Raw genomic sequence first — 72,089 nt, forward strand, 5'->3', positions numbered from 1 at the left:
TTCTACACCATTTCCCTGCCACTGACAGTAAACTAGCTTGCATCAAGGAAGCTCAGAGCACAGACAGTGTTTGCAGGCAGCTGAAAACCTTGACAGAAAAAGTCTGGCCCTCTCACAGGAGAAGCGTTCCTGAGCATCTTCTGCCATTCTGGTCAGAGAGGAACGACATCAACATGGCAGAGGGCTAGCTTTTTAAGGGAACGAGGATTCTGATCCCTGGATGCATACAGCAGGAAATGATGGAAAGGTTGCATGAAGGCCATCAGGGTGTGACTAAGTGTGTAGCAAGGGCACAAGGATCCCTATGGTGGTCAGGGATAACAAGACAGATTAAAGAGATGGTGGAAAGGTGTGTAATCTGTTGCCAATAGTCACAGACAAAGACAGAACCTTTAATGACCACGCCTCTACCAGCACGACCATGGGAAAAAGTGGCGGCTGATATATTTCATGGGAAGAATGGACATTATATCGTGGTGGTGGACTACTACTCCCGATACATTAAGGTAGCAAACCTCCCGACCCTGACAACATCTACAACTTTGGAGCGACTCAAGGTAATCTTTGCAAGATTTGGAGTGCCTGAAATCTTGGTGACTGACAACGGGCCACAGTTTGCTTCCACAGACTTTGCCACTTTTGCCCAGGACTATGGTTTCAACCACACGACCAGCAGCCCTCGCTATCCCCAAAGCAATGGGGAAGCAGAGAGAGCTGTCCGCACAGTCAAACAGCTGCTCAACAAAAGTCCAGACCCTCAGAAAGCTCTTTTGGCTTACAGAGCTACACCACTGGCTCACGGGCTGAGTCCAGCGCAGCTGCTGATGGGGAGGAGGATAAGATCAACAGTTCCTACCGCTCCACAAGCATTGAAACCAGCCTGGCCAAACCTCAGAGCTTTCAGGGAAAAAGACAAAGAACTAAAAGTGAAGCAGACAGAGTCATTCAACCCGAGACACAGGACAAAAGTCTTACCAGTTCTGGTTCCAGGACAGAGAGTGTGGATTAAAACAGCGCGGACCACAGCTACTGTCCAGGGACCGGCTTCATCACCAAGGTCGTACAATGTGGAAACAGACCAAGGGAGCTTAAGACGAAACAGGGCTCACCTGACAGTGCTCCCTGAGGGAGGTCTGTCCTGCCCTGATGAGACAGAGACTGTCCAAAGGCAGACAGATTCAGGTGAAACACTGACCAGGTCGGGAAGAGTTTCCCGCCCTCCAGATAGACTAGATTTATGAACATTCTAATTGACCAGAGAGTTTTCCCTGGTCTTTGGAAAGAATGGTGTAAACCTAACAGTTTGTTGTTCCTAAAAACATGTGTGTTATGTTGGGTACTAATGTTATTGAATGTGAGTTGAACATGCTCAGTTATAAATACCTGGTGATTAAGATAGAAGTAACTATCATTTTGGAATTATTTTATTTTGAAACAGTTCAATCTTTAAAATAAAGAAAAGAGGTTTACAAGCTAAAAGGGGGGGATGTACAGATGTTAAGTACAATATCACATAGCGTCCAGAGGGGGTGCCGTTGAGTGTGTTGTGGGGATTAACAGTGTGAATTAACAAGCACGAGTAAAGGAAGCTGTGTGAAGTTTATAAGTCTCTGGAGTCTGCTTTCACGGGTATAAACACTACTACAACAAGAAACACCAGTTGCCTTACGTTGTATATATTAGTTTCTATAATACACTTAGTTATTGCTGTAGTGTCTATACATGTTCTACTTCTAACTGTTAGATTGTTTTATTGTCCTCCTTTTTCTGCTGCTGCTAGATCAGTGGTTCTTAACCTTGCTGGAGGTACTGAACCCCACCAGTTTCATATGTGCATTCACCGAACCCTTCTTTAGTGAAAAAAAAAAATATAAATACATTTCAAATTCATGACAAAGTTATGTTTTTTTACTGGTGCACAAGATGAACCGTGAATGAACCACAACAAATTACACACCTGCAAATCAGATGGAAAATTAGAGGGAACATTGTTTGGGGGTATCCATAATACGTCGATAGGGAGACGTTTTTATTTACACAATGAGTCGGGTGTGTCTCCGCTGAACCCCTGAGGCCGACTCACCGAACCCCTAGGGTTCGATCGAACCCAGGTTAAGAACCACTGTGCTAGATGAATTATTTTCCCAACAGGGAAGAATAAACTTTTCTGAATGTGAAGCTGTACACGGACTACTATATCATCCAAGCTGCATTTATATTGCATCGTCCATTGAAAAGATATAATAACACAGTTTCTGAAAAGTGAGGCTTGTACTAATTTTTGTGTAAGAATCTGTAACAAATTCAGTACTTATATAGGCACCGACAAAATTTCCATCTGTACTACCGGGTGTCGATTCACATAAAATCAAACAGTGCCATTTTTCGATACATTTGTTGCACGTGGCATTGCATCCGGTTGCAGACTTGGCCGGCTCAAAAACTCTGCGGGCAAGCAATCACTCAAGAAGCATTCAGAGCTGACTTTGTTGGACTGCCTCTTGTTAATGTTGGAATTTTCAATGCCAAGAAAGCAAGCATGCCTGATAAAAACAAAACACGGGAACGTACAGTAAGGCTCTAACTTTCAAAATGCACTAGCTCGATGCTATTTGCTATTGCAATTTTATATGGCATTTGATTTTCTGTAGACATGCTACTGATTAGCATTTGCAATTTTATATGGCAATTTCCAACCAACTATCCATTTTCTACAGCTTGTTCCTCTCTGGGTCGCGATGGGGCTGCAGCCTATATCAGCTGCACTCGGGCGGAAGGAACAAGACTACAATAACGCTAGACAAAAACATCCAAATTTGGTAATGAAAACTACATGTTACAATCAAACAGCTGGTGTGTGATAAGTACAATACTAACAGTATAGACACTTTGCAGGGTGCAACAAAATAATAGATTCAGCTATGCTATGTAACACACCATAGCCTATACAATACTGCCATTTAATCTTTTTGAATTCCAACTGCTTGCAATGTCTACTATTAATGGTTGGCGTGGCTCAGATGGTAGAGGGACCGTCCAGCAACTTGAGGGTTCCTGGTTCTATTCTAGCTCTGTCATCCAATTCATGGTCGATGTGTCCTTTGGAAAGATACTTCACCCACCTTGCTCCCAGTGCTGCTGACAATGGTGTTTGAATGTGAATGAATGCTTGGTGGTTGCCGGTCGTTAAGTCTATCCCAGGGTAGCTCTGGCTACAAATGTAGCTTACCACCATCCACGTTTCAATTATGGAGTGAATGAGAAATGGGTTCTCAGTTCTCTTTGAAGTGCTTTGAGTGTCTAGAAGAGTGCTATGTAAATCTAATCCAATATTATTAATACTCGCTAATGAGACTAAGAAATCTAATTAAAAAAACGATAACAACGATACTTCACAGTTATCCTTATCACCTCATTTTAAATGTCACACACATTAGAATTTATTGTTAAAAATGTATACATTTAATAACACATGAACAATGGAAAATTGTGTCCCATGTACCGGGAATTCAAATGTGGAAGATACCCATCCCTACTTGTATGAGATATTGTAAATATCTATTAAGATAACTAATAGCAAAATTTATTTATGCTGATGACTAATAATTGATGGCTGTTCAACCCTTGGGGAGACCTGGGACCTTTGTGGGTCACCTTTGAAGATGACATCATGCAATAGAATGTTCATTTTAAAAGTGTATCAAAATCAATCTCAAAGTTGCATCGTCCATTCTTTGCTAAGTTATTTTAAGCACAAACTATTGAGTACGTATAATAAAAACGATGATGGTGAGTTGGCAGTGACATAAGAGTTGTGTGGATGTGGTTACAAAAATATTGTGCATGCGTGCACGAATATTGCATATAGTTTGAGTTTTTGCCATAAGAAAAAAATGTGTTATCTTTCACAAAATGGACATATAAAAAAAAACTGAGTACGTTATATTGACAGATCGATCAGAAGTAGAGATTTAAGCGTTTAAAAAGTAGAAATATATTAATATATATGACTTCCTTTTAAGACTTTTATAAATGAAATCCTTTTGGGTCCCCAGGACCTATAACATTCACCACACTTGGGGGATCCTCAAAGGTTAAAGGCACTAGACCACCAGTCATCCATTTAATCATAATAATTCCCACTGATGAAGATGACACAGACACATGAACAAGTTTAATACTTTTTACAATTGGTATTGTAATTGACAAAACAACATCAAATAATTCAAGTCATGACATGTCAAACTTCCAAGTCCAACATAGTCATTTATTACCGTTTACTAAGTTGTGGTCCTCGCTTACCCTTTGATTCTTCAAGTATTGAATAGAAAATGTACAAAATGGGAAGACACTTTAAGAGTTGTGTAGTTTAACACAAATTCCCATCAATATAAAAGACTTAGTAAGTACTGACAAGCACCATCAGAGGGTATAAAAACCAACAATTCTAGAAATTCACCTTCTTTTGCATTGGCAAAGGTTTTTCCAAAAAGAACTCTCCCTGGAGGCAGAGTCAAAGTCAGTTTACATGAAGTAAAGCTGGTCCCTATCCAGCCTAAGCATACAGTGTGCGGAACATTCCTGGAAAGTCTCGTCTCTGCCCACAGGTCGTTTGTCTGGCCTGACGCTGCCCTGAGAAGGATGAGGGCTGTGAACCACCACGTGTGTACTTAGTATCAATCATTGACTTCCACCCAACACATCCCTGGATCGTTAAGGTTCATAGGCATTTTGTATCCTGTGCTCAGAACTGCTGCGTGCTACGCAGAACTCCATCGATAACATGTCTGTCTTTGCACAGCATTGTGCCTTTAGTGCAAACATGCATAATGCCCAGTACAAAGATTTGGTAAGAAGCAAGTAAACTGCATCACGCGTGTGTAAGAACGAGTCCAAAAATAATGCACTGCTGAAATCCAGAGTGCTGCAGTCTTACATGCACATGTGTGTGCTGTGGAGTTGCTGTACAAGAGTAGATTTTTGGATTGAATTTGACCATGAAGTCTCTGCACTGCTTGCCTACATGCCATAAGGAGTGTCTCCAAAGTGCTGCCTGCGGATGGCGCGGATGGAGTAAGGCTTTGGCTGCAAAGTCATGCCCAGTTTGGGAGCCACCGTGGGAACGCTACCTGGCGGGAACTGAAGGTGGAACCTCTGGAGCAGAGTGGTGAAGAAGAGAAACATTTCCATCCGGGCCAGACGCTCACCGACACAGTGGCGCCTCCCTGGGAGATGGGAAAAATAAAAAGTCTGAATTTACACTCTTACAAATTTAGGTACAAACAGATGAAGTCAAATAAATACATTTTATTGTTTGGTCAGAGAGCTTTATATCTTAGAATACGTTTTTGTTGTGAATGTAGTGCTCATACTGAGAGCTGTTTTTACAAACCCCGTTTCCATATGAGTTGGGAAATTGTGTTAGATGTAAATATAAACGGAATACAATGATTTGCAAATCCTTTTCAACCCATATTCAATTGAATGCACTACAAAGACAATATATTTGATGTTCAAACTCATAAACTTTATATACAGTGTGATGACGCTGAGATCATTATTCATGCGTTCGTTACGTCTCGTCTCGATTACTGTAACGTATTATTTTCGGGCCTCCCTATGTCTAGCATTAAAAGATTACAGTTGGTACAAAATGCGGCTGCAAGGCTTTTGACAAAAACAAGAAAGTTTGATCATATTACGCCTATACTGGCTCACTTGCACTGGCTTCCTGTGCACTTAAGATGCGACTTTAAGGTTTTACTACTTACGTATAAAATATTACACGGTTTAGCTCCAGCCTATCTCGCCGATTGTATTGTACCATATGTCCCGACAAGAAATCTGCGTTCAAAGAACTCCGGCTTATTAGTGATTCCCAGAGCCCAAAAAAAGTCTGCGGGCTATAGAGCGTTTTCTATTCGGGCTCCAGTACTATGGAATGCCCTCCCGGTAACAGTTAGAGATGCTACCTCAGTAGAAGCATTTAAGTCCCATCTTAAAACTCATTTGTATAATCTAGCCTTTAAATAGACCCCCCCTTTTTTAGACCAGTTGATCTGCCGTTTCTTTTCTTCTCTCCTCTTCTCCCCTGTCCCTTGCGAGGGGGAGTTGCATAGGTCCGGTGGCCATGGATGAAGTGCTGGCTGTCCAGAGCCGGGACCCCGGGTGGACCACTAGCCTGTGCATCGGTTGGGGACATCTCTGCGCTGCTGACCCGTCTCCGCTCGGGATGGTTTCCTGTTGGCCCCGCTGTGGACTGGACTCCCGCTGATGTGTTGGATCCACTGTGGACTGGACTTTCACAATGTTATGTCAGACCCACTCGACATCCGTTGCTTTCGGTCTCCCCTAGAGAGGGGGGGTTACCCACATATGCGGTCCTCTCCAAGGTTTCTCATAGTCATTCACCGACGTCCCACTGGGGTGAGTTTTTCCTTGCCCGTATGTGGGCTCTGTACCGAGGATGTCGTTGTGGCTTGTACAGCCCTTTGAGACACTTGTGATTTAGGGCTATATAAATAAACATTGATTGATTGATTGATTGATGTGTGCATGCAAGAAAACAATGTGTAAATATATAAAAATATTTTTTTTTAAAAGAAGTGCAAAGAAAGGTGTGGAAGAGAACAGTGTACACACTATACAGAGAATGCAGTTTATGAGGGACAGTGGGGCAGACCGTTCAGGATGGTTATGGCCCTGGGGAAGAAGCTGTTCTTCAGCCTGTTTGTCCTGGTTTTAATGCACCTGTAGCGCTTCCCAGAGGGCAGCAGGTGGGCATTAATACACCCCCATACCATCACAGATGCTGGCTTTTCAACTTTGCGCCTATAACAATCCGGATGGTTCTTTTCCTCTTTGGTGCGGAGGACACGACGTCCACAGTTTCCAAAAACAATTTGAAATGTGGACTCGTCAGACCACAAAACACTTTTCCACTTTGCATCAGTCCATCTTAAATGAGCTCAGGCCCAGCGAAGCCGACGGCGTTTCTGGGTGTTGTTGATAAACGGTTTTCGCCTTGCATAAGAGAGTTTTAACTTGCACTTACAGATGTAGCGACCAACTCCAGTTACTGACAGTGGGTTTCTGAAGTGTTCCTGAGCCCATGTGGTGATATCCTTTACACACTGATGTCGGTTGTTGATGCAGTACAGCCTGAGGGATCTAAGGTCACAGGCTTAGCTGCTTACTTGCAGTGATTTCTCCAGATTCTCTGAACCCTTTGATGATATTACGGACCGTAAATGGTGAAATCCCTAGATTCCCTGCAATAGCTGGTTGAAAATGTTTTTTCTTAAACTGTTCAACAATTTGCTCACGCATTTGTTGACAAAGTGGTGACCCTCGCCCCATCCTTGTTTGTGAACGACTGAGCATTTCATGGAATCTACTTTTATACCCAATCATGGCACCCACCTGTTCCCAATTTGCCTGTTCACCTGTGGGATGTTCCAAATAAGTGTTTGATGAGCATTCCTCAACTTTATCAGTGTTTATTGCCACCTTTCCCAACTTCTTTGTCACGTGTTGCTGGCATCAAATTCTAAAGTTAATGATTATTTCAAATATGTTGTCTTTGTAGCATATTCAACTGAATATGGGTTGGAAATGATTTGCAAATCATTGTATTCCGTTTATATTTATACATAACACAATTTCCCAACTCATATGGAAACAGGGTTTGTAATATGTTCCAGCATTTTAGCTTATTTTAAACGAATAATCATGGATTTTGTTAATTGGCCCCATCTTGCAAGTATGCTAACTGTTCTCATACCAGCATGTTAATATCCTGCTAGCATTTTAGCTTATTAAGTATGTTTTAACCTATTAATTATTCGTTACTTGGCAGCAACTTGGAAGTATGCTAACTGTCCCTATCTTAGCATGCTATGCTAACATTAGCATGCTAACATTTTGCCTTTAATGCCAACAAATCATGGATTTCCTTACTGTTGATTACTTTACTAAGCTAAACAAAAGTGCCTAAATATTAGTAACCCCTCTCAGTAGATGAAGTGCAACATCATACTCTATGTGAATATTAGCATTGCTAACTTTTTATGCTAGTATTTTAGCTCATTTTGAACATTGTAACCTATTAGTCATGAATTTTGTTACTTGCTGCCAACTTAAAAATATACTAACTGTCCCCATGTTACCATAGGACATACTTGCCAACCCTCCCGATTTTTCCGGGAGACTCCTGAATTTCAGTGCCCCTCCCGAAAATCTCCCGGAGCAACCATTCTTCCGAATTTCTCCCGATTTCCACCCGGACAACATTATTGGGGGCGTGCCTTAAAGGCACTGCCTTTGGCGTCCTCTGCAACCTGTCGTCACGTCCGCTTTTCCTCCATACAAACAGCGTGCCGGCTCAGTCACATAATATTTACGGCTTTTACACACACACCTAAGTGAATGCAAGGCATACTTGATCCACAACCATAAAGGGTCACACTGAGAGTGACCGTATAAACAACTTTAACACTGTTACAAATATGCGCCACACTGTGAACCCACACCAAACAAGAATGACAAACACATTTTGGGAGAACATCCGTACCGTAACACAACATAAACACAACAGAACAAATACCCAGAATCCCTTGCATCCCTAACTCTTATGGGCCACAATTTACACCCCCGCTACCACCAAACCCCGCCCCCCCAAACCGCCCCCCCACACCTCAACACCAATCTCCCGAATTCGAAGGTCTCAAGGTTGGCAAGTATGCCATAGGAGGCTACCATTAGCATGCTAACGTTTTACGCGACCCTTTTAACTAATCTTTTACCTTAAAAAGCCAAAACATCATGGATTTTCGTTATTGTTGATTACCTCACCTAACTATTTAAAAGTTCCAAAATACAGTAGGAAGGGGATTCATATGGCCCCTTTCGTCTCGGTTTACCTGACACATGAAATGTGACAAATTTGGCGTGTGCACTATCCACTTTACTCGCCAGATGGCAGTAAAGTGTTGAATGTCTTAAAATGTCTTTTGTGGCAATTCCAACTTTGACCACAGCGTCAGTTGCTATGTAGAGTGGCGCTTTATATCATTTTCAGCAGAATGCATTGCAAAATGGTTAACCCCCTCTCATCCATTCACATGAGTTCCACCCTGGAATGGTGGCATATAAATCTCTTCCCTACTCTATTAGTAACCCTTCTCTGTATAATTGAGTGCAACTTACAATATGAAATATTTGCTATAATACCCTGCTACAGGACCCTTGAAAATGCAGACTTTTGATACACCTCGTGCATTTTGGATCTCGTCTACTAAGTTTGCGTTGCATGTACAATCCAACCTAAAGGTGATAATCATATTGATATAAATGTCAAAGGCCTAAAGAAGATACTAACCGAGTGAAAATGGCAGGAAGGCTTCACGTCTCACAAAGTTACCATTGCTGTCCAGAAACCTGTGCGGTGAGAAAACTCCTGGGTCGGTCCAGTATTTCTTGTCAAAGTGCACGGAATACAGGTTAGTGATCACCATGGTGCCTTTGGGAATGGTGTAGCCGTTCACTTGTGCATCCTGCGTGGTGGCTCGGAAAATGCCAAGGGGAACTATATTGCAGAAGCGCAGGATCTCGTGCAGGACGGCTTCCACGAAGGGCATCTTGTGTTTGTCCTCCAAAGAGGGGGCCCGGCCATTAGCCAGCACGCTGTCGATCTCCCTGTGCACCCTTTCTTTATAGCACACAATAAGACACACACTGTTAGTAACCATTCACATAGCACATTAGCTAATGATAAGCACTCACTCTTGGCATCGTAAAAAATGTCTCCAATAATTTGATGTCGAAGACTAGTATGCTCTTCCGACTACTTTTGTACACTATACAATATTTATCTACCTGTCAGGTAGAAAAACAATGTGACCTCCCATAGCCAATCAAAGAAGAAAGGTAATAACTATAAATGCAATTTTGGGAGAAAAGCGGAAATGATAACATCAAGTTTTTTTAAAAGTTAACATGCATGAAATACAATATTTGACTCTGAGGTATGTAACTGCAAAATTAGCTAAAAAGGGAACATGCTAACATTAGCATGTTAATAAGTGTGAAGTAAAAAATGTTTTGACTCTGAGGTGTATATCTGCAAAATTAGCTAAAAACCTAGCATGCTAAGGTCAGCATTTTAACAGTTAGCATGTGTCAAAACAAAATATTTGACTTTGAGGCGTATACCAGCATATGAAAATACCTAGCAAGCTTTATTTTGTTACTTGACGCATGCTAAATTTTAGCATGCTAATAATGAGCATGCTAGCAATTGACTCAAATTATCAGGAAGCGTTTTGACTTTGCAACGGTTTGAATCTATTGAGTAATGATAAAGTAAAAAGAGAATACTGACAAGTGTTTTACGCAAAAGTGAAACAACCGGGTATTTTTCGGACATAAACAAATAGATCGCTTAAAATATCCTGAGTTAATGGACTTTGTTGATGTCAGAATGTTTTGAATTGATTGAGAAATATGGGAAATGTTTTGGCCGTTTGAAAACGCATGGATCATAATGCAATTGACTCATAAATGTTCATTATGCTCTTCTTGTTAGACAGATTACACAGAAACTAAACTGACAACACCGAAATGTATCGTGGAAGAATTACAAAAAAATCGGGAATTTTTAAGATTTTTAAGTGGATACGTGATGTTTTCATAATATCATAGTGAATAATGCATGCATCTTAGGGGTACATATGCAAGTTAGTGAACAATTCATATCATGAAACTGTACAGCTTAACATTGTGAGGGGCTGGATAGCTAAATGAGTAATGAATGATGCAAGGGGATCCCCATTCAAGGTAAATGGCAATTTATATATATTTTCTCTCTCTTGACTCTTGGCAAAGGCGGTCGCACGCCCCCCATGTCTTCCATCTTTACCATGAATTGATTTACGTGGACCCCGACTTAAACAAGTTGAAAGACTTATTCGGGTGTTACCATTTAGTGGTCAATTGTACAGAATATGTACTGTACTGTGCAATCTACTAATAAAAGTTTCAATCAATCAATCAATTCCCCGTTTTCCTCTTAGTCTCGTCCTGTCTTGTTTGACTCTCATGTTGCCTCTTTTTGCACTGCTCTCCAAAATCTAAGCAATGGAATTAATCAACTTGCTTGCTTGACAAGATCTCTGGCTCAGGGGAACCTGACAGTCCTGTCGGAACGGTTGTTGCTGGACACGCGACAGACTTTTAGGAGAAGAGGAGCGCCGCATGCGTGATGAGCCATTCGATCGAGAATGTTGAGGATATCTACCTTTTTGGAACCGTAATAACAAGACATCTGCTGATTGAGTAGCATTGCTCTGATGTATCGACAACGTGGAAGATGTTAGCAGCCATTCAAAGTACCCCAAAGCTGCCACAAATGTGGACACTCTGGACACTCAGACTCTGGTGATTTTGGATAACATCGAACAGTTTGCCCTGCAGGATGAATTTGAGTACCAGAAATAGACAATTAAAGTAAAAAGTTTAAATTAGTTTTTTTTCACAACCATTCTAATCTTGATTGTTTTCAATGGCTGTAACGTGGCAAGGTTGTTGCTTCAAGATTTCCCTTGAGTACAGAGCAGTGAAGACGAAACAAACTCCTTCCTACAACACCTGGAAAGATAAACTCTGTTTCTTTGCCACCGCAAGTAGAGCGACTCCAGGCATACAGACTTAACACACACATCATGGACCATGGCTACACATGCAAACATACCCCCAACCCCACGACTTTGCCACCGCTTCAGCCCATGTGGTATGATGGAAAACGGAGCAGCGCCCCTAGTGGCTGGCAGCTTCGAGCCAGATCCCTGCCCCCTCCCTTCCTGTTGCAAGTCGTGTGGTTTCTGTGTCAACATGTGTATATGTGCATATTGGCTATCAAGTTATTTTTCTCGGCCCCAGTCCGTGCCGCCTTCCCTATGGGAGCCCAGTCTGAGATCTACGTTTTTACTCATCCCCCAACGTCTGCCTTTTCCCACTTTTTACGGGATGCCGTAAGGGACAACGACCCATCACTGTTCCTGTTGTGTTCCTGTACAATGTTTGTCTAATCTTGAACAGGTGTGTGGTGAAAATGAAATGTTGTTGTACTTGCGCAATGACAATAAAGAGCATACTCATATATATATATATATATATATATATATATATATATATATATATATATATATATATATATATATATATATATATATATATATATATATATATATATATATATATATATATATATATATATGTGTGCATCATCTATTACCCATTAGCTATTCAGCCTCTCACATTGTAAATTATTTGATACCTCATGGGGACAAAGGTTGACCCTTTTGTCCTTTCAGTAAATGGTTGCTGTATTTTGGCCATAGATTTTGTTGTCTTACTCAGTCACATGATTTTTACAAAGATAATTTTTTTATGTAACAATTTAAAATTCCAATATCCAATTATTTTCCCGGTGTACAATATATTGGCAGTTATTAGACAATACCCCAAAGCCAATCAGGTAATAAAAACCTTTGAATTTTTAAAGGCATAAAACATTTTAGATTTAAAAAATGTTTATCTGACTTTTTTTTGCTCCGATCTCTTAATCAACTTTAAAAATATATATTTTAACCCTTCGAAGGCCTTTTGAAGGCCAGTGTTTCGTTGACAAGCTATCAGCTTCCTCTGTGTAGTAGTTTTAGTACACAATGGCGACTGTAGTGAGATCCATATTGCTGTTGGAGCTGGAACTAATCTTTTTTCAAACAACGGTCACTTCTGTTGTACATATTGCTTTGAAACCGGAGAAGAAGACATTGGAAAAGGACAGTTGTGAGAGCCCTAAACAAGTCGGGGCAAAGGACTGATAGGATGGAAAACCCTGAACTAAGCTGACCAACCACAGTTGATGTCAAGCAAAATTTTTTAGGAGGTGAATGTAAAGACCCAGAGTCAGTCACACAAGCTATGAGAACATAGGTTAGCTCCTCTTTTTCTATTTATTTTATTTTGTCTATCATTCACAATCCCTATGTGAGCAAATTACACATATGTCTTTCGCTTTTTTGTGCATTCTAAATAGGGAAAAACTGCTAGCAAGATGCAGATAATGGTGATTTGATCTATTCCGCCTATAAAGTGCTCTAAAAAACTCAAAAAAGTTTTATATACATGCTGTAAATATGTATGTAATGCATTAACCGGCACATTCACAATAGCATGTAATATGTAACATATTTTGGTCATTTTAAGCATTGCCAGAACTTTTTCTTTGAGTTCACAGAGCGCATCGCAATGTTCGCTATTTCCTTCAAAAATAAATGGTAAATGGGTTATACTTGTATAGCACTTTTCTACCTTCAAGGTACTCAAAGCGCTTTGACACTTTCCACATTCACCCATTCACACACTGATGGCGGGGGCTGCCATAAGACCCTAACCACGACCCATCAGGAGCAAGGGTGAAGTGTCTTGCTCAAGGACACAACAGACGTGACGAGGTTGGTAGAAGGTGGGGATTAAAATAGGAACCCTCAGGTTGCTGGCACGGCCACACTCCCAACCGCGCCACGCTATCCCAGCAACAACAACTACTACTAATCATGGCAAACGACAACTACTTTGGGACAAATGATGATCCAGAACCTTATATTTTCGAGCCTGAATATAAGGAGGAGCTACAAGTTTAGGAAGCTGTGTGCTAAGCACATCATTCTCTAGTGAACTACTAAGCATCATGTAGCTTTTACACTAATCTTAGTACTAGCTAAGTGCTAAACAAGAAATACAAACAACAAACATAATAAAACAATCACTTACTCTACAATATCTGCTGTCACTTGGATGCAGACTGATGGGATGTTTATATCTTTCAGCACAAGACTGGTGTTCCCTGATTTGATGATAATTTCATCATAATAGTCACTCCTCAGGCAAAAAATGCTGAGTGTTAACCTGCATTTTGTCGCGTCTTCGGCTGGAACTTTCTACTCTACAGACTATAATCTAACACAATCTTTTACCAACTCAGAGGCGATGCAACAGCTCTGTATGTCAATTCTTTGTATTCAGTCATGTGACTTTTTCTTACTGGTTAACTTAAGTGGTGGTCAACCAAACCAACATGGCGACCGAGCAGCAAACAGTGTGCAAACTATCTGAGGATGCAAGAGGCTAAGATATAAGCGCTAAAAGCAGATACGAGTAAAAAAAAATCTAACTATGCAATAGAATCGATCCCTATACTTTATCAAAAAAAGATTTGTCGAGTGATCTTACGGATTATCTTTCGGTCGCGTTCCAATTATTTTGTGCTCCAGCCGCCATTATACATGACAAAACAGGTGCAAGCTTGGAAAAGCACGGAGGTTTACAGCTTCTTTGTGTGTGGTTGGGTCAAGAAAATTAGTATCGAGACTCTCCCAGATAAATGAAGGTTGCATTTTGCGATTTAACTTTGCGTCTTGTGAGGATGCGTCCTTGTAAACATACAGGTAGCAATCCATAGCCTTGAGTCACTGTTTTTCATTTTCCCATTATGTTAATCACTCATGAAGAGGATCGGAGACACCACTGAAGACCTGACAGGTTGTGAAAGAAGATGGAGAAGTGATCCCTGCTTACTGTGCCTGCATGGAAAGTTTCGGCCATGTAGCCTCAATAGTTGTTGCATGCCTCGTTAAGGGTATGCGTGTTTTTCCCCTTCTTTATCAAAATAAAACAATAGATGTCAACATTGTGTATGTGCTGAAAGCTTCATTTATGATTGCTGCCTTTGGTAAAATCTTAACTCTTTTAGGTTTTGCTCACATTTGCATTCCTTTATTTAGACTTGCCGAGTTAATGGTTTACCAAACACTCAAACATGTGTTTTAAGAAACAAGATAAAATACAAATAATATCAACATAACAATTCCATGGGAAATACTAAACGTTAAAAGAATGTCAAACAAACCTTTAACAAAGTGATCACTGCAAACTTGTGTGTTTGTCGTCGAGGTTTTGAAAAATCTTGGACTCTTTTCGCCCTTCTTGATTACCTCTCGAGGAACTCCGAAGAAACTTTTATCCTTTTTGCGATTTGAACAGTTTCAACAGCCTACCTATACATCTAAAACAATGCCAACATGGGGCATTTTTCTTTCAGAGAAGCCAAAATGCCACCCAAGACACTTTGACAGCAGAGGGTTGCTTGACCACCACTTCGAGCCTCCAATAGTTAATGAGCCCGACGTGACCTCAGGTGAATACAACCAATACCTGCAGTAGTTACTAAACATAGTCACTTGGTGTTAGATTTACAATTAAATGTTGCTAATACTTGGTTAATATGCGGGTCACTGCTTCTTAGTAGAGTATTGTTGGCGGTTTTTGGATGTTTCTAGAGGGGTTTATAGGCGGAATAGATGAATCCTATTAGCTACATTGTTAGCCATCCTGTCATTTTTTAGAATTTAGAATGCACAAAAAAAGAGAAAAACGTGTTCTCGTTTCACATAATGTTTGTAAATGATAGGAAAAATTCCAAAAACCTGCAGTTCCCCTTTAAGTGTTGTGGTAAAAAAAGTTTGGACTTGATATCTGACCTTGTATGTTGGGGTAGAGCGCCATGTAGAGCATGGCCCATCTCAGGGTGTTGGTGGTGGTCTCGGTGCCAGCAATGATGAGTTCCCCCACTGAATAGATGAGGTTCTCAAAGGAAAAGGAAGAACTTGGGTTTGCCGCGTTCTGCTCCAAATCGTCCAAGTAGGCGTCGACGTAGTGTCGAGGTACGTGAGGCACCCTGCCTCGAGAAAAGTCCTTGATGATCTGCTGCAGGAAGTCGTACACCTCAGCGGCGTTGCGGAAGAGCTTCTGGTGCTTCCCGAATGGCAAGTACTCGATCCAAGGGAAGGCGTTGTAGAGGAAAGCCCAGCCGCTCACCGCCAGCTCCACGTTCTCGCTGAAGATCTCAATCATGTGCTGAAAGTTGCGGTCGTCGTAGCTGAAGCGCTGTCCGAATATGATCAGGTTGGTGATGTTGGATACGGCGTTGGTTACCAGGTGTTTGGGGTTGAAGGGCTTGCCCTTGTGCTTGTCGATGGCGTCCACAAAGAACATACACTCCTCCGAGATCTTCTTTTCAAAGAGGCTCTGACCGCTGCCGAAGTAGCGGAAGGAGTTGCAGGCCAGTTTGCGATGTTCGATCCAGCCTTTGCCGTATTTGCAATTGAGGAGACCTTGAGGAGACAGTCGGGTGAACTCTTAGTTATTGCAGTTCAAGTCAACCAAGCAGGAGCCATCAGCTTGTTTGATTTGATTGGCTTCTGCCCACAAACCCTTTTAAAGCACACTTGCAACACTATTGTAACCATTGTTATTGTTTGTATTCTTACACTGTGAACATTTTCATTGTAAATTCACAGTAAAATACTGTCTAATAATTACATTACTTCCACACTAACATTCACAGTAATTTACTGTGAAGTTAAATTCAGCAAAATGTAAGGGTACTGTTATTTTTACGGTCATTTGTTGTAAGAATATGTCCATCCATCCATCCATTTTCTACCGCTTGTCCCTCCTGCATTCGGGCGGAAGATGGACAAGTCGCCACCTCATCACAGGGCCAACACAGATAGACAGACAACAGTCGCACTCACATTCACACACTAGGGCCAATTTAGTGTTGCCAATCAACCTATCCCCAGGTGCATGTCTTTGGAGGTGGAAAGAACCCACGCAGTCACAGGGAGAACATGCAATGGATCGAACCCAGTACATTTTTATTGTGAGGCACCAGCACTAACCATTGTCCACCATGCTGCCCGTTGTAAGGCTACAGTAAATTTTAATTACAGTGTTTTACTGTGAAATAAGACTGTTATATACTGTAATAGGGGAATTGCTAGAGCTGTGAATCTTTGGGCACCGCATGATTCAATTCAATTCGTTTCTTGGGGGAAAGGATAAGATTCTGAATCGATTGTCGATTCAAAATCAATACTTTTTTACTAACATTGGGTGCCAGTTCTATGATTACATTACAACTACATTCCTCCATAAAATAAATAAACAGCTCTCATGGCGCCGATCACGGCTGCCTCGGTGCTCGGCAAAACAAGAGGCGGAAGAGTCTGCTTCTTCATCAACAACAACTGGTGTACAGACGTGACGGTGATATCCCAACACTGCTCTCCTGCTCTGGAATATTGTGAATATTTTTTCATTCACTGTAAGCCCTTTTACTCACCGCGTGACATTGTTTCATTCATACTGGTGGCTGCCTACATACCGCCCAGCGCGGACGTGCATGACGCTCAGCGCACGCTTGCAGGTCAGATCTTAAATGTGGAACGGTCTTTTCCGGACTCTCTTGTTATCGTACTTGGTGACTTTAACAAGGGAAATTTCAGCCAGGAATTACCCAAGTATAGGCAGTTTATTAAATGCCCGACCAGAGAGGAGAACACTTTGGATCACTGTTACACTACAATAAGCAAGGCATATCATGCAGTCCCGCGCGCTGCTCTCGGACTATCAGATCATGTGATGGTGCACTTAATCCCTTCATACAGACAGAGACTGAAACTGGCTAAACCTGTTATGAGGACCATTAAGTGTTTCACTGCTGAGGCTGTAGAGGAGCTGCGCGCATGTTTGGAGACGACAGACTGGGAGGCAATTGGAGCGGCCACAGACAATCTGGACGAGTATACGGACACTGTGACCTCATACATTCAGTTCAATGAGGCGCACATCATTCCAACGCGCACCAGGGCTTGTTATAACAACAACAAGCCCTGGTTCACACCCAAGCTCCGACAGCTGCGCAAGAAGAAGGAGGCTGCGTGGAGAAGCGGGGACCGGAGTACCTACAGAGAAGCGAAGTATCACTTCAACAGGGAAGTGGAGAAAGCTAAATCTGTGTACTCTAACCGTCTACAGGAACAGATCCGCTCCAATGATTCTGCGGCCGCTTGGAGAGGGCTAAGGGCCCCTACGAACTATAAGCCCAAAGCCCCCCAGGCTCTGAATGACCAGACTCTCACTCAGGGCCTCAACATACATTACTGTCGTCATGAACGGCCTTCAGCTCATCAATGCTCTGCTCCCCCCACCATTACCCTCCCCACCAACGCCAGCACTTCATTAAAGGATTTAAAGGACTCCAAGGACATCACAGGACTCCAAGAACATCACAGGACTTTAAAGGCCCTCTCCATCCGAGAGGAGGATGTACGCCGGCAGTTCTTGAAGCCGAATACGCGGAAAGCCCCCGGGCTGGATGGTGTCTCCCCCTCCACTCTCAGACACTGCGCGGATCAGCTGGCTCCTGTCTTCACTCACATTTTTAACACCTCTCTGGAGATATGCCGCGTGCCGTACTGCTTTAAGACCTCCACCATTGTCCCTGTCCCCAAGAAAGCACGGATCACAGGACTTAATGACTACAGGCTGGTTGCGCTGACGTCTGTGGTCATGAAGTCCTTTGAGTGCTTGGTCCTGCCCCACCTCAAGGAAATCACCGCCCCCCTCCTGGAACCACTGCATTTCGCCTACAGAGCCAACAGGTCTGTGCATGATGCAGTGAACCTGGCCCTCCACTTCATCTAGGGTCCTGTTTGTAGACTTCAGCTCTACCTTCAACACCATCCTCCCTGGACTGCTATGAGACAAGCTCTACGAGATCAGCGTGCCCGACTCCCTCTGCAGTTGGATCAATGACTTCCTGACGGACCGAAGACAGCACGTGCGGCTGGGGAAGATTGTCTCGGACAGTCGAACCACGAACACTGGTACTCCTCAGAGCTGGGTACTTTCCCCCTGGCTCTTCTCCCTGTTTACAAACTGCTGCACCTCCAGTCACCAGTCCGTAAAGCTGCTCAAGTTTGCGGATGACACTACCCTCATCGGCCTCATCTCGGATGGCGATGAGTCCACCTACAGGAGAGAGGTGGACCGGCTGGCGTCATGGTGCAGCCTCAACCACCTGGAGCTGAAGAACGCCCAGAAAACAGTGGAGATGATCATGGACTTCAGGAAAGTCACAGCCCCACCATCCCCCCTCACCCTGATTGACTCTCCCACCCCCGTCTCCAATGTGGACTCCTTCCGTTTCTTGGGCACCACCATCACCCAGGACCTCAAGTGGGAGCCGCCCATCAGCTCCCTCATCAAGAAGGCCCAGCAGAGGATGTACTTCCTGCGGCAGCTGAGGAAACTTAAGGTGCTGACCGAGATGCTGGTGCAGTTTTACTCAGCCATCATCGAGTCCATCCTCACCTCCTCCATCACCGTGTGGTTCCCCGGCGCCACAGTCCAGGATAAGCATCGACTGCAGCGCATCGTACGTACTGCTAAGAAGGTGATTGGCTGCATGCTCTCATCCCTCCAGGACCTGTTCTCCTCCAGGACCAGGAGGCGTGTGGGTCGGATCACAGCTGACTCTTCTCACCCTGGACACAAACTATTCTCCCCTCTCCCCTCAGGCAGGAGACTACGGTCCATACAGACCCACACCTCTCGCCACCTGAACAGTTTTTTCCCCTCGGCCATCAGGCACATGAACAGTAACAAGATCTGATAGCTCAGGTACAGCTCTTTTTATTACCAAATCTGTGTTATATGTGTTTTATGTTGCACGATTGCACCAAAAAAAATTCCTAGTTTGTGAACCCGTTCTCAAACAATGGTAATAAAAAGTATTCTGATTCTGATTGTGATTCTGATAAATTTATATATTACTGAAAACTGATTTTGTTGGATACAATTCTACCCAAACCTTAACTGAAGTGTCTGAACGGGACAGATTTTGGAAAAAATCTAAACAAAACAATATGTATATATAACTATAAATATATATATATTAAATTATGATTTTTTTTAACCGATTAAGAATCGTTACACATAAGAATCACGGTTCATTCAAAAATCGATTTTTTTGACACCCCTATAAGAACTGCTCTTTAAAAAAAAAAAGGTCTATCACTCACAATCCTTATGTAAGAGAATAACACGACACATACAGTCATGGTCAAAAGTTTACATACAGTTGAAAAGAACATAATGTCATGGTTGTCTTTGAGTTTGCAATCATTTCTACAACTTTTATTTTTGTGATAGAGTGATTGGAGCACATACTTGTTGGGAAGGCCATTCTAAAACCTTAATTCTAGCCCGATTTAGCCATTCCTTTACCACTTTTGATGTGTGTTTGCGGTCATTGTCCTGTTGGAACACCCTACTGCGCCCAAGCCCCAATCTCCGGGCTGATGATTTTAGGTTGTCTTGAAGAATTTGGAGGTAATCCTCTTTTTTCATTGTCCCATTTACTCTTTGTAAAGCACCAGTTCCATTGGCAGCAAAACAGGCCCAGAGCATAATACTACCACCACCATGCTTGACGGTAGGAATGGGTGTTCCTGGGATTAAAGGCCTCACCTTTTCTCCTTTAAACATATTGCTCGGTATTGTGGCCAAACAGCTCAGTTTTTGTTTCATCTGACCACCGAACTTTCCTCCAGAAGGTCTTATCTTTGTCCATGTGATGTCAGATTAAACAAAAACTGAGCTTGGGTCTTGGGCGCAAAATTCAACCAGAAGCTTGCCAGAAGCTTGTGGATGGCTACCAAAAGCGCCTTATTACAGTGAAACTTGCCAAGGGACATGTAACCAAATATTAACATTGCTGTATATATACTTTTGACCCAGCAGATGTGGTCACATTTTCAGTAGACCCATAATAAATTCATAAAAGAACAAAACTTCATGAATGTTTTTTGAAGAGAACAAGTATGTTCTCCAATCACTCTATCACAAAAAAATAAGAGTTGTAGAAATTATTGGAAACTCAAGACAGCCATGACATTATGTTCTTTACAAGTGTATGTAAACTTTTGACCACGACTGTATTTATTTTTTTATGCATTCTAACTAATTAATAAATGTAATCAAAAGTCTGCTTACAATGAAATCTTTTGCAGTCGCTCTATTCTGCCTTTAAATCGCTCTAAAAAACATCCAAAAACCTCCACCAAGGTTTTACACACACATTTTAAGCATACGAAGGCGCATTCATTTCACAAACGCATCACAGCGTTTACTTAATCCTCACGAAGAAACAGGGGGTGGGGGGTGGAACAAAATGTATTTTTCCCCATTTCTGGGTCTAAGTTGACTATCAAAGTGTACCAACTTCTCAGTTTATGTCCACATCATTCTACTATCAAGGTGAGAGGCATTATTTACAATCTAAAATTAACTTGCACCAGCTAGGAGACAAAGAAGCAGTTCACTGATGATGTCAATATAGCAGCATAAGGAAGTTGCCTCTTCCATATCAGTAGGTGGCAGCAGGTAGCTAATTGCTTTGTAGGTGTCAGGAAACATGGTTTGTGGTGATCACAATAAGCGGGAGGCAGTCTGTAGGTAAAAAGGTATCTAGCACTTAAACCATGCTTGCCAACCCTCCCGAATTTTCCGGGAGACTCCCGGAATTCAGTGCCTCTCCCGAAATCCTCCCGGAAGAAATTTTCTCCCGAAAATCTCCCGGAATTCAGCCAGAGCTGGAGGCCACGCGCCCTCCAGCTCCATGCGGACCTGAGTGGGGACAGCGGCGACAGTCTGTTTTCACGTCCGCTTTCCCACGATATAAACAGCGTGCCTGCCCAATCACGTTATAACTGTAGAATGATCGAGGGCGAGTTCTTGGTTTCTTATGTGGGTTTATTGTTAGGCAGTTTCATTAACGTCCTCCCAGCACGGTAACAACCCACAACAACAGCAGTCACGTTTTCGTCTATCGTAAAGCAGTTCGTCTGCCGTAAACAGCAATGTTGTGACACTCTTAAACAGGACAATACTGCCATCTACTGGATAGCCTCCGGAACACTGAAATTCAAGTATTTATTTTATTTATATGTATAATATATATATATATATATATATATATATATATATATATATATATATATATATATATATATGTATATATATATATGAAATATATATGAAATACTCGAGTTGGTGAATTCTAGCTGTAAATATACTCCTCCCCTCTTAACCACGCCCCCAACCACGCCCCCCGCCCCACCCCCGACCACGCCCCACCCCACCCCCCGGAATCGGAGGTCTCAAGGTTGGCAAGTATGACTTAAACCAAAAATAAACAAAAAGCGAGTGCTGCTAAGCGCCACTAAGAAAAGGCATTGAAGCTTAGGGATGGCTTTGCAAAACTAAACTAAAACTGGCTGCAAAGTAAACAAAAACAGAATGCTGGACGACAGCAAAGACTTACAGCGTGTGGAGCAGATGGCGTCCACAAAGCACATCCGTACATGACATGACAATCAACAATGTCGCCACAAAGAAAGATAGCATCCGCACAACTTCAATAGTCTTGATTGCTAAAACAAAGCGGGGACTAGCACTCAAAGAAGACATGGAACTGCTAGAGGAAAACACCAACAAAACAAGAAAAGCCACCAAAATAGGAGCGCAAGACAAGAACTAAAACACTACACAGGAAAACACCATCAACTCAAAATAAGTCACGGCGTGATGTGACAGGTTGTGACAGTACACCTACTTTGAGACTTTGATGCATGCTTGGTTATGGTTTAAAGTCATATCCAACATGCGGCAACAACTTTTTATTGTCAATATCGGCTGCTGAGTTTCATTTTTTTATGTTTTCTGCTGGTGGTGTGCCTCTGCATTTTTTCAATGAAAAAAAATGTGCCTTGGCTCAGAAAAGGTTGACAAACACTGCTGTAGGCTACCTTTTTATAATGTGTAAAGCATCTTACCGCCCATTTTGGTCATTTTTTTGAAGAGAGGCAAAGACGGTCGATCAGCAAACACTTCGCTCTGATGGTAAAGACACTCTCTGACACTGTCGTAGCCGTTTAGCACCACGGTCAGGATCCCTCCCAGGTCCAGACTGAAAATCTGCACCACATAAAAGACAACGTGAGTCTGGTGCAAAACGTGCCCAGGCTGCACACGAACTGAATGCATGAGCTCGTACGGTTTCAAGTCATCGACATGAGAAGTTAGGAGGCGGAAGACTTTCTGCACGTTTCTGCTTCCGTGCGCGTGCGCGTACCTGTCCGTGAACTTCACTCTGCTTCTTGAGGAAGACGTGCGGCTCGGTGAGCAGAGACAGGATGCTGCCGATGACAGGGATGGGGGAAGGCCCGGGGGGGAAGCCCGGGGGTCTCCTCTGCTTGACGAGCTGACGGAGCAGCAGCACGGCGAGCAGGAGGACGCTCACGCCGCCCACGACCAGCAGAGCCTGCGTGCACGACATGTGCGCCAGGGACGAGGGGGGTTTGATTGACACCATCTTTAGCTGAATGTGCGCTCCGTGCACCGCCGACCCGGACTGCTCGACTTAAGGCTGCGGAGAACATATGTATCATCTTGCACCTTCTCTATCCCCCGCCTTCTGGCCGAAGATTGGCCAGAAAGTCAGCTGTTGCTGAACTTCGCTCTGCTCTTGATCAATAATTCCCATCATTCTGGGCCGTTATAAACCTATGCAGACAGATAATGTGCGCAACTATCCTCATTGCATATGCAGTTAGAATGTGAAAGTAATTATGCATGTGAAAAAAACATCCATGGTTTGTGCATACAAGCCTTAGTTGCTGCTTAGGGGGGTGAAACATTACATGTGGAATATACACATTTATTCCATGGAGGGCGTACTTGCCAACCTTGAGACCTCCGAATATATATATATATATATATATATATATATATATATATATATATATATATATATATATATATATATATATATATATATATATATATATATATATATATATATATACACACACACACACATATATATAAGTATATATATGTATATATATATATATATATATATATATATATATATATATATATATATATATATATATATATATATATATATATATATATATATATATATATATATATATATATATATATATATATATATACTTGCCAACCCTCCCGAATTTTCCGGGAGGCTCACAAATTTCAGTGCCTCTCCCGAAAATCGCCCGGGACAACCATTCTCCCGAATTTCTCCCGATTTCCAGCCGGACAACTATATTGGGGGCGTGCCTTAAAGGCACTGCCTTTAGCGTCGTCTCTCACCTGAAAAGGAAACTATTATATATGTCTCCGTTATCCATAGGTTTATGTATAACCCATAAACCCAGGCAGCTACAACCCTAAACTAACACCCTCCCCGGATTGCTAATAATCAAATGTAAACAATCAAATGCAGATACTTTTTCTTATGCCTTCTGATATCTCTCTCTCTCTCTCTCTCTCTCTCTCTCTCTCTCTCTCTCTCTCTCTCTCTCTCTCTCTCTCTCTCTCTCTCTCTCTCTCTCTCTCTCTCTCTCTCTCTCTCTATGTTCAATACTTGATGTCCATATCCTACCCCCCCCCCCCACACCCCTGATTGTAAATAATGTAAATAATTCAATGTGATTATCTTGTGTGATGACTGTATTATGATGATAGTATATATCTGATAGTATATATCTGTATCATGAATCAATTTAAGTGGACCCCGACTTAAACAAGTTGAAAAACTTATTCGGGTGTTACCATTTAGTGGTCAATTGTACGGAATATGTACTTCACTGTGCAACCTACTAATAAAAGTCTCAATCAATCAATCAATCAATCAATCAATCAAAGTAGGAAGGCACGGAACTATTTCTCAGCGTGTGTTTATACCAGCCGGCACGTTAATACACTAACACACAACATCCGGATTCCCATCATGCATTGCTTCATAACTACGGCAAGTAGTAATGTCCAAAATTTCCAGCCAGACAAACAATATTGGGGATTGATTGATTAATTGATTGATTGAGACTTTTATTAGTAGGTTGCACAGTGAAGTACATATTCCGTACAATTGACCACTAAATGGTAACACCCGAATAAGTTTTTCAACTTGTTTAAGTCGGGGTCCACTTAAATTGATTCATGATACAGATATATACTATCATATATACTATCATCATAATACAGTCATCACACAAGATAATCACATTGAATTATTTACATTATTTACAATCAGGGGTGTGGAGGGGTGGTGGGGGGGGGGGGGGTAGGATATGGACATCAAGTAGTGGACATAGAGAGAGAGAGAGAGAGAGAGAGAGAGAGATCAGAAGGCATAAGAAAAAGTATCTGCATTTGATTGTTTACATTTGATTATTAGCAATCCGGGGAGGGTGTTAGTTTAGGGTTGTAGCTGCCTGGAGGTGAACTTTTCCTTAAAGGCACTGCCTTTAGCGTCCTCTCTCACTTGAAAAGGAGACTATTATATGTGTCTGCGTTATCCATAGGTTTATCTATAACCCATAACACGGTGGCCGAATGGATATAGTCACTCATGAACGGTCAGAGAAGCACTAGGCGGCCGCAACGCAGTATTATGGGCCACCTTGCAAGCAACATCCTGTTCTCATCTGCGGATGTTTTCAACAAATCCGTGAAGGATATGTTCCTGGATTCAGAGATCGCCCGCCAGTATTTAAATGGCAGAACGAAGGCTATTCAAATAGTGAAAGGTAAGTGTTATTTTTTTTTAAAAGTAAGCAGCAAGTACAGTACAGTTAGTAGAACAACTGTGTTTTCATAACTGTGTACTGTACTGTACTATATATATATATATATATATATATATATATATATATATATATATATATATATATATATAAGAAATACTTTAATTTCAGTGAATTTTAGCTATAAATATACTCCTCCCCCCTTAACACCCCCCACCCCCACCCACCCAATCTCCCGAATTCGGAGGTCTCAAGGTTGGCAAGTATATATATATATATATATATATATATATATATATATATATATATATATATATATATATATATATATATATATATATGAATAATCCGTTCATGAATGAGTATATCTGTTCGGCCACCATGTTCAATGGAGAAGTCTGATCTACAAAATTTGCAGGCAGCATACCCCTCCCCCTTCGAGCTGTCCTGGATGAATTGAAATTATTTTTTTCCAATCATTTTGGAACTTGCAAGTGTACTTCTTCTTCTGACTCGTCGTCGCCATGTCTCTTCTTCGTTCTTCTGCTTCGTCTCTGTTATGTTTTTGGACATTACTACTTGCCGTAGTTTTGAAGCAATGCATGATTGGAATCCGGACGTTGTGTGTCAGTGTATGAACGTGCCGGCTGGAATAAACACACGTTGAGAAATAACTCCGGGCCTGCCTACTTTATGGGTTATAGATAAACCTATGGATAACAGAGACATGTATAATAATCTCCTTTTCAGGTGAGAGAGGACGCTAAAGGCAGTGCCTTTAAGGCACGCCCCCAATATTGTTGTCCAGGTGGAAATCGGGAGAAATTCGGGAGAATGGTTGCCCCGGGAGATTTTCGGGAGGGGCACTGAAATTTGGGAGTCTCCCGGGAAAATCGGGAGGGACGGCAAGTATGACGGAGGTTCGCATCCTGAAAAAGCAAAGGATGCACGCACGGCTCTTTGATACTTCTTTCATTTGATAAAAACGCTAAAACACCATGTCACAGCCCTTTGTCAAACTCAAGGCCTAAGGGCCACATCTGGCCCGCGACATCATTTTTTGTGGGCCGCTAAAATGTGTATCAATAAAGCAGGGGTGTCAAACGTACGACCAGATCAGGCCCGCGAAGAGGTTTTAACCGGCCTGCGGGATGAGTTTGCTAAGTATAAAAATGAGCCAAAATTGTTGAATGAAAGAAACTGCTCTCCTAAGTGTGTCCACTAGATGTCGTAATAGTAATTCTTTGCATCTTTGTCGATGATGCCACATATGCAAAAAAAAATAAACCACATGATGTTAGTGCACCAGTAGAGGAAAATGATCAAACTACATAAATAACATCATGTAATTTGATTTTGATATTATTTTTCTATTTGGATAGATTGAAAATGAACACCAATGAGTTGACTGGTGAACATTATCACATAATTCATTCAGAAAGTATAAATAACGACAAATAAAGATAGAATACTATTAACCGCAACATGTAAGTGTAAAAAAAAAATTAAAACAAATTACAATTTGTACATTTTCAGAATGTTCTATTTTTAAACAAAGAAAACAATCTGAAGTTGTCTTTATTTTTAAGTTATCGTGCCGAGATTTTACCACTCTGGCCCACTTGGGAGTAGATTTTTCTCCATGTGGCCCTCGATCTAAAATTAGTTTGACACCCCTTCAATAAAGCATTACATAATTTTTCTATGACAGAAATAAATTGTACCACATGTTACTGCAGTTCTTCCTAAAGGGGTCATATTGTGATTTTTCTCTTCCTCTCTACATCTACAACATTTAAGAAATATGGGGAAAAAACTACAAATGTGCGCTTCATTTACTAACAGTGTTACAAAAAAGATCAATTAGAATAATACATAATGTTGGATATAGAGAACATACAAACTCTTTATTTATTGAATCACAAATATTGAAATTCAACGATTTGGTGCATTTACAAATAGCTAAAATGATGTGCAAAGCAAACTATAACCTGCTGCCCAAGAATGTACAACAATTCTTCTCAACAAAAGAGAAGAAATACAACCTTAGAGGAAAATCTAATTTAAAACATCTGTACGCTCGTACAACATGTAAGACCTTTAGCATATCTGTATGTGGAATTAAATTATGGAGTGGATTAAGCAAATAAATCAAACAAAGCACCAATATGATTCAGTTTAAGAGACTGTTCAAACTACAAGTGTTCACAAAATACACAGAACAAGAATTATGATGAACATCTTAAACCCTTTTTAAAAGTTTTTTTTTTTATTGAGACAAATATTATTTATTTATTTATTTTTTGCTTACTATGGTATATTATTTATTTATTATTTATTTGTTCATTGTTCTGTTACAGAGAACAAGGAAATTGGAGACAATTGCTATGGTATGAAAAGGGGTAGGATTAAATAAGCTCTGCTTCTTCCAACTCCTTTTCGGAGGTGCTGTAATGAAACAAGTGGAATTGTGTGATGCATTATATTGTATCGTATGCATGTTCGAAGAAAACTGAACTGAACTTAATACGAGTTCTTTGGTCAACAAAGCGGGGGCGGCGTGGCTCAGATGACAGAGCGGAAGCGGTTTGATTCCAGCTTCCGCCATCCTAGTCGCGGCCGTTTCTTTCTTGGGAAAAAGAGTCCCACCTTAAGCGCAAATTGTGAAGTCAAGTGATTTATCTTTACATAGTGCTTTTTCCCTATGGACTCAAAGCGCTTTACATTGAGAAACCCATTATCTACATTTAAATGAGTGGGGGTGGCACTAGGAGCAAGGTGGTGAAGTGTCTCGCGCAAGGACACAACAGCAGTGATTTGGATGGCGGAAGCCTGATTTCGAACTAGGATCCCTCAAGTTTCTGGACCGACACTCTAGAATCGGGGTGTCAAACGTATGGCCCGAGGACCAGATCAGGCCCGCGAACAGGTTTTATCCGGCCAGCGGGATGAGTTTGATAAGTATAAAAATAAACCTGAAATTTTTGAATGAAAGAAACAGCTGTTCTAAATGTGTCCACTGGATGTCAAAATAGCAATTCTTTGTATCTTTGTAGATGATGCTACATATGTACAAAATAAACCACATGATGTTGAGGAAAATGATCAAACTACATAAATAACATACTGTAATTTGATTTTGATATTTTTTCTTTATCTTGATAAATTTAAAATTAACACCAATGAGTTGACTGATGAACATTATCACATAATTTATTCAGAAAATATAAACAATAAAGATAGAATACTATTAACTGCAACATGTAAGTGTAAAAAAAACCCAACAACATTATGATTTGTACAATTTCAGAATGTGTTTGTTTTATTTTTAAACAAAGAACACAATCTGAAGTTGTCTTTATTTTTAATTTATCGTGCCGTGATTTTACCAGTCCGGCCCACTTGGGGGTAGATTTTTCTCCATGTGGCCCCCGATCTAAAATGAGTTTGACACCCCTGCTCTAGCATCTGAGACCCACCGCCCCACCAAAATGTCTGGCTTTACACAGACTCCCCCAGGATGTAGCTTACCACCATCCACGTGTCAATGTGGAGTGAATGAATGATGGCTTCTCAGTTCTCTGTGAAGCGCTTTGAATGTCTAGAAAAGTGCTATATAAATCTAATCCATTATTATTATTATAACACTTTGCATAGATTTTGTTTTACAAACCATATCAGAGCCGCTTTCTAACTGTCTTATTAGAGTGTGCCATTTTGTGGGCAGTCTTATTTACATGCTAAAGCCCTCCAGGCCAAGCTCCATTCGACTGCATTGCCACCCGCACAAGGGGTCTGAGTTAGTTTCTGCCTCATCCCTCACTTAAAGCGTAAGTGAAAAATGTGTGAAGAAAAGCTGATAAAACGTGATAACGCCAAAAAGGAAAGAGATTATACCTATTATTTGCTCACAAATGCTGCCTGGTGGTTGTTTGAGCACACTGCAGCTAGTTTTGGATAGTCCCACTACTTAAAAGGGAACTGCCCTTTTTGGGGAATTTTGCCTATCGTTCACAATCATTATGAAAGACATGACGATGGATGGATTTTTAAAAATGCATTCTAAACATTAAATAAACATAAATAAAAGTCTGCTTACAGTCCAATGGGAGCTCCATTATTTTGCCCATTAAATCCAATATACAAACAACAATACTCCATTTACATTTCGTGACTTGAATATTAACCAAGTATTAGTGATAATGTTATTATAAGCGCTAACGCAGACAAACTATTAATAGCGGCGCTGTGATCACTTCCGTGTGTGCCTATGTTTACATCATTGATTGGTCTGCTGCTTCCTCGTTTCCTTGCTCCCTGTTTATTGTAGATCAGTGGTTCTCAAACTTTTTTTGTCATCCCCCACTTTGGACAAGGGGGAGTTTTCAAGCCCCACCTGCCCCCATCGCCCCAACAGAACGCTAATGCCAAGCTTAACATTTTCAAATTTATCAAACATCAAGTAACATCAAGTTTTATACATTCAAACTCAATAACATAAAATAAAATCAAGTTCAATAATAAATAAAATAACTGTGCAGCTGTGGTATAACTTGCATCAAGTTCAATATCAAATAAAATAACTTGCATCAATTCAATAATTAATAAAACAAAAGTGTTATAACTTGCATCAAGTTCAATAATAAATCAAAAAAAAGTGTTATAACTTGCATCAAGTTCAATAATAAATCAAATAACTTGCATCAAGTTCAATAATAAATAAAACAAAAGTGTTATAACTTGCATCAAGTTCAATAATACATAAAACAAAAGTGTTATAACTTGCATCAAGTTCAATAATAAATCAAAAAAAGTGTTATAACTTGCATCAAGTTCAATAATAAATCAAATAAAAGTGTTATAACTTGCATCAAGTTCAACAATAAATCAAATAACTTGCATCAAGTTCAATAATAAATGAAAATAAAAGTGCCACTTTGCAATCTTTGCCAAAAAAAGGAGGCCAGGGCAAGTGAACATGAGTTTTACAGTACTCCAGCATTAGTGGCTGCAATGAGCCTGTTTTGCACTGCACAGCTTTTCAAATCGGGGTTTCAGGCTTGACACTGCCACTGTTAAAACCTCATTGAATTCGGGGCTGAGCTGCCTTGACGCGAGTGTTTCCCGGTAAATGACACATTGTGTCCGATGCGCATTTGGCGCAACCCTCTTTATTAGAGCCTGCAGCCCGTTTCTTGACTTTGCCATGCGCGACATCAGAGCAAAAGCCCACACAGTTTTCCCATTTAAGGTCGTGTTCTTTGAGGAAACTGTCCATTATCTTGAACAGCTCATCAGCAGTGGCTCTATTTTTTATGTATTTGCAAAACAGCAAATCCTCGCACAGTGACTCGCCATTCACAAAGCTTCCGCTTAGCCCCGCCCCCATTAGTTACTGTTGCTGTCTGTCAAACTTTCGCTCATACCTAGAAATGTAAAGCATACAGGAAAAATAAGTAATTTACATTTATCTATATAGCGGATTTCACAGACAGAATCACAAAGTGATTTCCAGTGTGTATAGAAAATGAAAGCATAGTAAAAAAAAAAAATCAAAGAATATAATAATTAAAAAATAAATAAAATCAAAGTGAAATTTCCTCCCGTTCCTCGCGCCTCACCTGTCATGTCTCTATTCCCCACCAGTGGGGCGCGCCCCACACTTTGAGAAACGCTGTTGTAGATCATAAATCGTGCATCTCACCTGGACAGAAGAAGTCTTAGGAGGTAATCCGACAGCCAATTAGGGCCTGGAAATGGCCCTCTCACTCGTTTCTTTGTGAGGATTAGAAGACATTCTTCACCTAAATGGGACTGTAAGAACATCCTAGCAGTCGGCATCCTAATGACAGCAGACATTGTACAGTAAGTGATGTTTTATTATGTTTGTTGGCTCTCATGAAGTCTGCAGTGAGTAATAATCAGTGATGAAGAGAAAAAAAAGCAAACATTGTGATACGTTTTTTAAAATTAATGCGTATGCTTAAAATGATCAAAATACATAAATATTAAATGTTATAATAAATGTGCCCGTTACTACATTACATATATACTTACAGGTATATAAAACCTTAATGAAGGTGTTGTTTTAAGGGCTTTAGAGGTGGAATTGTGCAGCTCGCTCCATTGTAATCAAACCTTTGATTGCATTTATTTAATATTTAGAATGAAAAATTCAACATCCATCATCATGTCTTGAACGATAGGCAAAATTCCAAAAAGAGTGCAGTTCTCCTTTAATGCTTCAGTACAACTTACATACAGCATTGTAGTTTTTAGCGCCTCCATATGGAGTGTACTGACAGATATAAATTAGGACTATATGCTACCTTCAATTAGAAATGGCAGCAGTGCAAAATTTTAGCTCAAACATGTTTGAGCCAGTCTGCTTCACAACAAGAGGAAATAGAAAAATAATGAACTTATTGACTACAACTTTGGACTACAAACAGCTTTGGGTAAACCTCTACAGGAAGAAGTGTTTCATTAATCTTTGCTATGCCTCCATGATTTGATTTCACATTTTTGTGAATTGATCCTAACTACACAAAACAGGTACCATCAGGTAAGAACAGTTTGTTTTGCATAATACGAAACCTTTAACTCAATATCATTTAATGCAGGTCAAGCATGTGTTTTGACATTGAAACCATTTTTGAAGTTATTTCTACAAAGCTAGACTTTCGTAAGTCAACCTTTCCATCAGTCTGCTAGCAGACAATATGGTAAAAATCTAATGAAAGGGGCACTTGTGTAATAATATCATGTGCTGATTACACATCTATATGGTTTCACAGTTACAAGTGACCCATTGAGGGCAGCCGATAATTACGATGAGGCCCCTGATGAAAATGAGTTTGACAGCACTGCACTATGTGGTTAATTGTCACAAGTTTTGAAAACTAAAACCTTTTTTTTTTTTTAAAGAAGGCAGAAGTAAATGTGAAGGTTGAATTGCTGTTACAAAAAAAAAAACCAAATGCATAATTTCATTCATGTTTACACAAAGTGAGCAAGGAAGATTAACATTTAACACGTCCTTAGGCCAGCCTACTTTACATATGATATGTAGACTAAGTCAGCAGAATTTTATTTTGAGGCATCACACTTGTCAAACATTCTTTATATTTTTTTAATCCAACTTAAATGTGATGCTTGATTTGAACTTTGATAAATTAATGGGAAATAAATTGTACAATTATTTTTGTTTTTTGTTCATGTTTGGCAAGTTTATTGATAGAGCACAAATAGCACACAAGGAAATTCAAAGTGCTTTACAGCACTTTGAACATTGTTTTAATTCAAGTATCCCCTAATCAGAGCAAAGCATTTTTGGTTGAAAAAAAGAGATAAAGAAGTAAAATACAGCACTATGTCATCAGTTTCTGATTTATTAAATTGTATAACAGTGCAAAATATTGCTCATTTGTAGTGGTCTTTCTTGAACTATTTGGAAAAAAAGATAGGTTTTTATTTATATTTAAAAAGGATTTTTGAATTGTTGCTATTTTTAGAATATTAAAAAAAAATCTCACATACCCCTTGGCATACCTTCAAGTACCCCCAGGGGTACGCGTACCCCCATTTGAGAACCACTGCTTTACAGCATATTAAAACAAGGCAACAATTAAAATAAAATAATCATGAAAATTATTATAATTCAAATTAAAATCACAAAATATTATAATTTAAAGAACTCAAATTCCAATTGAAATTTAAAGAGTGTAGATAAAATACTTTCAGTTGTCATTTGCACAATTGAATAGAAGTGTTTTCAGCCTGGATTTGAACATTGCCAACGTTGAGGCCTGTCTCACATCCTTTGGAAGACTATTCTAGATTTTAGGAGTACAACATAAAACAAAGCTTCACCATATTTTGTCCTGACTCTGCGCACCAGAGTGCAAAATAACACATTTACTGTAAGTTGAGTTAACATAATAAAAACACAACGTTGCACATGGTCCTTGCACAACCCTGACTGGGATTTGATCCCTCTACCCAAAATGTCCAGCTCAGCACTTTGTGCTAAAGAAGATTAAACCAATGTGAGAAATTTACCATTATATTTTCATCAATTACAGAGCAGGAAGGGGCTCGGAATACATTTGCGGTAAGACTTCATATGAATTGACATTTTACATCATTTTTCATGGCACATATTTTGCCAAAAGGGGCGGAGGTAAGGTGTGGGGGCTGTTTGTATGAAAGTGACAACCAACCATGAAGAGAATGTGACAACTAACCCCAAATGTAATTGCCGTGTAACAACTATTTAGCTATCTAAATAACAATGTAAACTCTCGTGTTCCCTTCAGACTTTTTAGGGCTAATTGTTTTCTTATAAGTCCTTCGTCTATAGCAGGGGTGTCAAACTTACGGCCCGCAGGCCATATCAGGCCCATGAACAGGTTTTATCAAGCCCGCGTGATGAGTTTGCCAGGTATAAAAATGAGCTGCATTTTTTTTCAATGAAAGAAACTGCTGTTCTTAATGTGTCCACTGGATGTCACAATTCTGTTAGGACTAGCAAGAGGTACAAAGTAAAGCTACCTCTCTAGTAGCATGAAAGCATACTGCAAGCACTCAGCATCATTGAACTTTTGGTGACGTGGTGACGTGACGTGGTGAGCAGAAATTAGCGTTTTATCCAATTTTAGGTCGCAAATATATCAGATTTTATTTTGGATACCTATTCTGGATACTTTTATAGACACTTTATGGACAATTCTAAAGTGATCAAGGTGTCCTTGTTTGTCTAAAAAGACATCACCGACCGCTAGCTAGCTTGGTTAGTTTTTAGCCAGGTGGCTAGCTAGCCAGTCGCTAACCTCCAGCTTGCCTTGAGCTTGGTTTTTTTTAATGATCACACGTTTGAATACCGAGTTTTTGGACAGTCACAGTTGCGATGACTGACAAAAAGAGTGACAAGAAGGAGGTGTCCGGTGGGGCTGCGTGTAAAGTCAAACAACCAGCCAGGAGACACCGATCTCAGCGAGGCTCGACCGATAGCGGAGGTGAGCCGGGCGGTAGCATGGAGGTGGACGCATCGGTATTGGAATCGATCAAAGAGAGACTGAGCAAGCTGGATATTCTGGATGCACTAAAGTAGGACATCCGTGACTTGACAAGTAGCCTGGAATTCAGTCAGAAAGAGATCGAGGATAAGAAGGGATAATGCCTTTCTGAGAGGCGCGATGACTGACATGAGGAGATCTACCAACTTTCTCAGTGCGGACAATAGGCGCATTAAAGACACGCTGTTGGATATACAGTGCAGGGACATGAGAGACAATCTCATATACTCGGGGATCCGAGAGGGCAACGCCGATCCGGAAAAAACTTTAAGAGAGTTCATGTCGGATAAGTTCAAACTCTCCCCGGATGTGGTAAGAGACATAACTTTCTCCAGAGTGCACAGAATGGGCAGACCTGTGGACAATAAAGTCCGTCCCGTAATAGCTCATAGCTCGTTTTGAGCATTTTAAGCACAAAGAGTTGGTGAAAAGCAGAGGAAAGGAGCTGAAAGGGACCTCTCTCTGGTTAAATGACCACTTTCCGGCTGAGATCAACGATAGGAGAAAGAAACTGTCACTGATCATGAGAGAGAACCGGGCCCAGAACAAGAGAGTGGCACTAACAGTCGATAGGCTGTACATAAATGGATAGCTGTATCGGGACCCAAAGGTTACCCCCTGGCTTTTTTAGAATGGGCATTCGAGGGTGTTTTTAGCATCTTGGTTTGGCCTGTGTCATGCTTAATTTCAGTACTGTTATGTCCTGCATTAAGCTGGGCCTTCATAGGGGCCTGGTGTTAGCTCACGAGAATGTATGCAGCCTGCGTAATAAGTATCAGGAAGTAGAGTGTATTATCAGAGATAATTTTATTAATATCTTTGCCATTTCTGAGACCCACCTTGATGATTATTTTCTGATTCAGTTGTAGCCATTGAGGGGTTCTCAATTTTTAGGAAAGATAGGAACAGGTTTGGGAGTGGGGTGGCTATTTATGTTCAGAATCATTTATCTATCAAAGTGCGTAATGATTTGATGAGGGAGAGCATTGAAGCTATTTGTGTGCAGGTCCATCTGCCTTATTTGAAACCAATTATAGTATGCTGTTTCTATAGGCCTCCTAGTGCTGATGCTCTGTATCTGAAGGAGTTATGTGAGATGTTTGACAGGATATCAGATGAGAATTGAGAAATCTATTTACTGGGTGATATGAATGTTGACTGGCTGGGACAGGGGTGTACAAAAAAATAAGATACTATCCATTTTAAATGCTTGCAATCTGTCCCAAATTGTTGCCCCTCTCACGAGAATAGGTGTTGGTAGTGATAGTATTATTTTAGCTAGATGCATTGATCATATTTATACAAATGTTCCTGACCAATGCTCCATAGCAGTCTCGGTTCCTGTAGGTTTTACCGACCACAATATAACAGCAGTCACTAGAAAGACAAGGGTTCCTAAACCTAAAGCGAAAATTATTTTTACAAGGTCTTATAAGAGATTTGATGAAGAGTGTTTTATTGATGAAATATCCTGTTTAAATTGGAACGAGGTGTGCAGTGAGGAAGACCCTGAGGCTGCACTGGATTTATTTATGTTAATGTACATGAGTGTTGTGGACAAGCATGCCCCTTTGAAAAAGTTTTCAGTCAAAACTAAGTCTGCCCCATGGATTGATAATGGACTTAGGAGTTTAATGACAGAAAGAGACATGGCTAAAAAAGCCTCAGTCAACTCAGGTTTAATTGATGACAGGCATAAGTACTGTTCCTTAAGAAACCAGGTCACAAAGTTAAACAAACTGAAAAAAAGGGAATATTTCAAACAGAGGTTATATGATGTGAGATATGATAGCAAAAACGTATGGAATGTTTTGAATTAAATCATGGGTAGAAAGAACAATGTCTGTATACTTTTTGTGGAATCAAATGGGTTGGTACTCACTAAGCCATGTGACATTGCTAATCATTTTAATAACTATTATGTTGACAAGGTATCTCAATTAAGGCATGGTATGCATGTATCCAACAACAACAAATCAGCTGACCTCATTAGGAATATTATAATGAATAATAAGGGGTGTGAATTAAATTTTCATCAGATTGAAGTCAGTGAGGTTGAGAGGTTACTACACTCTCTTCCGGACAACAAAGTAGCTGGTATAGACAACCTGGATAGTAAGTTACTGAGAATGACTGCTGGTATCATATCAGTGCCTGTTTGTCATAATTCTAATAGATGTTTACAAGTGGGCCTGTGTCCAAAGATATGGAAGGTGGCAAAGGTTACTCCTCTACATAAGGATACCAAATTGGCTTTCAATGAGGGCAATTCTAGACCAATAAGCATCCTACCTGGTTTATGTAAAATACTGGAGAAATGTGTGTATGCACAAATTCAAGCTTACTTTCAATCAAATGGGCTAGCAACTGATTCTCACCATGCATTAAGAACGGGCCACTTTACGTCCACTGCTCTTATACAAATGATGGACAATTGGCTTAATGCTATAGATACTTCTATGTTGGTTGGAGCTGTGCTGTTAGATTTTAGTGCTGCATTTGACGTCATTGACCACTCTCTTTTCATTGAGAAACTTAAATGATATGGTTTTAATACTTCGGTTTTAATGTGGACACAAATGTGGAGTTATTTGTCCTCAAGATCACAACAGGTGTATCTTAATGGCAGCTTGTCTGATAGCAGAAGTTTGGATTGTGGTGTTCCACAGGGAAGTTGCCTGGGACCTTTACTTTTTTCTATATTCACCAATGATTTACCTTGGGCTACCGGGCGTGCCAAATTGGTTCTTTATGCTGATGATGCAACCTTATATCATGCTGCACCATCATGCAGTGTACTTAATGTAGTATTGAGTGAGGAACTAAAAGCTGTGCATGACTGGACAGCATGTAACAGACATGTCCTTAACATCTCAAAAACAAAAATTATTGTATTGGGGACTAGGCAAGGGTTATCTTGTGACCCAAAGTTGGATCTGAGGCTAGGTATTTCAACAGTTCAACAGGTCAGAAGTACCAAGCTCCTTGGAGTGATGCTGGACTGCACTCTATCCTGGTCAAATTATATCAGTGATATAGTTACAAAGATGGGAAGGGCTGTTGGTATTTCCAGGAAATGTGCTGCTTTTGTTGCTCCACCTCTTCTTTGTCAGATTGTTAAGAGTATAGTCTTGTGTCATCTGGACTATTGTTCTACAGTCTGGGCGTCTGCTGCAAGTGGTGAGATCCGTAAGCTCCAGATTGTCCAGAATAGGGCAGCAAGGCTGGTTCTGGGTTGTTCACTAAGAACCAATGTTAACCAAATGCATGCTTCTCTTTCCTGGCTAACAGTGCAGAACAGGTTGTTAGCTAATAATACTCTGATATTGTTCAAATCAGTAACCGGTAGTAAAACTCCTGCTTTTCTCATGGCCCAAATAGTTCACAGTAGCACTATACATAATCATAATACCAGGGCGTCTAGTGAGGGGCATTTTGTACTCCCTCGTCCCAGGAAGAATGCTTTGCGGAAATCTTTTATTTATAGATCTGTATCGCTCTGGAATAACCTGCCTCGAATTCTCACCGGCATTGAAAGTAAACAGGTTTTTAAAAAGAAAGTAATATTTTATCTGGGTCTTTAAATTAGTTTGCTTGTTGATGATTTTGTTTGGTTTTATATTGTGTAGTTATATTTATATGGTAATTATTACTATGTGACTGTAAATTGTTAGCTTTTTTTCATATTGATGCTTTTATTTATTTTTCTGTATTGTGTAGTAATTATATGCTTTTAATTAAATGTTTGTAATTGTATTAAGTTTGTGGACCCCAGGAAGACTAGTGGGTTGTTGTGGCAACCAGCTAATGGGGATCCTTAATAAAAATCAAATTTAAAAAATCAAAGCGTGGTTGAGGCTCCTCTCCCTCGACCCAAATGAAACTTAAAACCTTTTATGTCTTCTGCTTCGAACGCATTGTATTTTGGCACCCTTACTCCCCCATTATGTCTCTGTCAAAAACGAGAAAACTTAACCCTTTTGAATAGTTTTTACTTCCGTTTCTCACGGTTTGTTGAGTTAGCACTGGATTGATACGTGGACATGACAAAGGAGGTATTTGATACCTGGAATTGTTTACATGTTGTGTTTTTTGTTCAATCCCAGAAAGACTGTGATTTAAAGCTTAATCCTGGCTTTGTAGATACATTAAGACGAAGTCTAAGCTCATTGTGTTTTTGAAACTGTACCAATTTCCTCAGAATTTTCAACAAACTTGAAGTGTTTTGTCCAGAGGATTATTTGTGATTTGTACGTTTTCAGAATGTGCTTGTGCTATTTTTGGCCAAAGTAAAACAAAGAAAACAACCTGGAGTCGTTTTTATTTTTAAGTGATCATGCCATTATTTTACCACTTGAGAATACATTTTCCTCCCCACGTCCCCTGAGCTAAAATGAGTTTGACACCCCTAGTCTCGAGGCCTAGACGACAAATACTGAGGCAGTGAATAATTTCAATTTGACATGAAAAACACAAGAAGTTCTCTCATCACAAGTTAAGCCGTCTTACTCCAGAGAAGACTATGTAGCTGTCACTAAGAGAGACAGTGCGACGAGATGAGAGCTTTAAATGAGTGTGACAACCAACTCCATTCTCCCCTGTTTTTTTTTTGTTATAGGTATCAACATTTCAGCTTTTTATCTTTACATTGTCCTGTGCTTTTGGGGATTTTTTCCCCCATCGTTGTTGTTTTATTGTTTAATTTTATTTCTTCAATGTGACAAATGGGGACGGCATAGCGCAGTTGGGTGAGTGGCCGTGCCAGCAACTTGAGGGTTCCTGGTGCAATCCCCACCTACTACCCACCTCGTCACGTCCGTTGTGTCCTTGAGCAAGACACTTCACCCCTGCTCCTGATGGGTCGTGGTTAGGGCCTTGCATGGCAGCTCCCGCCATCAGTGTGTGAATGTGTGTGTGAATGGGTGAATGTGGAAATAGTGTCAAAGCGCTTTGAGTACCTCGAAGGTAGAAAAGCGCTATACAAGTATAACCCATTCACCATTTACAAAGGCCAAAAAAAACGAGCCCCTGAGCCTCACTTTGCACACGTATGCATTACATATTTCCAAGAAATGAATGGAAAAAGCATAAAAACATACAAATATGGTGAAAGTATGTGCTTTAATCAACCTATATCAATATATGAATTTTTGGAAGATGCTTCTAAAGTTCATATCCGGGTCCAAAAAAAATATCACATTTTCTTTAGATGGAAAACATAAATACAATTTCTGTTTATGTATGCTGAGTATACACTCTAAAGCCATAAGGTCATAGTTTGTGGTATTTTGGTTTTCTGTCTTTCTCTTTCTTTTTTTTTTTTAGCTCAAGGATCTCCAACAGGTAAGCTCATGAGCCTTCTGATTTTGAATAACTCAGCACAGCGTCAATAAATATTTGCTTCAACTCTTAGCAGTTTGAAAACTGTTCAAAATGATGCCTTTTATGTAATGACTAATGACCACAAAATAGCATAAAGACAATGAAAACACGATTTGAATGGAGATCAGCTTTGTAAATAAAGCAGAATTTAAATGTTGTCAGTCATAAATAAAACATAATAGTTCACCTCTACCTTAATTTTGTCAAAGTAGCACCAACTATAATAAAAGCTGGAGATGATCGCAAAATATTCGAAACTTGCAGATAGGGATGATGTTCGTTAAGAAATTATCAATGTCGATGCCATTATCGAATCCTCTTATCGAACAGATTCTTTATTGAATCTCTTATCGAATGCTTTGTGCGTTGTAAATAAAAACAATGCAGACAAACACATCACCAACATGGACAAGGTGCCGCTCACTTTCGACATCCCGGTGATGCACACTGTGGAGAAGAAGGGGACCAGCACGGTAGCGAATCCATACGCACAACGGGGCAAGAGAAGTCGGCTTTTACTGTTGTGCTAGCTTGCTATGTTAATGGACAGAAACTGCCACCTATGGTGATTTTCAAGGGGAAGACGCTGCCGAAAGAAAAGTTTCCACCTGGAGTCATTAAGGCATGACGAAGGAACTCCAACCGCTGGACATGGGTGTAAACAAGACGTTCAAAGTGAAGTTGTGAGCGTTATGGGAGCGATGGATGACAGACGAACACAGCTTCACGAAAACTGGGAGGCAGCGTCGGGCGAGTTACGCCACAATTTGTGAATGGATTGTGGATACTTGAGTAAACGTGTCTGCTTGCACTGTTGTTCGAGCTTTCGCAAAAGCCGCCATCTTTTCCGAAGAGCCCCACAGCAACGAGACTGACTTTGAAAATGACGAGAGGGAATCTGGCGTGTTTGATGGAGAACTTGCCTAGCTGTTCATTTCGGACACAGAAGATGAGGACTTTGATGGATTTGTGGATGAGGATTGATCAAAAAAATAATGTGAGTATTATATGAGTAGTATATGAATGTGTATATATATATATATATATACACATATGTATGTATATATGTATAAATATATACTTGAAATGTATACATCTATACATATAATATATATTATATGCATATATTATGTATATTATAACAGTACATAAACATAGTTTACTCAGTAGATTTTGCAGCCATAAACCACATTTTAAACAACATTTTTTATTTGTAGAAAATGTTACTGTCTGACTTTTTTTTGCGTTTTCATTGAGCCATTGTTAGTCACTCTTCATTATTCACAAGGCTGTTTTTCCAGCTGTTTCTTCCCATTGAGGCAGCTGGCAAGATTTTGTTTGCCTCACACGGCCTTGCCAGACCTCTGGTTTGTTAGGGCTACCTAATTAGGACTTTCTTCCAAATGGTGTATTTGCTTCCTGCCAGATCCCCGGACTAAAAAAAAGAAAAAAAGCCCCAACAACCCTGGGCGCATTAAACACATCTGTCAGATATAATTAAATAAGTGTGTTCTGATTGTAGCATCGTCTAGTCAGGGCTTGGGTTAAATAACAATGGTCCTCCAAAGTCGAAAATGTGGCCTCAAAAGTCCAAATTAATTAGCATATTTACACAAAACTGTGTTGACAAACAGGAGAAGTCTGATGGTAACTGTCGAACCGTAGAACCAGAAATGGAACGGATCAGTACCTATAATAATGAGCAATCAACATGGGGGCGTGGTCTGGGGGTGGACCAGGGGGCGTGGTTGGGGCGTGGCTAAGAGTGGAGGAGTATATTTACAGCTAGAATTCACCTAGTCAAGTATTTCATATATATATATATATATATATATATATATATATATATATATATATATATATATATATATATATATATATATATATATATATATATATATATATATATATACGTATATATACATATCTATATATTTATATATACACATATATATATATATATATATATATATATATATATATATATATATATATATATATATATATATATATATATATATATATATAAAAATATATATATATATATATATATATATATATATATATATATATATATATATATATATATATATACATATATATATATATATATCAATCAATCAATCAATCAATGTTTATTTATATAGCCCTAAATCACAAGTGTCTCAAAGGGCTGTACAAGCCACAACGACATCCTCGGTACAGAGCCCACATACGGGCAAGGAAAACTCACCCCAGTGGGACGTCAATGTGAATGACTATGAGAAACCTTGGAGAGGACCGCATATGTGGGTAACCCCCCCCCCTCTAGGGGAGACCGAAAGCAATGGATGTCGAGTGGGTCTGACATAATATTGTGAAAGTCCAGTCCACAGCGGATCCAACACATCAGCGAAAGTCCAGTCCATAGTGGGGCCAGCAGGAACCATCCCGAGCGGAGACGGGTCAGCAGCGTAGAGATGTCCCCAACCGATGCACAGGCTAGTGGTCCACCCCGGGTCCCGACTCTGGACAACCAGCACTTCATCCGTGGCCACTGGACCTGTGCAACTCCCCCTCCATAAGGGAGAGGGGAGCAGAGGAGAAAAGAAAAGAAAAGAAACGGCAGATCAACTGGCCTAAAAAGGGAGTCTATTTAAAGGCTAGAGTATACAAATGAGTTTTAAGATGGGACTTAAATGCTTCTACTGAGGTAGCATCTCTAACTTTTACCGGGAGGGCATTCCATAGTATTGGAGCCCGAATAGAAAACGCTCTATAGCCCGCAGACTTTTTTTGGGCTCTGGGAATCACTAATAAGCTGGAGTTCTTTGAACACAGATTTCTTGCCGGGACATATGGTACAATACAATCGGCAAGATAGGCAGGAGCTTGACCGTGTAGTATTTTATACGTAAGTAGTAAAACCTTGAAGTCGCATCTTAAGTGCACAGGAAGCCAGTGCAAGTGAGCCAGTATAGGCGTAATATGATCAAACTTTCTTGTTTTTGTCAAAAGTCTAGCAGCCGCATTTTGTACCAACTGTAATCTTTCAATGCTAGACATAGGGAGGCCCGAAAATAAAACGTTACAGTAATCGTGACGAGATGTAACGAACTCATGGATAATGATCTCAGCATCGCTTGTGGACAAAATGGAACGAATTTTAGCGATATTACGGAGATGAAAGAAGGCCGTTTTAGTAACACTCTTAATGTGCGACTCAAACGAGAGAGTTGGGTCGAAGGTAATACCCAGATTCTTTACTGAGTCGCCTTGTGTAATTGTTTGGTTGTCAAATGTTAAGGTGGTATTATTAAATAGATGTCGGTGTTGAGCAGGACCGATAATCAGCATTTCCGTTTTCTTAGCGTTGAGTTGCAAAAAGTTAGTGGACATCCATTGTTTAATTTCATTAAGACACGCCTCCAGCTGACTACAATCCGGCGTGTTGGTCAGCTTTAGGGGCATGTAGAGTTGGGTGTCATCAGCATAACAGTGAAAGCTAACACCGTATTTGCGTATGATGTCACCTAGCGGCAGCATGTAAATACTAAAGAGTGCAGGGCCAAGAACCGAACCCTGGGGAACTCCGCACGTTACCTTAACATAGTCCGAGGTCACATTGTTATGGGAGACACACTGCATCCTGTCAGTAAGATAAGAGTTAAACCAAGACAAGGCTAAGTCTGACATCCCAATACGCGTTTTGATACGCTCTAATAAATTATTATGATCAACAGTATCGAAAGCGGCGCTAATATCAAGAAGTAGCAACATAGATGACGCATCAGAATCCATCGTTAGCAATAGATCATTAGTCATTTTTGCGAGGGCTGTCTCCGTAGATTGATTTGCCCTGAAACCGGATTGAAAAGGTTCACAGAGATTGTTAGACGCTAAGTGTTCATTTAGCTGCTGTGCGACAATTTTTTCGAGGATTTTCGAGATAAAGGGAAGGTGGGACACCGGCCGGTAGTTTACCAAGAGATCAGGATCGAGGTTAGGTCTTTTGAGTAGAAGATGAATAACCGCTTTTTTGAATGCTAGGGGAACAGTGCCAGAGCAAAGTGATAAGTTTATAATATCTAACACTGATGGACCTAATAATACAAAAAGCTCCTTGATAAGTTTCCCAGGAATTGGGTCAAGTAAACATGTTGTTTTGTTTTGTCCCATTTACACATTTTAACAATTCCTCCAATGTTATTTCATCAAAGAGAGAGAAACTATTTTGGAGGGCACTGTCCGTCGTATATACAGTCGTATTTGTGTTAATAGAACCCAGTTGTAGCTGGGATGCATTGTCTCTAATCTCTTTTCTAATGAGTTCAATTTTCTTATTCAAAAAATTCATAAAGTCATCTGCTGAGTGGGTGGAGCTACTGGGAGAGTCCCTTGTTGGGTTAGCGATGCTACTGTACTAAACAAAAATTTAGGATAATTTTTGTTGAGGTGGATGAGATTTCAGTAATATTTGGCTTTAGCTGAGGTAAGCCTGCGTTTATAAGTTATTAAACTATCACTCCATGCTTGATGGAAAACCTCAAGTTTAGTCGCACGCCATTTGCGTTCCAGCTTTCTACATGATAATTTATGGGCTTTAGTTTCTTCTATAAACCATGGGGTACGCCTTTTAGGGGCCCTTTTTAGCTTTAGCGGTGCTACATTATCAATGGTGTCGCGCAGGGCGTCGTTAAAGTTGTTAGTGAGGTTATCAATAGAGCCCACATAATTTGGGAATGGTGCCATTACCGAAGGCAGTAGGTCAGCAAGAGTCGTCGTTGTGGCAGCATTAATGTTGCGGCTGCTATAGTAGTTATTATTATTATTATTAGTTTGTTGACAATGAGTCAGAACTTCGAATTTTATAAGGTAATGATCGGACATTACTTTAGTGTACGGGAGTATCATAACTTTAGAGGTGGTGACACCCCTGACAAGCACTAGATCTATCGTATTACCGTTGCGTTGCGTGGGTTCATTTATTATTTGTGTAAAACCACAGCTATCAATTATAGTCTGGAGCGCCACGCACGGAGGGTCCGATGGGGTATTCATATGGATATTAAAGTCCCCCATTATGATTATATTGTCGGCGTGCGTCACTAGATCAGCAACAAACTCTGAGAATTCACTGATAAAGTCCGAATAGGGCCCAGGGGGGCGGTAGATAACAGCCAGGTGGAGAGGCAGCGGTGTGACAAACCTCATAGTGAGCACCTCAAATGAGTTATATTTATTATTTACGATAGGTGTAAGATTAAAGTTTTTTATATATACATATACATATATTTATATATATGTTTTTTTATATATACATATACATATATATATACACATATGTATGTGTGGGAAAAAAAATCACAAGACTATTTCATCTCTACAGGCCTGTTTCATGAGGGGTTTCCTCAATCATCAGGAGATTTTGATGATTGAGGAAACCCCTCATGAAACAGGCCTGATATATATATATATATATATATATATATATATATATATATATATATATATATATATATATATATATATATATATATATATATATATATATATATATATATATATATATATATATATATATCCTGAAAATATGCAAACAAAACTGTGTTTAGATAATTGATACTTCAAACTTGCATAAATACATCTTAAGGAATATAACATACCTTGGCTTCTGAGAGCTTCAAAATGTAATGAATAAAATGCTAAAGTTGCTGATAAACAAGCAATTATTTTAATAATTAAATATGGTCATTTTAAATGAATTATTATAATCATTTAAAATTAATTATTTAAAATATGTTTATTTTAATGTATAATTCTATGGCTGGATGTAATAAGGAGTCAGAAAAAATACAAATAAAAATACAATTAATTTTGATGTTTTTAGCAAAATATAGTAAAACATTTTTTATTTTTTATTTTTTTAAATTACTAAATATATTTATTTTTAGGTAAGATAAACATAATAATACAATTTATCTCTAGTCTGGATGATTTAGTTCTTGTCACCCTGTTGTCCTCCCGTCTCTTCCCCAAGGATGGATCCATGAGCTGGGCAAACGCCTGGAGATACCCTACGTCAACAACACGGTCTGCGGCCCTTCGGTGGGCAGCTCGTACATCGCTGCCCTCTACTTCGCCCTCAGCAGCCTGACCAGTGTCGGCTTTGGCAACGTGTGCGCCAACACGGACGCTGAGAAGTTCTTCTCCATTTGCACCATGCTCATCGGCGGTATGCCGGACGCCTCGTATGGAATAACGTGATTGGGCAGGCACGCTTTTTATATCGTGGGAAAGAGGACGTGAAAAAAGGCTGTCCTCACTCAGGTCCGCATGGAGCTGGGGGGGCGTGGCCTCCAGCTCCGGCTGAAAATCGGGAGATTTTCGGGAGAATATTTGTCCGGGGAGGTTTTCAGGAGAGGCGCTGAATTTCGGGAGTCTCCCGGAAAATTCGGGAGGGTTGGCAAGTATGTTAAGTCTAAGTTACCTATTGTTACCTGTGTTTATGTATTTGTGATTTGCATATGTCCTGAAAATTTGAAATCAAACTTGGCTGAGATATTTCTCAAACAATCTTGCCTTCCTTCATAATTCCTCCAAATGAGCCATTTGGAACGTCCCAATTTGTGACGGTGACCTCAGCAGATATCTCCATATAAGGTACATTTTTACCCAAAGAGCTTGGTGCGAGTCCGCCATTGTCATCTGACGATGTAATCAATAGGCTCTTTCTTTTTCCTCTATCCTCTTGATGTGGGTGGGGCAGACTGGCTCATACATGCACATGCACATGCATCCTCCGCTGTTGCCATTTCTAATACAAAGTAGCGCAATAGTTGTAACTTATGTCTGTCAGTTGACTCCATATGGAAGCGCTAAATTCTACAAAAAAAATGGGGGGGGAGATGACGCAGTCGAAGTGGAAGCACGTAAAGAAGACCGCTCACAAAACAAGAAGTAAATATATGTGTTAGTATTTGCTTTGAAGTGGAAAAGGAGTATGAATAAATCAGCTCTGCTTCTTCCTACTCCTTTTTGTTGTAAAGAGAAATGGAAAATAAGTGATCTATCATATTGAAACTGTATACATGTTCAAACAAACGTTTACCAACCAAACAAACAAACCAACCAACCAACCAACCAACCAACAAAACGGCGCATCATGAAGGTATGGTCAAAAAGCATCTGTAAAAATTAATCGATGCAGCATTTCGACCAAAGAACCACCATTAAATGTTATGTAGACCACAAGAAAGTTTTCAAATGGAGAAAAATAATCATAATATGAGCCCTTTAAAGGCTGAATTATGCTACAGCTCACTGACCCCCTTCAAAACATCTGGCGAAGCTTGACGTGCACCTCCGAAAAAAATACAACCTTGCATCCAGTATATAGCCTTTCGTGTTTTTACCACCTGCCAAAGCACCATTTTTAAATCTTCTTCTCCGATTTCAAAGCAACAGGCACAATAAAAGTCACAGATGTTCCACATCATGTATAATTCCAGCCATCGGTGGCCATTGTTCTCTGCTACTACACAGGAAGGAAAACACTGCCCCCTAGTATTTTGCCAGAGGTTTGCAAGTGACAGCCATAACGGGATCAAGACCACGTTGGTGGGGGTGGCGCAGCAGCTAACCAGAAGCATAATCTATAGGTTTAAAAGTGAGTGGATTAAATACATTTTAGTCCTGACAAACGACTACCTTTTTTAATCATATTAATCGCATTTGTGCTTTTTTGTTAATCATGATTAATCACAGTAAATTACATGATTGCTTAATTTAAATGACTCTAATATTTTGACACAAGGCAATTTTACTGTCCGAATGTCACAAACAATTAAAAAAAAGATTTTCCTTAAATGCAAGTAATATATTTGCTAAAACAGTTTTATCTCAAATACAGTTGGTGTGCATTTTGAAGTGAAATGTGCCAATAGTCAGAGTCTCAACAAACAACTTGCAGTCATGTTGTTCTGACGCTGTCATTGAATATGGATACATAACTTATGTTTCAACTTCAATGGCTTTAATTGAAATTACAGAAGAAATTACCAATGGATTAATTAATTAAAGCATTTGACACAATTAATCACAATATTTTAATAAAAAAACTAGAACGATACGGTATCAGAAGGTTAGTCTTAAACTGGATAGGAAGTTATCTAACGAACAGGAAACAATACGTGAAGCTAGGTGAACACACTTCTACAACGCAAAATATATCCTGTGGTGTACCTCAGGGATCAATACTAGGACCTAAATTATTCAATCTCTATATAAATGACATTTGTAAAGTTACAAAAGATTTAAAGTTAGTATTATTTGTGGATGATACAACAGCGTTTTGTTCAGGAGAGCACACACAGGAGATAATACAAATAATAACAGAAGAAATTAACAAATTAAAAAGATGGTTTGACAAAAACAGACTACCGTTGAATCTCAGTAAAACTAAAATAATGCTATTTGGTAACAGTAGAAGAGAAAGTCAAGCACATATACAAATAGACAGAATCGAAATTGAAAGAGTAATGAAACCAAATTTCTAGGTATAATGATTGATGATAAACTGAACTGGAAATCTCATGTAAAAAATATACAACATAAAGTCGCAAGAAACACGTCAATAATGAATAAAGCAAAACATGTTCTAGACCAAAAATCACTTCATATTCTCTACTGCTCGCTAGTGTTACCATATCTGAGTTATTGTGTAGAAATATGGGGAAATAATTACAAAAGTACACTTCATTCACTAACTTTGTTACAAAAAAGATCAGTTAGAATAATACATAATGTTGGATACAGAGAACATACAAATCCTCTATTTATTGAATCAAAGATACTGAAATTCCACGACATAGTGAATTTGCAAACAGCTAAAATTATACACAAAGCAAACTATAACCTGCTACCCAAGAATATACAACAATTCTTCTCAACAAAAGAGGAGAAATATAATCTTAGAGAAAAATGTAATTTAAAACATTTGTATGCACGTACAACACTTAAGACTTTCAGTATATCAGTATGTGGAATTAAATTATGGAATGGATTAAGCAAAGCAATCAAACAATGTACTAATATGATCCACTTCAAGAAACTCTTCAAACTTAAAGGCCTACTGAAACCCACTACTACCGACCACGCAGTCTGATAGTTTATATATCAATGATGAAATCTTAACATTATAACACATGCCAATACGGCCGGGTTAACTTATAAAGTGACATTTTAAATTTGCCGCTAAACTTCCGGTTCGAAACGCCTCTGAGGATGACGTATGCGCGTGACGTAGCCCGGCGAACACGGGTATGCCTTCCACATTGAAGCCAATACGAAAAAGCTCTGTTTTCATTTCATAATTCCACAGTATTCTGGACATCTGTGTTCGTGAATCTGTTGCAATCATGTTCATTGCATTATGGAGAAGGAAGCTGAGCAAGCAAAGAAGAAAGTTGTCGGTGCGAAATGGACGTATTTTTCGAACGTAGTCAGCAACAACAGTACACAGCCGGCGCTTCTTTGTTTACATTCCCGAAAGATGCAGTCAAGATGGAAGAACTCGGATAACAGAGACTCTAACCAGGAGGACTTTTGACTTCGATACACAGACGCCTGTAGAGAACTGGGACAACACAGACTCTTACCAGGATTACTTTGATTTGGATGACAAAGACGCAGACGTGCTACTGTGAGTATGCAGCTTTGGCTTCTAAATATTTGATCGCTTGACCGTATGTGCGCAACTTTTTTTTGCGTATGTACGTAACTTTTTTAAAATATATAAGCTTTATGAACCTTGGGTTAGGTGAACGGTCTTTTGGGCTGAGTGATTGTGTGTGTTGATCAGGTGTTTGAATTGTATTGGCGTGTTCTATGGAGCTAGGAGCTAGCAGAGGAGCTAGGAGCTAGCATAACAAACACGCAGGTGTTTTTATGCAGGATTAATTTGTGGCATATTAAATATAAGCCTGGTTGTGTTGTGGCTAATAGAGTATATATATGTCTTGTGTTTATTTACTGTTGTAGTCATTCCCAGCTGAATATCAGGTACCGTGAGTATGCAGCCTTGGCTGCTAAACATTTGATAGCTTGACCGTACGTGCGCGTCACGTACGTAACTTTTTAAAAATATATAAGCTTTATGAACCTTGGGTCAGGTGAACGGTCTTTTGGGCTGAGTGATTGTGTGTGTTGATCAGGTGTTTGAATTGTATTGGCGTGTTCTATGGAGCTAGGAGCTAGCAGAGGAGCTAGGAGCTAGCGTAACAAACACGCAGGTGTTTTTATGCAGGATTAATTTGTGGCATATTAAATATAAGCCTGGTTGTGTTGTGGCTAATAGAGTATATATATGTCTTGTGTTTATTTACTGTTGTAGTCATTCCCAGCTGAATATCAGGTCACCCCCGGCTCTCACAGCATCTTCCCTATCTGAATAGCTTCAACTCCCCACTAGTCCTTCACTTGCACTTTACTCATCCACAAATCTTTCATCCTCGCTCAAATTAATGGGGAAATTGTCGCTTTCTCGGTCCGAATCTCTCTCACTTCATGCGGCCATCATTGTAAACAATAGGGAACTTTGCGTATATGTTCAACTGACTACGTCACGCTACTTCCGGTAGGGGCAAGCCTTTTTTTCATCAGATACCAAAAGTTGCAATCTTTATCGTCGTTGTTCTATACTAAATCCTTTCAGCAAAAATATGGCAATATCGCGAAATGATCAAGTATGACACATAGAATAGATCTGCTATCCCCGTTTAAATAAAAAAAATTCATTTCAGTAGGCCTTTAAAGTGTTTACAAAGTACAAAGAAGAAGAACCATGATAAACAATCTGAATTTATTTCATTCATCCATTCTTTCATTCTCAAAATAATCTTGTCTCATCATATGAAATATAACTTACTTCACCAATTATTATTTATTTATTTATTTTGATTTTGATTACGTATGGAGTATATTGTGAATAAATTGAGAACAGGAATTGAACAAAAGTTTTAGCAACTGTTATGTAAAAGAAAAGGGGTATGATTAAATAAGCTCTGCTTCTTCCTACTCCTTTTCGAACATGTTGAAAAGAGAAACTGGAAATTGTGACGTATCATGTTGTATGCTTGCATGTTCGAAATAAACTCAAACTCAAACTCAAAACGCCAGCTATCTAAATTGCTATCATTAGCTAACAACACCTAAAGCTAATGCTAATTGTAATCCTAATGCTAACTTCATGTGTTACGTACATATGTAATTTTAACAGAGGTTAGTAAAGGATACTATAATGTTCTTAAAACATTGTCTTTATGGTTAAGAATTTTTGGGATGGTTTGAGCATGGAACAACCTATTTCAATTTACAAATGAACTACACGATGCACAATCCCCTTGACTAAATAAACACCACACCAACTCCAATAGATGCCTCGTTTTTCCACCATGTTGCTGTCCCAAGGCAACATACTATTATATACCACAGAAGACATCATTGCCACCACAAGCACTGTTTGCACAGACATGGCATCTGTAAAGCTGATGTTCAGTGTGAGGTTTAAAAAGAAAGTGCTACCCTTTGAGGTTTCCCGGGAAATTGCATTGCTGTCTAATTGGTTTTTCTGCATATAATGAAATTAAAAGATTGATCACAACCAGCAAAGCAGAGTTCCTGTTTTCTTCCATTGTGTCGTGTTCCAATGAGCGCATCCCCTTGCATACTGCAGTTGGACATAATTATTTACCATCTGGATGACTGGGAATAGTGTAATTGTTGCCATTCCCGGTAATTCACCTCCTTTTTTCAGCACCTGCTTATCAGCTGCAAGGACATGCATAGTTCTTGTAGCAACGTGGTGTTAAATTGTTACCTTTGCTTTTATTAAGGAGATCACTCATTCTTTTTCTATCATACTTATCCTGTTCAGGGACACAGCATAGGTCTGAGCCAATACCAACTGACTTATAGCTGCGACAAAGTATGTAAACCACTACACTTCAAAGTCTGTCCCTCAGCTGACTGTCAGCTGGGATATACTCTCTCATAATGACTGTGAACGAATTCCACAAAAAAAGTGTAGTTCCCTTTGAAAAGTGGACTTTGTTGTCCCAACTTGAATATCTAGATTTTGCTGATGATCTTGCTGTCCTTGCACCAAAGCACATCCATCTGCAGGAGAAGACTGACAGACTGAACAAATTCGCCCAACAGGTAGGGTTGAACATAAATGTGTCCAAAACACAAGTGATGTGCATTAATGCCACTCCAGATGTACCAATCACAGTGAATGGACACGCTCTCGACTATGTTGAGGACTTGACCTATCTGGGAAGTCTCGTCAGTAAGGACAACTCTGCACAAAAGGACATTAGAGCAAGACTCGGAACGGCACAGGGTGCTTTTGCTAGGCTACACACCATCTGGAAGTCCAAGCAATATAGCTTAAGAACAAAGGTCCGACTTTACAACAGTAATGTAAAATCTGTATTGTTTTATGGCTTGGAGTGCTGGCGAGTAACATCTTACGACATGAAAAAAGTCGAAGCCTTCCACAATGGATGCCTCAGGAAACTGTTGAATCTTCTGGCCCGAGAAAATATCCAATAAACATCTATACAAGAAGACCAAGTGCAACTGTGGTGCTAGAGATCAAATGCCGCAGCTACTGTATTTACAGAGAGATTGTAAGAGTTTGGACACATTTAAAGTGTTTCTGATCACACAAAGTGATCTCTAAGACAGGCTGACACAGCTCTGACCGGCGCAAAGTACACCAACTGTGGAAATAAACAAGTCAGAAGAGCCGCTCTGTCTAGTCGACGCTCTTTGAAATGGCCACGCCCGTGTGTACAGGATGTGATGTCATCAAAATGTCAGCCCCCGATGGCTTCAAGCAGCATGCAAAATGAATGAATGAATGAATATATATTTGTATCTTTTTTCATGCTTGAACAATACACAAATTGCCCGCTAGGTGGCAGCAGTGTTGGAATAAATCCACAGGAAAAGTGATGAAGTACATTAAGGCTGCAGCTATCGGGTAATTAAGTCATCTATCCATTACAAATATTTTTTTTTTTAGCTTCAACACTTATTTTAGGAGAAATAAAAAACAATTCTGTTTGCCATAACCTTCTTTCTTTTTTTCTAATAAATCACATCATCAACATAAAAATTGCACTTTCAACATGTGGGCTTCAATACAGTTTTTTTTCTAAACTCCATTGTTGGCTACACAGATCACTGCACACACAAACCATTCGCCAACTCTCTCTATTGTAGCGACCGTGTGGAAACTTTGAGCTTGAGTTTGAGTTTATTTGGAACATGCATACAATTACAACATGATACATCACAATTTCCAGTTTCTCCATTGAACATGTTCGAAAAGGATTTGGAAGAAGCAGAGTTTATATAATCCTACCCCTTTTCCTTTACATAGCAGTTGCAAACACTTTTATTCACTTCCTGTTATTCACAGTATACTCCATAAGTAATAACATTCAAAGTAAATAAATAAATAATAATTAGTGAAGTAAGTACATTGTTTGATTTATTTGCTTAATCCATTCCATAATTGAATTCCACATACTGATATACTGAAGGTCTTAAGTTTTGTACATGCGTACACATTTTTTTAATAACATTTTTCTCTAAGATTATATTTATCCTCTTTTGTTGAGAATAATTGTTGTACATTCTTGGGTAGCAGATTATAGTTTGCTTTGTGCATAGTTGTAGCTGTTTGCAAATTCACTATGTCATGGAATTTCAGTATTTTCGATTCAATGAATAAAGGGGATCACACTCCTCAGCGTTCCCGGTAATGTCTATTCAGGTGTACTGGAGAGGAGGCTACGCCCGATAGTCGAACCTCGGATTCAGGAGGAACAGTGTGGTTTTCGTCTTGGTCGTGGAACTGTGGACCAGCTCTATACTCTCGGCAGGGTCCTTGAGGGTGCATGGGAGTTTGCCCAACCAGTCTACATGTGTTTTGTGGATTTGGAGAAGGCATTCGACCGTGTACCCCAGGAAGTCCTGTGGGGAGTGCTCAGAGAGTATGGGGTAACGGACTGTCTTATTGTGGCAGTCCGCTCCCTGTATAATCAGTGTCAGAGTTTGGTCCGCATTGCCTGCAGTAAGTCGAACACGTTTCCAGTGAGGGTTGGACTCCGCCAAGGCTGCCCTTTGTCACCCATTCTGTTCATAACCTTTATGGACAGAATTTGTAGGCGCAGTCAGGGCGTTGAGGGTATCTGGTTTGGTGGCTGCAGGATTAGGTCTCTGCTATTTGCAGATGATGTGGTACTGATGGCTTCATCTGGCCAAGATCTTCAGCTCTCATTGGATCGGTTCGCAGCCGAGTGTGAAGCGACTGGGATGGGAATCAGCACCTCCAAGTCAGAGTCCATGGTTCTCGCCCGGAAAAGGGCGGGGTGCCATCTCCGGGTTGGGGAGGAGATCTTGCCCTAAGTGATGGAGTTCAAGTACCTCAGAGTCTTGTTCACGAGTGAGGGAAGAGTGGATCGTGAGATCGACAGGCGGATCGGTGTGGCGTCTTCAGTAATGCGGACGCTGTATCGATCCGTTGTGGTGAAGAAGGAGCTGAGCCGGAAGGCAAAGCTCTCAATTTACCGGTCGATCTACGTTCCCATCCTCACCTATGGTCATGAGCTTTGGGTCATGACCGAAAGGACAAGATCACGGGTACAAGCGGCCGAAATGAGTTTCCTCCGCCGGGTGGCGGGGCTCTCCCTTAGAGATAAGGTGAGAAGCTCTGTCATCCGGGGGGAGCTCAAAGTAAAGCCGCTGCTCCTCCACATCGAGAGGAGCCAGATGAGGTGGTTCGGGCATCTAGTCAGGATGCCACCCGAACGCCTCCCAAGGGAGGTGTTTTGGGCACATCCGACCAGTAGGAGGCCACGGGGAAGACCCAGGACACGTTGGGAAGACTATGTTTCCCGGCTGGCCTGGGAACGCCTCGGGATCCCCCGGGAGGAGCTGGACGAAGTGGCTGGGGAGAGGGAAGTCTGGGCTTCCCTGCTTAGGCTGCTGCCCCTGCGACCCGACCTCGGATAAGCGGAAGAAGACGGATGGATGGATGGATGAATAAAGGCTTTGAATGTTCTCTATATCCAACATTATGTATTAATAATAATAATAATAATAATACCTGGGATTTATATAGCGCTTTTCTAAGTACCCAAAGTAACTTTACATGTTAAAAACCCATCATTCATTCACACCTGGTGGTGGTAAGCTACTTTTGTAGCCACAGCTGCCCTGGGGTAGACTGACGGATTATTATTCTAACTGATTGTTTTTGTAGTGAATGAAACGCACATTTGTAGTTATTTCCCCATATTTCTGTACAATAACTCAGATATGTTAACACTAGCGAGCAGTAGATAATATGGAGTGTTTTTTAAAAATCCAATACATATTTGGCTTTATTCAGTATTGATGTATTTTTTGACATGTATTTCTTGTATGTTGTATATTTTTTCATGACATTTCCAGTTCCTTTTATCATCTATTATTACACACATACATTCCATAACAATGTGACCTCGGAGTATGTATAGGTAACGTGCAGAGTTCCACAGGGTTCGGTTCTTGGCCCTGCACTCTTCAGCATCTACATGTTGCCGCTAGGTGACATCATACGCAAATACGGTGTTAGCTTTCACTGTTATGTTGATGACACCCAACTCTACATGCCCCTAAAGCTGACCAACATGCCAGATTGTAGTCACCTGGAGGCGTGTCTAAATGAACTCAAACAAGGGATGTCCAGCAACTTTTTACATCTTAATGCTAAGAAAACGGAAATGCTGATTATCGGTCCTGCTAGACACCTGCACCTATTTAATATTACCACCTTAACATTTGACAACCAAACAATTACACAAAGTGACTCGGTAAAGAATCTCAGTATTATCTTTGACACAACTCTCTTATTTGAGTCACACATTAAGAGTGTTCCTAAAAAAGCCTTCTTTCATCTCCACAATATCGCTAAAATCCGTCCCATTTTGTCCACCACCGACGCTGAGATCATTACTCATGCGTTCGTTACGTCTCGTCTCGATTACTGTAACGTATTATTTTCGGGTCTCCCTATGTCTAGCATTAAAATATTACAGTTGGTACAAAATACGGCTGCTAGACTTTTGACCCACATCTGCGGTCCCCTCCAAGGTTTCTCATTACGCCGAATGGGTTGAGTTTTTTCTTGCCCTGATGTGCGATATGAGCTGAGGATGTCTTTGTGGCTTGTGCAGCCCTTTGAGACACTTGTGATTAAGGGCTGTATAAATAAACTTTGATTGATTGACAAAAATTGTTTTTTTTCACTTTGTCAAGATCTACTCAGTCTATTTGTATTTGACTTTCTCTTCTACTGTTATCGAATAGCATTATTTTAGTGTTACTGAGATTCAAAGATCGTGTGTTTTTGTCAAACCATCTTTTTAATTTGTCCATTTCTTCTGTTATTTTGTGTATTACTAAACAAAACTCAGTTGTATCATCTGCAAATACTGTAATACTAACTTTAAGTCCTTTGTAACTTTACAAATTCCATTTATATAGAGAGTAATCAATTTTGGTCCCAGTATTGATCCCTGAGGTACGCCACAATATATTGTTTGTTTGCCTATCTTCACGTATTGCTTCCTGTTGGTTAAGTAGCTTCCAATCCAGTTCAAGACCAAACCTCTGATGCCACAACGTTTGTAAAATATCATGATTGACTGTGTTAAATGCTTTTGTTAAGTCCATAAAAACTTTAACTGCACACTGTTTACTATCTATTCCATTTGTAATCTCTTCCGTTATTTCCATTAATGCCATTGATGTTGAAATGTTGGCTTTGTATTCGTATTGTTTTTTTCGCGGGAGCTCCACTTTCATTTACGAATGCTTATAATTACTTATGCTGTTAAATAATTGTTCTATCATTTTACAAAATTGTGGAAGTCAAGAAACAGGTCTGTAGTTTGTAAACTGGTGTTTGTCTCCAGACTTATAAATCGGTACGACTTTTGCTATTTTCATTTTCTGAAATCTCTTCAATAACTTATTTATCGTTTCCACATGAATTTCGTTACAGTCAGTTGGGTTTACATTTTTTCCACAATACTAAATATGTCCTCTTCTGTCATGTCTGTCAGGAACATGGAGTTGGAATTTCCATCTATCGTCTCATTCAAGTCCTCAATTGACACGGGATCTGGAATCCTTTCCTCCAGAATTTTTCTGTCCCTTTGTCATCCATGGTTGATTGTTCTTCTTTTGATTCTTACAAAGTTGTTCCATGGACAATGTTTGTCACAAAGTGTCATGCAAGTCACAGTGCACTGTATGTCTGAACTTGTCTTAATAAAAATGTATCAAATACCCTATGCTTCAGCTACATTGTTTTCATTGTACACATGTCCCAATGTTGCATTTCTAGCTCATTCTTAGACGCAATCATACTATTCTCTGTGCATATTCTTCGAAATGTCTTTTTTCCATCCTTGTTTCTCTTGTTGTTGTTTCTGTCATAGATTGTGAAAACTGGTTGATGATCACTGATATCAGTTATTGGTGGTACATGACATCAGATAATTGAGAACCACTGACATGGATACAACAAAAAAAAAGTCATTCAATCAACATTATCAAAACCGTGAACAGTAAGGATAGTGTAGATGCCTACAACACAACAGTGTCCTGTCAGGTCCATCTATATAATAGCCAAGTAAAACAGGGAATCCAGGGTTGCCATGGCAATGGCACCAATGCCTTCTCCCTTATCACAAGTAGATGTGTCATGAAGAGAATGTGGAAGTTGTTATTCTGATACACAACTTTCACATACAACTGCTTTAATGCAGAATTAATTGAATCATCTTATTGTAACTAAACATAGTGTTTGATGCCGACATTAACAGCAAATGCCTGATCATTATGCATTAATGTCATTTGCTTCAGATATATATTTTTCAATTGGTTTACAGCGACCTGTGATTGGCTGCCAGTCGGCCATGATCAAGTGCTCACAGAACCCAGGGGAACATACATAAAAGCCTGTTTTGTGGGAGCGGTCAGCACATCCTCACTTGAGCCTACACTTATTCTTTCATCTCCACCAATACCAGCTCATGGTAAGTAGACACTGACTCTTTATATTCATAACTACTGTTTACCAACCCAGTTTGGATAGAGACGTAATTGTAGGTCATAGTCAGACATTATATGTATTATTTTGGACTGTGCATGTTTTTTTTGTTCCACAGAGAATCATGATTACACTGAAATTCGGGACTCTTTTTCTTGCCTGTGTGCTGGTCTTCTGTCAAATGTACATCTTACAGGCAGCACCATCTAGGTAAGAGATGACGAAAGATGAGAGTGACTGCATTCTTGTAAAGTGCATAAATGAACATGAATTTAGCACAAAACCCTCTAACTATGCTGTATTTCAGAAGTCGGGAAGACCCCGTTACAGATGGAGTCACTCTATCCAACGATGATGTGCAGAAGTTACTTAGAGCAATTAGAGAATTTATGCAGCTTGCTTTAGATGATGATCACCAACCAGCTGATGGAAACAGGTAATAATCGATCTATTTATCTGTTTTAGTGCATGAAACTCCAAAATGCATTGTATGGCATCCATTTATTGAATCAATAACAAACATTGAGCATGGTAGTGCATGTAAACAATCATGCATGATCAATTTCACCATGGAAAATGATATCAAATAATAGCCTGACAATGGAAGCAATAACCATTTCCGTGCATGCCATGTTAAGCAATGTAATGCATGTAATAAAACTATGAACATGCATCATGTCTTTGTCACTGTCAGTTGTCTCTGCACGTCTGTGTTTCCTTAACAGCCCAGATAGATCCGTGTCAAAGCGCTGCACCGGCTTAAGCACTTGTGTGTTGGGCAAGCTGTCCCAGGACATTCACAAACTCCAAACATACCCTCGCACAGATGTGGGGGCAGGGACACCCGGAAAGAAGAGAAGTCTAGCTGAGCAATATGAACCATACGGAAGCACGTATAATTGATATATTCAAATGTGGTCTCTCTTCCTTGGTCTTCTTACTGCTTGTTCATTCGTCTTTATGTATGTGCCCTTGGGACTGCTGTTGCATTCAATTTTAAATGACTCACACCAGAGGAATGTCCTACATTTCATTTCCATATGTCTTCTGACAGAGAGCTCAATAAGTACAGTATGCAGTATTACCTTATGGCATGAATATTGTTATCAATGGTATCATTCATTTGTTTTCTTGCATGTAATGAATGTAACTCAGTTTATACAATAAAATACAACTCAAACACATTATGATTTTATTAGTGTTGTTACAAAACCAAATGTATTCCAAATGTATATATATATATATATATATATATATATATGTATATATATATATATATATATATATATATATATATATATATATATATATATATATATATATATATATATATATATATACATATATACTGTATATATATATATGTATATATATACATGTATATATATGTATATATATATATATATATTAATCACATATGTAAATTAATATAAAACATATACATTTTGTAAAATTTACTATATTAAAAATCACCCAAAAATATAGCATTAATCATATATGTATACGGATTAATTACGCAATATATTTTGAGTGCACATGCTTCTACGGTCAGTGATCAGGTCAATGCAAACGTCAGTGCAAAGTTGAGTGAGGACACTGAGGCTGATGTGCTCGCTGGCAAATTTCACTGACTATAAAATAGTTTCAGGTAAAGGAACACAAACTTGAGGGTTACTGGAAAAGGAACATGTGCAGTCAAAATAAATTGCATGATTAATCTGCATTTATACATGAATAATTTAATATTATTTTGTGATTACTTTCATGCATTAATGTGTTAACTTTAACAGCCTTTATATATATATATATATATATATATATATATATATATATATATATATATATATATATATATATATATATATATATATATAAATATATATATATATATATATATATATATATATATATATATATATATATATATATATATATGCATATTTCATGATTCTTATTACGTTTTTTAACTACATAATAAAAACAACTCTCAGTATGATGCTGTACAGTTCAATACCACTGCAAACTACTTTGCAGCGTATTCATCCATTCAAAACATCCATCCATCCATTTTCTACCGCTTGTCCCTTTCGGGTCGCGGAGGGTGCTGGAGCCTATCTCAGCTGCATTTTTTAACACATTAAAGCCAGCTTTATTGGTCACATGCACAGGACAATTCACAAGTATTGCAAGAGAATAGAAATGACCATATAATCATACAAATGATTAAAATGGACAACTGCATATTTTGAAGAAGTCGTGTACAAATGTGCATGAAAAGTGTCAATCAAAAATTTTAATATAAGTGCAAACATATACTTGATTTTATTTTAAGAGTAAACATTGGATTAAATGTCTTGTCTCAGCAACACAACAACACAGAAGAGGTCATGCAACACTGCCACCTGCGTAACCCACCGCTTGGCCGACTACTTGAGTCGATCGGGAGGAATGGGGTACCGTAACTTTGTACCCACAGGCGTGGGGGCCCAGGCGTTTGGCAAGCGGAGACGACGCAGCCCTGAGTGAACACGCAAGTCCAGTGTATGGTAGGACGACTGACAACTCACTTCAAACATGATAATTGAAATACTAATCACATCTAAAAAAAAAAACAGAATGAGAGCAGTAAAGACATGCTGACTCACCAAAATAAGAAAAAGCCTCCCACAGCATTAAACAAACATAACCATTTTTGTTCTCTTGACTCTGCTTTTCTAGGCTTGAAGAGATCAAGTTGCATCATTGTGCCTCCACTTCACACTTTAAGGACCCATGTTTTGGTGTTTAATGTTAGCCTGTAGTTAAGCACAAATACGTAAATTATAAAAGAGTTTTCAAGGTATTGAGCTTTGCAAGCAGAGAGGATGGAGGAGCCTGTAGCTCAGCTGCCCTTTTGACCCGTGTGAGCAGTATCATATTTCATACTAGATGTTTGACTGTGCATCTGCAGCGCTTATGAAACCTGGAACTACTGTGGCTGTCTTGTGCTTTCAAGTAAATCATGCCATCATATTTAATCGTAGTGCACACTGCAAATGCAGCGATGGAGCCCTCCTTTGGACTATGATACTGTGATATGATGTATGTAATAATTGTGAGCAGAAATAAATTGTAATTTAGCTACACAAGGTATTTTAGACTCCCTGTATTTGTGTTACAGTAGAAGCAGTAGACCACACTGCAGTATGAACACATTCGAAGAAGGTGCATATGCCGGAATAAACACAATGGAAGGACTACTCTTTGACACACACATTCCCTCTCTTTTGAAATGCAGAAAGAAGTGGCACTAAAACATTGCACAATGGACAACTTTGAACAATCAATACATTTTTAATTTAGCAAATAAACTTCACCAACTTTGACGTTCATTACCACTAGGGTTGCACATCTCTCTCTGATAAACGATTCGATATGCATCTAGATACACAGGTTACGATTCGATTAAAAAACGATATCCTTTTATTACAGACCGATTCGATTCGATTCCGAACGATACGATTCGATTTGACGGTTAATATTCAAGACTCCAAATCCCCAAGCATTGTGGCTTTACGGCACTGGCAAAAAAAAACAGAATAACAAAATCACATGTCAATGTATTTATCTTTAGACATGGACCAAAAAAATTCTGGCTGAATTGTAGGATGGGAACTCCAGAGGTAAAAGTAGCACAGAATAGTAACAACAAAGTGCAATATTTCAGCCTGAGCATAGTTTTGAACACTAGAGGTAGGTAACAAAGATTCAATATTTCAACCTGAGCATATAGTGTTTTGAACACTAGAGGTAGGTAACAATGAACTCTAGAGGTAGGTAACAAAGATTAAATGTTTCAACCTGAGCATATAGTGTTTTGAACACTAGAGGTAGGTAACAATGAACACTAGAGGTAGGTAACAATGAACACTAGAGGTAGGTAACAAAGGTGCAATATTACAATGTAAACAAGTTACGTACACCTAGTACACATCTCAAAATGTGGCAACAATTAGCACAGTGACAAGTGCTTTGTGTAAAAGAATAGAGAAAATAAATACATATGTAAAAAGAAAAATCAAACTACTGTGTGAGAGGTACCGTTTCCCAGGTCAAAAAGCAGTAGTTCACTTACAATATGCCTGTGCATTTTCATCATCACTGTCCTCTGTTTTTTTGGAGGGCAGATTTTTTTTTAAGGAAAATCAACTGATCCACATGCTCATGTTTGAGCAGACTACGTTTTGTGGAAACAATGTCTCCCGCAGTACTGAACACACGTTCAGATTCCGTGTGTTTCACTTGATGTACTTTTTTATGCCGAAAGAGGCGATTTCAGCCACTTGAATGACGGCGAAATCATTAAAGGCTCACAATTTGTAATCCATCCACAAGTAAAGAAAACTTGGATTATTTCACTTTATGTACTTTTTTATGCCGAAAGAGGCGATTTAAAAGAGGCGATTTCAGCCACTTCGGTCATTACAGCCGAGTTTAGATATACTTTTCGAGATGAGTGACGTAAGCGCGCTCCCGCGTCAGGGGGTGCATTTTACGGCAGGAGTGAGTTTCCCGGCACAACAGGTTGCAGAGGTGTCTTTTAGCGAGAGATGACAGCAGTGGCAAGTCCTGCTGCTCTTTCCACCACTGTAGTGGGTTTTTTGAAAATCTTTCTCGGTCCATTATCACCTTCGGTCAGACTGACGCTTTCGTTCTCCTCCACATTCATTTTCCGTGTTGTCTCTTGTTTATCACTCGTGCTAATACCAGCTAGGCGGCTACCGCGATTGGCGAGTAGCTTCAGCTCTCGCGTTGTTTTAGAGACGCTGACGCATATTGTAATCTAGCCAACCCATGCAAAGTCTCGCGATAACCGATCCATGACTCTATAACCGATTCAGCTAGGAATTCATGGTTATTCGCATTGATTGAGGAGTCTGCTACCGATGCAATCTAATCGCTCACTTGTTGAACCGAATACTCGGTCGCATCGGTTTATCGTTCACAACCCTAATTACCACTAGCATCCTTTGTTACAGTACCAATACATTGTGACACTAGAAACATATGTTAAACTGCTACAATTTCCTCATTTAGCATTTTAGCTATTAAAAAGTATTTTACGTGGCAATGAACACCAGTAAAATTAAGTTCTGTACTGTACAAAAAGAAAACAAAGTTTGGTCGTTCTGTCAACAAGTCAAAACCTGTTTTATTTTGCTATTTGGATATTCCGGCATTTATTGGCAAAACCCACAACTGGAAATGTTCACATATTTTTCCATAGCTCTATTTAATTATCTTTCAACCCAGAGAGGTTGACAGATTTGGCATTTCTTATTATTGTGTCTGAAGTCCAAAATGAGTATTATCTTTGGGCCCTATTCTTCCATGTGCTTAAGTAAATAAACGCTGTGCAATTGCGCAGCATTTCCCCCCCTTAAATCTGTCACTGCGTGCCTTCATCCAAAATGTGCACTCTTCATTGAGGGACCTTTAAAGGGGAACTGCACTTTTTGGGGAATTTTGCCTATCATGCACAATCTTTATGTAAGAGTAGAATACATATGTTTTTAATGTATTCTAACTAGTAAATAAATGCAAGCAAAAGTCAGGGTAAAATAGAGCCTATGGGAGTCTCCCTATTCCGCCTATAAAGCGCTTATAAACATCCAAGTGATGGACTGTCCCTCTCGTGGGTGGTTGGGTGGGGGGCTGCGCCCGGCTGTCTAGCGGGGTCGGCCCGTGCCCCTCTGGCTTTGGGTCTCCCTGGGCTTCCTCCTTCCCCTGGGGGGTTGGGCGGGGTCTGGCTTTGGCCGCCCTGCGCTGTGGCCGTGCGGGCCCGTCTGTTGTCGGTCTGAGGGTGCAGCTTGCCCTCATTGTTGGGGCCCCGGCGGTGCTGCCCAATTGCCCTGCGATAGACCCTCTCCTGTGTTTTTTTTAAATGTTATTTATTTATTTATTTAATTTGATGTTTTTTTAATGTATTTAATTATTATTTTATTGATTGATTGATTGATTTATTATTATTATTTTTTTTAAATCATTTTTTCATTTATTTTAGGTTTTTTCTTTTAATTATAATTTTTTTTAAATTATATGTGTGTGTGTATATAGATGTGAGTGTGTGTATGTGTGCCTGCGTGTGTATGTATGTATATATGTATATTAATGGTGAAATTTGTGTGTATGTATGTATATACAGCATGTATGTGTGTGTCTGTGTGTATAAATGTGTGTGTGTATATATACGTACTGGATATATGTATATAATGATATGTATGTGTGCTTATATATATATATATATATATATATATATATATATATATATATATATATATATATATATATATATATATATATATATATATATATATATATATATATATATATACTAGAGATGCGCGGATAGACAATTATTTCATCCACAACCGCATCACAAAAGTCGTCATCCACCCACCATCCACCCGAACTAACATTTTATCAAAACCACAACCGCCCGCCACCCGCCACCCACCCGTTGTTATATATCTAATATAGACGATGCAAGGCATTAGTGAGGTTAGAAAGCTTTTGCCTGTTAAAGAAAGGAGACTGATCCAATGCAGCAGAGACATTCAATGCGTGCCACGCATTAATATCTCTTGGCCACGCATTAGTGGCTAAGAGATATTAATGCGTGATAATATTATTTATCATTATTATAATATTATTGTCATTTACATTAAGAAAGTGTTGACTATTATTGTTATTTTTTTTCCCTGGTCTTTAGTATTTCCTTTTTTAGTTTGTCTTTTTTAGTTTGTCTCCCCCCCCCCCCCCCCCAATTCACTTCCGTGGTCATGTTTCCTCTTACGTCATTGACAGTGATCGATAGCACTTCGGCCATGACTGCCCTTCGCTGGAAGGATACTTCGTCTTTGACAGCTGCTGGAATCTGAAGAAATCGATTATTGTTTTTTTTTTGTACAGGTGCGAAACAGGACAGTCGCGTGCCGGTTAAGGACCCCCGGCAACTTTGTGACTTTATTGGACGCAGCCCCGGAAGTAAATGGTTTTTGTAGGGGGGAAGGAATTTGGCGTGACAGCTGCAGCAGTGCCTGATGAATAATTGCCTGTTTTAAAGAGTGCTGCTCGTTTTTCGTATGTGGGTAACAACATTTAACTATGTATATATATTTCCGAATTGGTTCAACCGCCACCCGCCCGAATCACTTTCCTCTCCCCAGCCACTTCGTCCAGCTCTTCCCGGGGGATCCCGAGGGGTTCCCAGGCCAGCTGGGAGACAGTCTCCCCAACGTGTCCTGGGTCTTCCCCGCGGCCTCCTACCGGTCGGACGTGCCCTAAACACCTCCCTAGGGAGGCGTTCGGGTGGCATCCTGACCAGATGCCCGAACCACCTCATCGGGCTCCTCTCGATGTGGAGGAGCAGCGGCTTTACTTTGAGCTCCCCCCGGATGGCAGAGCTTCTCACCCTATCTCTAAGGGAGAGCCCCGCCACCTGGCGGAGGAAACTCATTTCGGCCGCTTGTACCAGTGATCTTGTCCTTTCGGTCATAACCCAAAACTCATGACCATAGGTGAGAATGGGAACGTAGATCAACCGGTAAATTGAGAGCTTTGCCTTCCGGCTCAGCTAGAGCTGGTCCACAGTTCCACGACCACGACGAAAACCACATTGTTCCTTCTGAATCAGAGGTTCGACTATCCGGCGTAGCTTCCTCTCCAGTACACCTGAATAAACCTTACCGGGAAGGCTGAGGAGTGTGATCCCACGATAGTTGGAACACACCCTTCGGTTCCCCTTCTTAAAAAGAGGAACCACCACCCTGGTCTGCCAATCCAGAGGTACCTCCCCCGATGTCCACGCGATGCTGCAGAGTCTTGTCAACCAAGACAGCCCCACAACATCCAGAGCCTTAAGGAACTCCGGGCTCCTCCACCCCCGGGGCCTTGCCACTGAGGAGCTTTTTAACTACCTCAGCAACCTCAGCCCCAGAAATAGGAGAGCCCACCACGGAATTCCCCAGACATTGCTTCCTCATAGGAAGACGTGTTGGTGGGATTGAGGAGGTCTTCGAAGTATTCCTTCCACCGATCCACATCAGCAGTTGAGGTCAGCAGAACACCATCCTCACCATACATGGTGTTGACATTGCACTGCTTCCCTTTCCTGAGGAGGCGGATGGTGGTCCAGAATCGCTTCGAAGCCGTCTTGAAGTCGTTTTCCATGGCTTCCCCGAACTCCTCCCATGTCTAAGTTTTTGCCTCCGTGACCACTGAAGCCGCACACCGCTTGGCCTGTTGGTACCTGTCCACTGCCTCCGGAGTCCTATGAGCCAAAAGAACCCGATAGGACTCCTTCTTCAGCTTGATAGCATCCCTCACCGCCGGTGTCCACCAACGGGTTCTAGGATTACCGCCACAACAGGCACCAACTACCTTGCGGCCACAGCTCCAATCAGCCGCCTCGACAATAGAGGTGCGCAACATGGTCCACTCGGACTCAATGTCCAGCACCTCCCTCGTGACATGTTCAAAGTTCTTTTGGAGGTGGAAATTGAAACTCTCTCTGACAGGAGACTCTGCCAGACGTTCCCAGCAGACCCTCACAATGCGTTTGGGCCTGCCCTGTCCGGCATCCTCCCCCACCATCGCAGCCAACTCACCACCAGGTGGTGATCGGTAGAAAGCTCCGTCCCTCTCTTCACCCGAGTGTCCAAAACATGAGGCCGCAAATCCGATGACACAACTACAAAGTCGATCATGAAACTGCGGCCTAGGGTGTCCTGGTGCCAAGTGCACATATGGACACCCTTATGTTTGAACATGGTGTTCGTTATGAACAATCTGTGACGAGCACAAAAGTCCAATAACAAAACACCACTCGGGTTCAGATCCGGGCGGCCATTCTTCCCAATCACGTCTCTCCAGGTTTCACTGTCGTTGCCAACATGAGCGTTGAAGTCCCCCAGTAGGACAAGGGAATCACCCGGGGGAGCACTTTCCAGTACTCCCTCGAGTGTATCCAAAAAGGGTGGGTACTCTGAACTGCTGTTTGGTGCGTAAGCACAAACAACATTCAGGACCCGTCCCCCCACCCGAAGGCGGAGGGAGGCTACCCTCTCGTCCACTGGGTTGAACTCCAACGTGCAGGCTTTGAGCCGGGGGGCAACAAGAATTGCTACCCCTGCTCGTCACCTCTCACTGCGTGCAACGCCAGTGTGGAAGAGAGTCCAGCCCCTCTCGAGAGAACTAGTTCCAGAGCCCTTGCTGTGCATCGAGGTGAGTCCGACTATATCCAGCCGGAACTTCTCTACCTCGCGCACTACCTCAGGCTCCCTCCCCCCCCAGAGAGGTGAATGTGGAAATAGTGTCAAAGCGCTTTGAGTACCTTGAAGGTAGAAAAGCGCTATACAAGTATAATCCATTTACCATTTACATGCATGTGCATATATATACTGTATATATATATATATATATATATATATATATATATATATATATATATATATATATATATAATTTTTTATGTATTTATTGATATTTGTTAATTTATTTATTTTTTCGATGTTGTATTTGCTTTAATTTAATTGTTTCCTTTTTTTAAATGTACTTTTATTTTATTTATTTTTTCCTCTTATGCTTTGTCTGTGCGTATGTGTTGATACCCCGGTGTGCAATGCTGATTCTAGCGGCGGGTCTGCTGAGGTGCCACGGCATGCCGGCTGTGGGCGTGGGACTTTTGGCCTTTTACCGGATGGAATGCCTGGTGGGTGGTGGGTGGGGGGTCCTGGAAGTGCGGGATGGATTGCGATGTTTGGTGGCGCTGGGCACTGGTGGCGACCGTTCGACAACATCACTGATTATTACTCACTGCAGACTTTATGAGAGCCAATAAACATAATAAAACATCACTTAAAGGCCTACTGAAATGAGATTTTCTTATTTAAACGGGGATAGCAGGTCCATTCTATGTGTCATACTTGATCATTTCGCGATATTGCCATATTTTTGCTGAAAGGATTTAGTAGAGAACATCAACGATAAAGTTTGCAACTTTTGGTCGCTGATAAAAAAGCCTTGCCTGTACTGGAAGTAGCGTGACGTCACAGATTGTGGAGCTCCTCACATCTGCACATTGTTTACAATCATGGCCAGCAGCAGCGAAAACGATTTGGACCGAGAAAGCGACGATTACTCCATTATTTTGAGCGAGGATGAAAGATTTGTGGATGAGGAAAGTGAGAGTGAAGGATTAGAGGGCAGTGGAAGCGATTCAGATAGGGAAGATGCTGTGAGAGGCGGGTGGGACCTGATATTCAGCTGGGATTGACTAAAACAGTAAATAAACACAAGACATATTTATACTCTATTAGCCACAACACAACCAGGCTTATATTTAATATGCCACAAATTAATCCCGCATAACAAACACCTCCCCCCTCCCGTCCATATAACCCGCCAATACAAATCAAACACCCGCACAATACACTCAATCCCACATCCCAAAGTACCGTTCACCTCCGCAAAGTTCATACAGCACATATATTTCCCCAAAGTTACGTACGTGACATGCACATAGCGGCACGCACGTACGGGCAAGCGATCAAATGTTTGGAAGCCGAAGCTGCGTTTTCACGGTAGCGCGTATCCAACTCAAAGTCCTCCTGGTAAGAGTCTCTGTTGTCCAAGTTCTCCACAAGCATGCATATCCAACTCAAAGTCCTCCTGGTAAGAGTCTCTGTTGTCCCAGTTCTCCACAGGCCAATGGTAAAGCTTGACTGTCATATTTCGGGAATGTAAACAATGAAACACCGGCTACGTGTTTGTGTTGCTGCAGCCGGCCGCTAATACACCGCTTCTCACCTACAGCTTTCTTCTTTGCTGTCTTCATTGTTCATTAAACAAATTGCAAAAGATTCACCAACACAGATGTCCAGAATACTGTGGAATTTTGCAATGAAAACAGACGACTTAATAGCTGGCCACAATGGTGTCCCAAAATGTCCGCTACAATCCGTGACGTCACGCGCAAACGTCATCATACCGAGACGTTTTCAGCAGGATATTTCGCGGGAAATTTTAAATTGCACTTTACTAATCTAACCCGGCCGTATTGGCATGTGTTGCAATGTTAAGATTTCATCATTGATATATAAACTATCAGACTGCGTGGTCGGTAGTAGTGGGCTTCAGTAGGCCTTCAATATACAATGTCTGCTCTCAGTGGTATACCGACTGATAGGATGTCCATATATCCGCATTTAGATGAAGAATGACTCATAGTCCTTGTGAAGAAAAGGGGGGTGGAATGTTAAGCACATTTAATAATATAAATAGCAAAGCCATGTTGAATATCTTACGCAGTGACGTCATGTGCCTGCGTGCACTGAAATGGTATTGTGAGCATGCGCAGAATAAACGGTGCAGTGAGTTCCTGGACCAAAGAAATTATGGCGGTTTGTTTATTTCCTCCCGTTAATATAAAGTGCTAGCTAACCACTTTGGTGACTGTTATAACGATTAGACTGCTGCAGAAATGAGTAATGCTACAGGTTATGGGCCCAGTCATTCAGGCCAAAGGTGGTTTAGACTTTTATTCGACGGTGACGAGAAAAATTATTAATTATGGGAAACGAGGTTCTTCGCACACATGGAGTTACGTGGTCTCGGAGAAGTTATCCTGGAATACCCGCACATAGATGAGGAAGACGAAGAAGCTCTCGCGGAAGATGAGGCAAAGAACGGTGAGGCCAGGGCCGGCCCGTGGCATAGGCCGTATAGGCAAATGCTAAGGGCGCCGTCCATCAGGGGGCGCCACGCCAGTGCCACAAATGTTGGAGAAAAAAAAAAAAAAAAAAAAAAAAGTTGGTACTATTATTTTTAAATACAAAAAATAATCCCACGTTAATTAAAATGCAAAGTAAAGCCTATTTAATAGAAATATTATTTGTTACAACATTACGCCCCCTCCTCCCCCCGCACGGTGCGCCCCCCCCCCCTCCTCCCTTCCCGTATCATGACTCTTTTTGTTTTGGACGTCACCACATCAAAAAATAAACACAAGATGTCAAAACGGCCAAAACTGTCAGTTGCCCAGGGAAGAAAAAAGAGAAAATAAGAGGAGGATAAACAAGAAAAAGACAGAGGTAGCAGGTAGGTAATGTTAGCCTACATGAAATTATTTGTCTGTTACAGAATGTGATAGTAACCCTTAGCATTAAGCTAATGTTACATGATTCAGCAATTGCTAATCAATAAATAGCTAGTTCTGTTTTAATGTCGGGTTAATATTGTGGAGGGGGCTAAATTGTTATGGAAATTAATAATGTAACGTTAGGTAATTACAGTACTCCCTGGTGTACAGTAATTTGTAAGTCATTCTAGTTAATGCAATATTAAAAAGCACAAATAGAGAACTCTGTAGGATCCCCTTTTTTTGTAATATAGTTGTTAAAGTCATACTGGTTTGATATCTTGTTTTGTGCAGTGCCTTATTTATATTGTATTTTTAATTTATTTTATGCAACTTGTTGACACGTTTTATTTTGTGTTTATGTTTGTAAAAAATATTGTATTTCATATATTCATTTTTTATTTTTTGTATTCATTTATTTATTCATATTTTTTTTTAATCTTGTTAACTATTCTGATTGTTAATTTGCTTTCTTTAAGTAAAAAAAAAAGGTCAAAGACAAAGCTATTCGGTTTCTTGTGAGTATATACACTTCACTGCCGATGTGGGGGGGCGCCACCTAAAATTTTGCCTAGGGCGCCAGATTGGTTAGGGCCGGGCCTGGGTGAGGCATATGCGGAGCTAGTGCAGTGTCTAGACAATAAGAGTTTGTCGTTGATAATGAGGGACGAGAAACGTGATGGAAGAGCAGCACTGGAGATTCTTCGCGAGCAGTACGCGGGAAAGGACAAACCCCGCGTTGTGAGTTTGTATTGTGAACTTTCCTCGCTCCACAAGGCTAGCAAAGAAACGGTCACTGACTGACTATATTATTAGAGCAGAGACTATTTTCACGTCATTAAGAAGAGCAGACAAACAGATAAGTGATGGGCTTCAGATAGCCATGGTAGTAAAGGGGCTACCTGACTCATATAAGCCATTCGTCGTGCACATTACCCAGACAAATGACACTGTAACGTTTGGCGAGTTTAAAACGAAACTGCAAAGTTATGAGAGTACAGAAAAATATGGTAAGAACGACGTGAATGCAGAAGAAGATAATGTGATGAAGGCTAGCGGGGCAACAAGATCACATGGAAGAGGAAGAGGAAAGAAAATGGATTTAGCTGATGTCGAGTGTTACACATGTGGGAAAAAGGGACACATGGCCAGGACATGCCCTTACGATTCCCAGGCGAGAAGAGAGTATCGAAATTGGGATACACCACATCGGGGAAGGGGACGCGGTCGAGGACGAGGCCGTGACCATATAAAGAAAGCTGATGGGGAGGCAGAACCTACATCTTTCTGTTTCTTCAAATTGAGTGACTGTCCTCCACAAATAGGAAACAAGAAGGGTCTCATGGTCGGCTGTGGCTCCACGACCCACCTGATCAACGACGCCACAAAGTTCAAGACAGTCGACAAGAGCTTCAGGCCTGAGGACCACATGATTGAGCTTGCCAATGGAACCAAGGTGAGCGGGATGGCGAAGATGAGGGGAGACGCCAAAGTCTACTTGCTGGACAGCGAGGGACGACGAGTCAAAACAAGGCTCAAACAAGCACTTTACATCCCATCGTTTCCACAAAACATCTTTTCAGTGAAATCAGCGACAGCCAAAGGAGCCGAGCTACGCTTCAAGGACGGTGATAACAGGCTGGTCCACAAGGATGGTACCAAGTTCAAAATGGATGTGTATGGTAGGCTGTATTACCTTATCACAGTAGAAG

General features: G+C 40.3%; 2 protein-coding genes across 4 annotated transcripts; one reads left to right on the forward strand and one right to left on the reverse strand.

Moving 5' to 3' along the window:
* Nucleotides 1-4,118: 4,118 nt before the first annotated feature.
* On the reverse strand, nt 4,119-23,344 carry LOC133663537 (vitamin D 25-hydroxylase). 3 transcript variants are annotated; one of them, XM_062068087.1, is made up of 5 exons: nt 23,105-23,344; nt 22,806-22,947; nt 15,603-16,235; nt 9,380-9,709; nt 4,119-5,225 (listed from the first exon to the last, which is right to left on the reverse strand). In XM_062068087.1, exons 1-5 carry the CDS (start codon nt 23,342-23,344, stop codon nt 5,020-5,022), a joined length of 1,551 nt encoding a protein of 516 aa, XP_061924071.1. In that variant the 3' UTR covers nt 4,119-5,019. The 3 variants fall into 3 exon arrangements, with proteins under 3 accessions (XP_061924071.1, XP_061924078.1, XP_061924085.1); XM_062068094.1 differs by lacking the exon at nt 15,603-16,235 and having other exon boundaries at nt 23,105-23,333; XM_062068101.1 differs by lacking the exons at nt 22,806-22,947; nt 23,105-23,344 and having other exon boundaries at nt 9,380-9,705; nt 15,603-15,765.
* A 2,232-nt stretch (nt 23,345-25,576) lies between these two features.
* On the forward strand, nt 25,577-59,217 carry LOC133663557 (calcitonin-1-like). The gene is made up of 5 exons (XM_062068113.1): nt 25,577-25,589; nt 58,039-58,185; nt 58,318-58,409; nt 58,507-58,635; nt 58,925-59,217. The coding sequence occupies exons 2-5, from the start codon at nt 58,183-58,185 to the stop codon at nt 59,100-59,102; spliced, it is 402 nt and encodes a 133-aa protein (XP_061924097.1). The 5' UTR covers nt 25,577-25,589; nt 58,039-58,182; the 3' UTR covers nt 59,103-59,217.
* Nucleotides 59,218-72,089: the final 12,872 nt, after the last annotated feature.

This window comes from Entelurus aequoreus, linkage group LG02, assembly GCF_033978785.1.
Source record: "Entelurus aequoreus isolate RoL-2023_Sb linkage group LG02, RoL_Eaeq_v1.1, whole genome shotgun sequence".
NCBI classification, from domain to species: Eukaryota; Metazoa; Chordata; class Actinopteri; order Syngnathiformes; family Syngnathidae; genus Entelurus; species Entelurus aequoreus.

Bases quoted from the DNA above. Each gene is read 5' to 3' on its own strand.
- LOC133663557 (XM_062068113.1), top strand. The intron at 58,410-58,506 runs GTAAGAGATGAC...GCTGTATTTCAG, and splicing joins TTACAGGCAGCACCATCTAG to AAGTCGGGAAGACCCCGTTA. The intron at 58,636-58,924 runs GTAATAATCGAT...TTTCCTTAACAG, and splicing joins CAACCAGCTGATGGAAACAG to CCCAGATAGATCCGTGTCAA.
- LOC133663537 (XM_062068087.1), bottom strand. From the start codon at position 23,344: ATGGTGTCAATCAAACCCCCCTCGTCCCTGGCGCACATGTCGTGCACG. The intron at 16,236-22,805 runs GTAAGATGCTTT...TGTCTCCTCAAG, and splicing joins AAAAATGACCAAAATGGGCG to GTCTCCTCAATTGCAAATAC. The intron at 9,710-15,602 runs GTCAGATATCAA...TGTGCTATAAAG, and splicing joins GCTCTACCCCAACATACAAG to AAAGGGTGCACAGGGAGATC.